Raw genomic sequence first — 72,089 nt, 5'->3', positions numbered from 1 at the left:
TAATAACTCCCGTGGCCAAAAAAAATTCCCGTGGAGAAAAAATAATTCCCGTGGCAAACAATATATATGAAAATTAAATAAACAAAACGTAAAATAATTTTTTTTTTCACAATCAATATTTTATCATATATGGAACCACGACAATCTAGATACTTGTTTCGCTAGTTAAGTCGATTCATTTGAACGTTATTTGATTTCACCAGTCATGCATCCGTGCGCATCAGAAAGTCTTCCCAGGAGGTCACCCATCCCAACACTACTCTCACCTGAGCACGCTTAACTGTAGAGTTCTTTTGATGTGCTACCGAAATTGAATGTTAACTTTGTTGATGTAATTATCACTTTGATTCCTTTTAAGTTTATTTTTTTCTTTCAAAACTTACCTTTAGTACTTTTTAATTATAAAAATATAACATGATTTACAAATTATTGTGAGAAAAACATTATTTTGGCCAAAATAAAAAAATTTCGATGTTAACCTCCCGACTAATGATTTTGGAGCAAATTTTTTGCTGAATTCAGCAAAACCATTTTCTCCAAAAAGTAAACTAAATCTTGTTTTCCTAACATTTTTTTATTTCTTTAGTTTATCGACATTCTTATTTTATTTCTCTTGTACTCGCTTTTTTGTTTATTTTTCTATGCAAATTTTATAGTATGACCATCGTACCCGCGATATGAAAAATGTGACCATTTTTTTGTAAAATAACGACCACTTTTTATAATTAAAGTTTTTTTCCTCAAAATGGTCACTATTAACCAAAAGTAGTCACTTTTTACCCAGAAAACACGAAAAAGACTGTCGTGCAAATGTAATCGCTTATTTTTCGAATCGATTTCCCTTTGTTATGATTTATTGTTTCTTTTCTCAAAATTTTCACATTATTGATTTATTGGCATATGTGACTTTAAATTATCATTATTTCTATATTTTCCCTGTGATGCGCTCATTTTCAATGAAAAAAATTTTCATATTGAATTTTTATATTGATAATTTTTCCAATATGTTCTTTTCTTAATTGATTTGTGGGAGATCATTTTTTTTACTTTCATTTCTTAGCGCATTTATTTTATTTAATCAATTTTGTAATCTAATTGTTGTTTCTTTTTTACTCCTAAAATAATTTTCCCAATTTTTTTTCCTTTACAAGTTGAATTTTATATCAAATTTAAATTTTTCTATAAATATCTTACAAATAAAGTTGTAAATCTAATTTTAAATGAAACGGTTTGACAATATATTAATTTTAGATTTCTCTTAGATAGATGATAAATAACTTATTTATTTAGTTGATATGGGATGTCTTTAAATGTAATACGATCATTTAAGATTTTCATTCAAAATTATAAAGATTTAATTAAAAAAAGTAAAAGAAATTACTAGAAATTCATGACTTTAATAAACAAAATTATACTCCCTCCGATCCACACCAAATGTAACACTTAAAACGAATGATCCACACCAAAGGTAACATACCTTATTTGGCCTACAACATTACCAAGTTGTCCTTATATCCATTTCATATTTATACAAAATGTCATTACATATCCACATACCATCCAACAAATAAACCCACAATTATGTGGCCCACCTATTTTTTTCTCTCTTTACCGTTACTTTTTCCATCTTTTTTCTTAAATACTCCATTTTCCCCTATGTTACCTTTGGAACGGATCAGATAGAGTATATTAAAACAAAATTCTTAAATTATCAATGTTTTGAAAAACATATAAAGCATAATTGTGATTTGCAAAAAATGAAAAAAATTAGACGATAAACTTTTCTTTGATTACACATAAGTTTATAAAATTTTAAAACTGCTTATTAAAGTAAATAAAATAATAAAAAATATTAATTAAATTTAAAAAAAGTGTTTCCAAAATTTTATATTTAAATGTATTTTCATATTATTTATATCTGATTAAATTTCATTCAGATTTTGTATATTTTTAACGCAAGCAATTTTTTGGTTTGCCTTAACATGAAAATATCTTAATTTAAGTCCGAAAATATACTCGCCACGGGTGTTGTTAGTTCGTGGCTAAGAAATTTTTTGCCACGGAACATTTCGTGGCTAAATAAAATTTCGCCACGGGTGTGACATAGCTCGTAGCTAAAATGATTATTTGCCACGGGCGTAGCTTAATTCGTGGCGCAAGTGACTTTTTGCCACGGGAAAAGTTATCCCGTGGCATAAATTTGTTTCCAAAATAATGAATAAGTTTTTCCCGTGGCTAAGCAGAATTTAGCCACGAGTTAAAAATTCCCGTGGCATAATTCGTGGCGCAAGTGACAATTTGTTGTAGTGTTTACTGAGTGGAGTTATACGTTTAGTCCAATTTTGTATAACTTTAGTCCATTTTTGTATAACTTTAGTCAACCAAACTACCACCACAAAACAAGATAATAATGTTATTTTTTCAAAAGATTAAAATTAACTTATTATATGAGATTTATTTTACCCAAAATCTTAAGAAAAAAAATGTAAAAAAAAGCGAGAATTGAGAAAATAGATAAAAAGACAAGAATAAACAAAATAAAAGACAACAAAAATAACAAATGAAAAAAAACACAACAAAAATAACGAATGAAAAAAACAACTCAAAACATAAAAAACAACATCAAAACGAAAAAAAAAAAAAAACAAAAAAAAACGCTACGGCGGCGGTGGTTGTGAGACGGTGGGTCGTGGCAGTGGGTGGTGTCCGGTGGGGTGGTGGTGTAGAGGAAGAGAACTTTTTTATTTGTTTGGATTTTTGATTTTTTTATTTTTTTGGGTGTTTTGGGTTTTTCTTTATTTATTTGGATTTTTGGGTTTTTTATTTATTTGGATTTTTGAGTTTTTATTTATTTATTTGGGTTTTTATGTTGAGAGTTTGAGAGAAAAGAGAAATGAAATGTGTAAGATGAGAGAGAAATGGTTGAGTGGAAAACAAATATATAGTAAATTAGTGATTAATTAGAGTGGATTAGTGAAGGAGGAGAGAGATGGTGAGATTAGCTATTAAACACACTTTTTTGGGGTTGATCTTGGCCATCCATTTTCACCATCCAATGGCCCTTAATAGAACTTATGGACTCAATACATATACATGGCTTTAGTTAATCTCTTCTCTCTCTCTCTCTCTCTCTCTCTCTCTCTATATATATATATATATATATATATATATATGAGAGAGAGAGAGTTGGGATCCGGTGAGAACTCCTAAATATTTGAGGATTGAGGATTTGAATACAATATCATAGGTTCTTCAATACAATATCACGAAAAATCAGACTTTTGATAAAAAAAAAAATTTTTTTAGAAAAAAAAAAATTTATTTTATTTTTTTGCACAAGTGTTTTTTTTTGTGTGATATTTTTTCGAATAACCTGTGATATTGTATTGAAGAACCTGTGATGTTGTAACGAAATCCTCAATCCTCAAAAAGATAATGTATCCTCACATGATCCTATTCCTATATATATATATATATATATATATATATATATATATATATATAGAGAGAGAGAGAGAGAGAGAGAGAGAGATACAAGAAACTTTGTTCATTATTATTCTATCTTAAAATTTAATACCGTAAGTATTCTAACCTCGCTTTAGTCAATTGTTTACATATGTAAGTTTTACCGTTGACCAACCAATGTTGACCACCACCATCCTTGACCACCCGGACGTGCCGTTGTTCGGCGTTGACCGGAATTTGACGGCCTGCTTTGGGCATTATTTTGAGGATTTTGCGGTAGATTCTTTTCTTAATCGTTATTGTCTTAATAGATTTGTAATTGTATGCATAATATTTAATTGCCTAAGTGAGGAATTTGTGGAGGAGCGCTTTTAATTTTTATTTGTTTAATTTGAGAAGACTTGCTTGAAAGGTAGGGATATCCTACTCAACTCTTTATGATCTTGTTGTGTAAACAATAACGCATGTGTGGTGGTATAGTGCATGATATGGTTATTGTGAAGCATATCGTGAAGTGGATTGTTATTATTATTGATCTTGTGTGAACTCATTTATATATTTAGTGCCACTATAAATCATTACTGATAAGAGTTATGAGACTAGAGATGAGTTGTGCATAGCACGGAGAGTGCTACTACCAGCTATGCATAGTACGGAGGGTACTACTGCCAGTTGAGCATGGTACGAAAGAACTACTACCAGATAGTTGAGCATATCACGGTGTTATGGGAGTTGTGCTACTGCCAGTGATGTCAGTGACTTGTATGCAGTATGGTTGAAGGTGGTGATGATGGTTCATGGTAGAGTTGTTCATAGGTCGTCCCGTCCATTGAACCCGGCCCATCCTGCCCGCTAAAAAAGCGGGTACGGATAAGGCATTTAAAGAAAAATACAAAGGCCCAACACACTAACCCGTCCTGAACCCCTAACCCGCTTTTCTGTCGGCTAAAAATTAAACGTTAGTCCGGCCCAAGCCCGCATTTTAACACCTCTAGTGCATGGTCAGTTGGTTGATGAGCCACTACTATTGTTTATTTGTTTATTTAATTAATCATTTGGGCTAATGTTGCTGTTTCGATATTCCTACTCAACCGTTTGATTGATAATGTATTCTGTAAACACCTGTGATGAACCAATTATTGAGGAGCACATTGACTGACAGGTACTTGAGTTAGCGGACTTGGGAGCTTATGGGGATGCATGAGGAATTCGGCCAAGACTTCTTAGAAGTCTAGATCACATTGTTTCAGACAGTAATTATTTATATATTCACTTTATTTAATTCTGCTGCAAGATGTAATTAATGATTATTCAGTTTTCAGTTGGTTAAGTTGTCATGAGATCGTTAAACATTTAATTTATCTAAAGTACTTTGGTTTGTTACCTTTGTTATTCACTGCCTCGGGAAACCGAGATGGTAACAGTTCTATTTATTTGGGGATGTCTTGCTAAAGGCTCCTAAATAAATGGGGGTTTTACAATAACAAAGTAAAACAAACCACAATACTTTAAATAAGTAAATGTTTAATGGCCTTATTACAGTTTACTTAACAAAATAACTGAATAGAAATTATCAAATATAATCTTGCAGCAGAAATAAAATAAGTGAAGTATCTAATAATTTGTCTAAGTGAGCTAGAATTCTATACGGTCCATTGACATCTATCTCACGTCCCAAGCTCTAGTCAGCTATTCTCTAGTACCTGTTAGTCAATCTGCTTCCCAATAATTGCTTCACAAGTGTTTACAGAATACACTGTCAATCAATTGTTTGAGTAGGAATATCTAAACAACATGAACACAATACAATAATAATAACAATCAAGATATGGAAAAGCTTAACAACCAATTCACATCTCTGAGACATCCATTCATCCCGCCAATCCCTGGACCGGGGGTATTCACACATTATCCACCAGCGACTAAGCCTGGGGCCTTCCAATTCACACGTTATCCATAAGCGACTAAGCCTGAGGCCTTCCAATACTCATTCAACCAATTCAACAATATCGATATATGAAACATGAATTACTCAACAACGGATTAACAATAACAGTCCACATTACTAATCATCCAGCAAATAACTTTCATTCTCCAATTAACAACCAGATGTCAAATAACAAAAAAATCGTATTCCGGTGGAGTACATAACCTACGTTTGCAGATAAAATCCAATTACGCAGTCCAAAAATAAATCAGAAATATTCAACTTCAAACCCGTCACCTAAGACAATATTATAATTTAATTATTAATTTTACCGCAACTCATTTATTAATTAAATACGATTCATTATTATTATTTATAAAACTTATACTACTACAAAAACAAGAATAAGTAACACATAATAGAGAACGGTTAAGTTAAATAACTGTTCTCTAGAAATAAAGAGAACGCCTTAACTAAGCGTAATATAAAAAATTGAATAGAGAACGCTTATTACATTAACAGTTATCTAAACATATCATTAAAATATTAAATATTTAAAGTAAATAAAAGTAAAACTCCATCAAGAAGTCTCTAAGACTCCAACCCTCTCTTCGAAGTCCTAAGACTCCGAACCCAGTATAAGTTACGGAAACAAAGCAAATCAAAAAAATTCCTCCATCTTTTTCTAATGAACAACCCTTTTATCCTCATATTCCTCAATAAGACCTGCCATTCATCAAAACAGCAGCCGCAAACCGCCAAGATAATGTTCTCAGTCGCATAGTCAGCATCATCCCCTCCCACCTTCTTACCAGATTCAAAATTTCTAAGGTTTGCACTTCTTATTCGAAAATTATGGGATTTATTATGTTACGATTTGAATTGCGGGTTTAAATCGAGAAGCTTACTTGTTTCTTTCAAAATTTCAGGTTGGTATTCCAATTTCAGGGTTTTAATTTAATGAACCCTAAAAATTTGGGGATTTTACAATTAACAACGAAAGTCGATGAAAATGGGTAGAATTGGGGATTTTCTTGCTGTTTCACACCTCTTGCATCCATTCTCCTGGTATTTCATCTAATCTTTTCAGTATTTCGTATACACGGTCAATATTCTTGTTTATTTATTTATTTATTTATTGTATATGTGCTTTTGAGTATTCTACTAATTGGGTAATATACCCATATAATGTTGGGAAATGTGTCCTCAACAATAGTGCGATCACATGATTTAAATATCATAATTAAATCTCAAATTAAGAATACGTGAGGGATGATTCTTTATACAGTCAACTGACCGTCATTAATCGGTAATGATTGGCTAACTAGAGTTTGACATTACTGTCGTGTGACGGTGGTGGTCAGTTGATCCCTTTAGGTCACACCTATAGGATAAGGCCCAAATAGATATTTAATTAATTGTATGCGATACGAATTAATTAATTCCTTAATTATGGGAGTGCAATTTTGCGTCTTATTTTAATGTGATTAAATAAAGATTAAATTTAGTAATTAAGTGTTATATTACTAAATTAGTTGAGGTATTAATATAAGTTTTGAGGTAGAGGTAATTAGTTATTTAAAGTTACAATAAGTTGTAATTTTAACTAACTAGTAATTATGGGACCCATTATATATTGATATAATGGTAGTATACTACTCAAAATGTGGAGTGTATATTATATTATTAATTGGAATATTTAAGTGTTAAATGATTACATTAATAATTAAAAATGTAAGATAGTTAAACATATGACTTATAAGCATTTGTGGGACAAATGACAAAAGGCAAAATGGACCAAAACAAGTCCATTATTTCGGCCAAAACAAGAGAGCACAAGATGCTCTTTTGTCTTTAATTGTTTGGATTAAAGCATGATTGTGACTTGTCATATGTAGCTTTAATCATGCTATATCTTACACTATTGTTCCCTATACTCTACACATGCTAAACAAGAGCTAAAAAACAAATGGGAAAGATTCTCTCATGCCTTTGAGGCCACCGGTTTTGGTGTCTTAAAATGGGCAATTTTTGCTCATTTTTGACACTTGATGTTTTTGCTTGTTTTGCTCATTCTTCTCTCTAAACTTTCCTCACATGCAATATCAAATAACTCTCTACAAATACTAATACTTATAATATATATTACTAGAGGTAGTAATACAAGAACATTAGTATTTTTAAGGAAATATTTCTACTATATATCTAGTTAATATTAGTAGGAATTTTTGGGATTAATCTTGGGTGCAATTTATTGGAGTGGCTTCTATACTTGGAGTCTTAGGAGGATCATCCATCATTATTTAGCTCAAGAACAAGTGAAGGAAGGTGACCTTACTTGTGCCCATAATTTCATAACACATATCAATGTAAGGAACATTGTTTTTCTTATAAATCTTATATTTTGTTATGCATGCACTAGATCTAAAGAACATATAATTAACAAGTTAATTAGTTCACTATTAGAGGAGTCTAATAATAGGTATATGAACCTAACAAGTGGTATCAGAGCATAGGATGTTGCATGCATAGTCGGTTATTGTTTTTCCGAATTAAAAGGTTAACATATAAAACTTAAAAATTTGTGATTTGTAAGTATAAGCCACGAAATCACCATGCATGTTATATATTCTGGTCCTAAAATGTTTTTAGGTCATTTTTATGATTCATGGAAATTTATTGCTCATTTTAAGGATTTTTGGTCATTTTATTACATTTTTATGACTAAAATGGGAATTAAAATGCTAAAAATAGTTAAATTTCGTTTCTGATCTTGGAAAATTTATATGACCTCACATGCATATTTTAAAAGTTGTGTGTAAAACGAAGAGTTAATTTGATTAATTTTGCATGATTTATGATTTTTATGAGATAAAAATGGATTAAAAGAGGTAAAATGGTTAAAAATAGTAAAATTTCGAATTAAGCCATGATATTTTAATATGATGTCACATGCAAGATTTACAGAGAGTATGTAAATTTCTAGATTTAAATATCTTCTTTAGCATGATTTATGGATTTTTGAGTAAAAATGGCATAAATAGTGACTATTTTAGCAAACATTAGCTAAAACGTATTACATGGCTTGAGAAAATTATTTTAAGTTGAATTAATATCCCACTAATCAGATCTAAAGTTTTAAAAATTATTGGTTTAATTTTAGTATACTTTATACATTTTATGAGATAAAACCGATAAAAATGCAACTATATTTTCTCAAATTTAATTCGAAAATTTTAACCATGTTTTTTGACATTATGAGGGTCATGGAATTATTCCAGAATGTTAAAAAATGTAAAATTCAAATTTTGAAACTTTTATGATTTAATTTGGATTTAATTCATAAATATTCTGTTTTTAAGGTAAAAATGAGCATAAAATTAAATCAAGTTGAATTATTATCAAAAATTTAGTGATGACTAATTTTTGAGTCCTAAAATGTGTTAGGATAATTAACTTGAGCTTAGATGTGATTTAAGTGTTAATTAGTGATTTTAAAAGGTTATTATCACGCATTTCCATGAAACCGGGCTATATGTACGACATAAGTTAAATAGGGCGATTTGGCACATGATTTTGCATGATAGGTACATATTATAATGCTGCATATTTCAATTGTTGAATGTCTTTTATTTATATAATTTTGAATTATGTAATTTTATCTTAGTATGGCCTTAGTTTTAATCGATATTACCCGTAATGAAAGGGAATATTGATTCGGTTGTAATTTAATGTGATCTCGTATCACCTTTATTATTTTTATTTTTTATTTCATTTGTTTTTCCATTTTACAAATGTATAATAGGAATAGCTTTGTATTTTTATTATTATTTGTAATTATGGAGTATCTTCAAAGACGGTGCCATTCGGAAAGGTGATCCGACAAAGACGGTGTCTTGGGAAGCGTGCCAATTGAAGATTCAAGGGACCAAAGGAGTTGGTTTCCGAATATGTAATAGATTATTTGATTTTCTATTTTTAGGAAGGCCATACTAGGAATTTTATTTATTGCTTTGCATTTCTTTTAATATGTTACATGCATTGCCAAATCGCCATATCAACACATGCATATCATATCGAGTCATCGACCATGTCAATTATAATTATCGTAGTTCACCGCTTTAGTTCACTTAAAACGTGATAGATAATAAATTGACAAGACCTCTCACATATTAAAAATTGAGAAAAAGCCTTACCAAATAGTAGAAACCCATGAAGTACCAATTTCACAAGGGAGTTAATCCGGCTTCACCGTAATACAAATCTTGTTACGTTGGCGAAGTGGGGTAATAAACTGTTATTACATCGAAATTTGGATTGAGCTCAACGGAAGTATTGTTGACCGTAGTCGCATGTGTTCCGGGCTAAAGATGAGAATTAGAGTAATTTTTATCGACCGAGAGTTCTAAAAGTAGAATCGATTAAAGAGTTAATCCACCGAATTATATTAATAAGGGATGAATCGGCTCACCGTGCCCGAGTTGATATGAATTTGGATCTCGGAATCATTTATGTAGTTGGGTGGAGGTCACTATATAAATGCAATGCTTGTAGTTAAATTTACGAGTATTATTAAAACGATAGATGATAATTATTTCCTTCATTTCCGTTTTTGTAGTTAATTATACGCAATGAATTCATCTAATACTCCTACACCAATCACCGTTGAAACATGGCTCCAATCATACGATGACAAATGCTCCGATTATGACAAAGAAACGATTAGAGAATTACGCATTGGCATTGGTCAGGATGGAAATTTTTGCTTCTTTACCACCTCCACTCCACCCACTCTAATATTATTGCCCACCACCTTGAAAAGAAATTCTTGTGAAGAAAATCTTACAAAGCCTAAGGAATCCTTGTTTGAAGAAACAATGAGGAATATCATATTGAGTGGGAGTTCTAGCAAGAGTGTCCTTGCAAATGAAAGGAGTTTTGGTATTAATAAAGGGAAGGCAAAAATGGGCGAGAAACCCAAACCTGATTATAAATTGGAAATGGATAGTGGGACTACCAAGACCAAGACCAAGAAGGGTGCCAAATCCTATGAGATGTCATTATTGTAATGTCATGGGCCATTGGAAGCGAAATTGCCCCAAGTATTTAGAAGATATCAAAGTTGGGCTTGTTACTCCAAGTGGGACTTGGAAATGTGGAAAAGCTAAACAAGAGTGATATGAATTTGCGATAATGAAAGGGAGCTCCGTAGAGCCGCCACTTCAAGAGAAATTTATATACTTGTTTTTGCTAATAGCTTTGAGTTATGATTTACATAATTGTTATTATGTTCCCACTTAGTCTAAAACATTATTTCCATGTGAGACATGAAAGGATCAATATTTTGTCCTCAAAGACAATTATTGTATTTTATTGAAAATAGACATGGATGTGAGCCATGTCATATATCTTTATGATACACAAGTTTTAGACAGTTCCAACTCATGTAAAGATATCTACATAATACGCACCAAAAGACTCATAACAGGTAATCCAAATGTTTTGTACATTTGATTTTTCAATTAGGTTACATAAATGAGAAACGCATTAAACGCTAGTGTCGACTAGTATTATTGGACCATTTGATTTTCAATCAGATGGAATATGCGAATCTTGTCTCCTTTGCAATATAATTTGTACTTCCTTTAGTGGTAAAGGGACACAAGCAAGTGATTTGTTGAGACTAATACATGCCGATGTATGTGTTCTAATGAGCATCACCGCAAGGGGAATTTATGACTACTTCGTCACTTTTACCATTGATTCAAGTAGATAAGGGTATATTTACTTGATCAAATAAAAGGTGAAGCATTTGAGAGATTTGAGAAATTTCTAAAATGACGTAGAGAACCAATTGAATAAAGTTCTAAGTATTACGACCCAGTCGTAGTGGCAAAGATCTAAGTAATAAATTTGATTTATTAAAGATGGATTATGACCTAGCGTCACTACCCATAAGATCAAAATAATATGAGTCGGTTTGAGTTGATGAACTCAATTTTGGGAATTTGCAATCCAAAACGGACAAGTAATTCTAATTGGATGGTCAACCATGAGATACATAGAATAGAGAGTCTATTAAACAGATGACATGGATAAGACTCGTATATTATCTAGCTGCCATGTTAGGATGGCCCATTGAAAGCTAATACATAGTCTAGATAAACTCCTAATACTCCGTTAAATATATATGTTTGTGACTCACAAAGCTATCTCTCATGAATATTGATATATTTCTGAGAGATAGAGTGGGAGTAGATTGAATCGTCACAAACATCTCTTATAGTTGAAATGTTACTTTGTGAAAGTAATTGAATTATAGAGTGGGAGTTGGTATTGAACTATTATCTATGAAGATAGTATGAGAGCATAGTTCAGTGGGAGTTTATCGCACATGTCTTATTGTTCAAAAATATTACTTTGTGAAAGTGATAGTATCATGACCTTGTTACATACGAGCCGAAGCATTACAATCCGAAAATGGTTGCTCATGAGTAGATTTACTTGAAGGCGCAGGTCTCCTCAAAAGTAAATAGAACTCCAGAGTACACAAATGCATAAGATTTACATGAAGATGTTGATCAAGATAAATTGTGTTAGGAATTGCCGCATTTCATTTTTATGAAGAATGGCAAATATAATTCGCTTTTCTAAAATGGGAATTTAGAGAAGGAAGTGTTTAAAACACAAATCCTTAGATGAAGATCTAAGAATCCTAACATATTATGCGTAGCTATCTTAAGTGATCACAAGATGATCTTAAGCTAGCATTAAAGGATTATACTTTTCGTTCATGTGATTATAGTGAATTGTTTCATTCACATGATTGAAGAATCATGATATACATGAAGTTAAGTGGGAGCTATAATTGTTTCTCCATGTCTTATATGTTGATAACATATTACTTATTGAGAATAATATACCAATTCTCTCTTCTGGTAAGAGTAATTGGAAGACTTGGAAAGGGATGCAAAGTATTCTAGATTTTGAATCTATGTAAGAGTAAATTGGCATAGAGTTGAGAGTCTTATGAAGATAAGTTCTTTCGTATCTGTTTAACATCAACAAGGATGAATGGCTTATTCATGATGATGAAAGTGGAATTACTATGATGGAATCATAGTCGTTCACTGAACCCATTAAGTTGTTGATTACATGAAATCGATTGCTAATGTTTCCGCCATTAGAACGATTACGTATGCCAACAGACGCACGTGCTGTGATGAAAAATATGCCTAGGGCATTATAAGTCAATAACAAGATAATTCCCATGATATGGCTTGTGAGAGCCTTAAAGAACATCCTTGAAATTCTTGAGAAGAGTTAAGGATTCATTCACATGTTTGAATGATAAACTAAATTAAGTGTTGAAGGGTTACACAAACTTTAGTTTCCAAACCAAAAGAGATTTGTTGAAATCCTAGGATGAATTGTTGACAAAGGAGTAAGATACTAAGAAAGGTGTTTTAGTTTCGCGCATTGCAAATTCTACAAAAGGAATCTAAGTAAGTTGTGATAAAATGGTCAACGTAGGGATTAAGGGTGAATCTCTCTACAAATGACTTTATAACATGTTATGAGATAACAGTGGGAGCTTCTTTCAAGTTAAAGAGCTCAGGTCTAGTATGAAGTCTAGACATATACTTAGAGAAATTCATGTCATTAAGAGATGACATTGAATAGAAGGACATAGCAATTAATTAAGTTGGAATATATGGATATCGGGTATATCCACTTGCCAAGCTTGTATTGCATTTTAACTAGTGTTTTAATACACTAGAGATTATAGAATATGAAGTAGTATTAGTGTATTGACTATTCATATGTGATAATCACACTTATCGTTTGAGTTTTATTAAACTCACCCGCTACCTTGTCATATCCGAATGGGTTGTAGAGACAAATTGAACCGCATTAAAGTGAACTGGATTGACATGGTATTCGCCCCTAGTTACTTATATGAGGTGACGTTTCCAAGTGACTAGAGTGTGATGCGATTGATGGCAAGTTCAAGTGCCATAGAGTCATATGGGATGACTAGTCGATCACATAGGCAGATGTATGGGACAATCGTCGAGGCAAAAGTGACCGCTTATAGAGTTCGGTAATTCATAAAGCCCGGTCGTGGCAAGAGCTACTATAGTATTCTTATGAGTCAATTCTTTTGACTAGAGACTATTCGCCCAAGTTGGCACAAAGATTCGATTAGCTTTGATTTACACTCTACGATTTCGTAAATGAGGTCAAACTGGGTATATTTTGGGTTATGATGGATGTGGGTCGAACGAAGGGAATAGGGCGATAGGAATTGTCCACCCCTTGTCAGGGTTGTTTGAAATCTCAAGGCCACTCGAGGAGTAGTTAACTGGAAATGCGTGGCCACGCTCGGAAGGTATCTATGATAGATAATTCCGGTCATACAGTTAATCTCCAGATCGAGAAAACCACTCAAGATATGATCAAATGTAAGTACGACCTGCAAGACACCTTGCATTGAGTGGGAGATTGTAATAGGACAAGAGAATTGGTGACGCACACTTGTCGAGGACAAGTGGGAGATTGTTGGGAAATGTGTCCTCAACAATAGTGCGATCACATGATTTAAATATCATAATTAAATCTCAAATTAAGAATACGTGAGGGATGATTCTTTATACAGTCAACTGACCGTCATTAATCGATAATGATTGGCTAACTAGAGTTTGACATTACTGTCGTGTGACGGTGGTGGTCAGTTGATCCCTTTAGGTCACACCTATAGGATGAGGCCCAAATAGATATTTAATTAATTGTATGCGATACGAATTAATTAATTCCTTAATTATGGGAGTGCAATTTTGCGTCTTATTTTAATGTGATTAAATAAAGATTAAATTTAGTAATTAAGTGTTATATTACTAAATTAGTTGAGGTATTAATATAAGTTTTGAGGTAGAGGTAATTAGTTATTTAAAGTTACAATAAGTTGTAATTTTAACTAACTAGTAATTATGGGACCCATCATATATTGATATAATGGTAGTATACTACTCAAAATGTGGAGTGTATATTATATTATTAATTGGAATATTTAAGTGTTAAATGATTACATTAATAATTAAAAATGTAAGATAGTTAAACATATGACTTATAAGCATTTGTGGGACAAATGACAAAAGGCAAAATGGACCAAAACAAGTCCATTATTTCGGCCAAAACAAGAGAGCACAAGATGCTCTTTTGTCTTTAATTGTTTGGATTAAAGCATGATTGTGACTTGTCATATGTAGCTTTAATCATGCTATATCTTACACTATTGTTCCCTATACTCTACACATGCTAAACAAGAGCTAAAAAACAAATGGGAAAGATTCTCCCATGCCTTTGAGGCCACCGGTTTTGGTGTCTTAAAATGGGCAATTTTTGCTAATTTTTGACACTTGATGTTTTTGCTTGTTTTGCTCATTCTTCTCTCTAAACTTTCCTCACATGCAATATCAAATAACTCTCTACAAATACTAATACTTATAATATATATTACTAGAGGTAGTAATACAAGAACATTAGTATTTTTAAGGAAATATTTCTACTATATATCTAGTTAATATTAGTAGGAATTTTTGGGATTAATCTTGGGTGCAATTTATTGGAGTGGCTTCTATACTTGGAGTCTTAGGAGGATCATCCATCATTATTTAGCTCAAGAACAAGTGAAGGAAGGTGACCTTACTTGTGCCCATAATTTCGAAACACATATCAATGTAAGGAACATTGTTTTTCTTATAAATCTTATATTTTGTTATGCATGCACTAGATCTAAAGAACATATAATTAACAAGTTAATTAGTTCACTATTAGAGGAGTCTAATAATAGGTATATGAACCTAACATATAATGTGTCATTTTCCGCTGATGATTGATGTGCTATTTTGAGTATCCTATATATATTTTTACTCACACCATTTTTCTTCCTCATGAATGTATGACACCCTATAATTTAAAAGAATCAAAGATGTATAATTCAAGATTATACAATCTGCTAAGTGCCGCTGTGTTATACACCTTCACAGGTTCAGAAAATGAGAATCAATGATTGATTAAGGAAGCTGCAAAGTTGGTCACAATTATGGACAAGGCAGACATTGTTTTGTATGATATCGTTTATTTATGATGATTGATTGAGACAACACTGATGTTAGGGTTTGAAAAGTGTTTGAAAAGATTGAGCTCTTGCTTGTAGTTTATTCTTCTCTTCGACATCAATTTTGGTCTTAGGGTTTATGTTAATTTAAGAATTTTGAGTAGAATTCGAATTATGATTACTTTATGGTTTGATTATTGGGATAATCTAAAGAAGAATATTGCTGAAACATGTTGAATGAGCTTCATTGTTGATCTGGGTTGTGTATTGTTGTCTTTTAAATCGCTTTATTTGGTTTGGGGATGGCCTGAATTCGCCCATTCTAGGCTCTATTGAGTTTGCCACAAGTAGCTAAACTGCCAAATATTTCAGGACAAGCAATTTTCTACTATTATATTTAATTTCAGCGAGATGATATGCTCTATTTTGAGATCAACAGATTTAAGTGTTCTCAGTAGATTCCTTCTTTCTTTTGTGATTACTTTGTAATTTATGTGTACTGTCTTGCATACTTGGTTAATCACTTAATCCTAATACCGGTCTTTTGCAATTGATTATGTATCCCTTTTGTTACTTTCTGTACGATCTCAGCAAACGGAAATTGACAACTTCATGGTTCAACAACTCGATGGAACTGTGAATGAGTGGGGTTGGTGTAAGCAGAAGGTGAGTTATGGGCTCACTGACATTGTTTTTCGGTTTATTAATGCCTAATGTACGTGTTTTGATCAACCAGTATTGATTGCGCATGAACTTCATTTGACTACTATATAATGTCTTTGCTCGGTGTACTGATGGGTTCTTTGAATTGTGGTGCAAATTGCAGAGTGTGATCAAGAAGAAGTATGGCCAAAATGCAACCAGTGTTGGTGATGAGGGTGGCTTTGCACCTAATATCCAGGTTTGCCACTACCACTAACTGCTTGTTCATTAATGTCTTTATTTGTGATATTAGTTTTGAACACTGTAATCATATTCTGTGTTCGACCCTTCAGGAGAACAAGGAAGGTCTTGAGTTGACAGCCATTGAGAAGGCTGGATACACTGGCAAGATAAATAATCTCGTCAGTGGTAGTTTTGTCAAATCTGATAACAGAAAATTTATTCAGTGAGCTTATTTTTACAAGTTCTCTATCGCAAGTGGTTATTGGGATGGATGTTGCTGCATCTGAGTTCTACAAGGAGGACAAGTCATATGACTTACACTTCAACGAAGAGGTATGCTTCAGTTGCCTTTCAAATTCGTTAAGATCGATTTTGTTTGAACGCGACAGAATGTTTACTTATTGGACTTCACCGACTGCGATGTTTGCAGAACAACGATGGGTCACAAAGGATTTCTGGTGAGCCCCTCAAGGATCTCTACAAGTCATTTGTGGCTAAGTACCCCAATGTGTCAATTGAAGATGATTGTGAGCACTATGCTAAGATGACCGTAGAAATCGGAGACAAAGTACAAATTGATGATCACTTGATGACCGCGGAAATCGAACTTAGTTAGTTTGCTCGTTGTTTTGGCTCTGGCTGTGAAACAAGTGTATTGGAATTGGTATTTGATTTTAATGAGAATAAATATATTAATTTTATCCAAATATCATCAATATTTTTTTTTTTTAAAAAGCCAAGAGGGATAGAGAACTATTAGCTTACCCAACCGTTCTCTTTTACTAGGAAAAGAGAACGCTTATCAAGTGTTCTCTGTGGCTCATTTTCGCCGTTCTCTATGATTATGAATACGAAACGCCTCTTCTAACAGGTCTCTAAGCTTTAGAGAACACTGAGTTGGAGAACGCCTCTAAAGCGTTCTGTAATGTTAATTCCAACAGTTCTCTAAGCCTATTTTTGTAGTAGTGTTAAGAAATAAAATCCTGTCTTAATGAATTTAACACAACCCCCAAACACCTACGACAACACCCTTGCCCGTGTCCCAAACCACGACCAAAACCACCCCGACACAAGGTCAATACCCGTGAGCCTCACCATGGTCAACCACCCACCACCACGGTGAGCCAAGCCATCCACCACGACCTCCGTCGATCCCAACCACCAGACCATAAACCCACGCCCTAGGAGCCACCTGTTTGGACACTCCCCAACACAACCCCCATCCACCGTGTATTAAATACTCAACCACGACCACCATAAGGACCTACACCACCTCTGACTCACGACGGTTCCAGAGGTGGCTTCCTCTTCCCATCGTCGCAACTCCACCAGTCATGGTAGCCGTCTTAAGACGGTTTCAAACAAACACCCACAACTCCCCTGTTTTCACGTTTTTCGGCCATCACCACCACCAAGGTTCCACCTTTAGCCCTCCAATCACCACCACAAGTGTTGATGCCACCACCCACAACCAACTAACCCCAACCCAGGCCACGACGGTCAACGTAAAGGGTTCAAATCCTTATTTTAATCACACGGCTACCCACGACCTAACCACGAAACCACCCAATTAACCACCCCAGGTCAGGCGAAGTCACGGTGGTCCAAGCTAATATATGGTCGAAGTCACAGTCCCTTGGGTTGTGTGTATGGTGGTGCACGGTGGTCTAAAACTCGGTACAAAGCAATATAAACATTAATTGAATAAATTATGAGACGGTCTTACCTTTTGCCGATTATTTGATCTTAATTCCCTTCCTCTTTCTCTAGATCTCTTATTCTCCTCTGTTGTGGATTAATTTCAGTCTATGATTGAATAAGTTAGGGAAAAGTTCCCTCTTCTCTATTTATATTTGGTAGAAAGGCAATTAGAAAACCTCTATTTATATTATTATTAATTATTATTAATTATTCTTATGTAATTATCACTATTATTATTATTAGTATTAAACTTAGTACAATATGCCCTATTACATAGCCAATACACGGCCCAAAACTAATCCCCGACTCAACCATTATTTATTATTTTATTCTATCATTCCTTCTTATTCACTATCATTAATTATAAACGTCACAATTAATTCATTAATATGCAATTATAAATGCTTCCAAAATACGGGGTATTACACTACGTTTCAATATATGGATATTTTTTGATCAATTAAATGACCCACATACTCTGCCTACTTTTATACCTTTCGGTGGATGGGTGCTGAAATATGAGGGTCTTACAAGAGAGTAGTTGTGTAAGTAAATATATGAAAAGTAGAGATATCCCATTTTTTAAATATTTGTGAAAAAAAAGGTAAATGTAAACAATTCCATAGAAGGGAGGAAGTAATAAATAATATGAAATTTTTACTCAAATGAAAGCATTTTTCGCTACAAATCCAAATATCTAAGTTTCTAATTATTCTACATTATAATTTTTTGTTAGATTGATAATCAAACTTTTTTCTTTAATGTAAAATATAGCTTTGAGATTAAAAATATTATACAGCATCTTTGTCATAATCTTGCAAGATTTTATAATATACTTTCCTAGAATTAAAAAGATGATGTATTTTTTTTGGGAAAATGTAAGCTTCTCATTAAAAGATCATAATCGCCAATTACAAACTATTAGAAGGCATAGTAATACTAACTTCCTTCGTTACTTAACAAATTTATCTAACCAAGTTTTAACATTAGCCTTTTGACACTTAGTCTTAAACTTCTTAACTCTATTACAAACATCTATCTGAACAAATTTGACAAGCTGTTCTGGACGAATTACAGCCTGTTCCACCCTGCATTTGTTTCTAGCCATCCACACATGATAAATCAGGCCTGCCAAAATAATCCCAACTATTCTCTTCTTGCTGAGACTCCTGTAACGCTTTTGACACCACCATTGAATGCACTCTTCATCAGGTAGCATCTCATCACACCACACAGCAACCAAACTGCAACACCTCCTACTATACTCACACTTAAAGAATAAGTGATGATGATTTTCCTGCTGCAAACCACAGAGATAGCACAGATTCGACTGAATAATCTGCATGTTCATCAATCTATCTTGAGTAAGAAGCCTGTTATGACCCATCAACCAGCTGATAAAGCCATGTTTAGGGACCACCCACGTATTAAGGATCCATGGATACCACTCACAAGCATTATCCTGACCTTGTAACCATTTGTATCCCAAAGCAGTAGAATAAAACGCAATCACTCCAGAACCAGGCTGTAAGAGCTCCTTGAATGTATTTTTTGTCTGACATATCTTTCTCCAAGCCCAACTCGAATTAGAGGTTGGTTCATAATCCTTCCAATTCCTGCCTTTAATATAGATTGCGTGCACCCACTTAACCCACAAGTGATCAGCTTTTGTCGCAATCCACCAAACATACTTTGCCACTGCTGCCATATTCCAGATCATCAAGTTATGTAACCCACTCCCTCCTTGTCTCTTAGCCCTGCACACACGATCCCAAGCAACTAAAGCTGGACTAGAACTAGCTTGGTGCCCATGCCAGAGGTACTCTCTTCATATGGAGTCAATCTTTTTCAACACAGTTTTGGGGAGAATGAATATACGAGCCCAATAGTTGTGAAGAGTACTAAGAACAGCCCTAATCATAACCATTCTGCCAGCATAAGAAAGATGTTTTGCCCCCATACCTCGAATCCTATCCACAACATTATCAACCAACCTAGTACAGTCTAGAATTGATAATCTCTTAGGAGATAATGTTACCCCCAAATACTTAAAGGGGACAGTATCCAATTTCATACCAGTAACCCTCCCTATCTCATGAACCAGCCAATCATCCATACCATTGCAATAGTAATTAGATTTCCCCTTATTCATTTTCAAACCAGAAGCCTTGGAAAAGAACTTAAAAGCTTGCAACAACAACTCAATAGAGGCCCTTTCTCCTTTGCAAAAAAGAATCAAATCATCAGCAAAGCATAAGTGGGAAAGCTCAATTCTTTTACAAAGGGGGTGAAACTTGAACTTTGGATGCCTCTGGGTTACCATCAAAGTTCTACTCAAATACTCTAGGCACAGGGTAAAGATCAAGGGGGATAAAGGGTCTCCCTGCCTCAATCCACGCTTGCCTGGGAAGAACCCAAAAACCTCCCCATTTAAAGCAATAGAGAAAGATGGAGTGGTGATGCAATTCATAAGCAGAGTTATCATATGCTGAGGGAACTTAAGTGCTCTCAACATTCCCTCCACAAAACCCCACTCAATACTATCATACGCCTTTTGAAGATCTAGCTTCATCAACATTCTGGGTGAACAATTTTTCCTCTTGTATAACCTGATAAGGTCCTGGCATATAAGTATATTGCCTACAATATCTCTCCCCTGAACAAAGGCACTCTGGGAAGGATTGACAATATCTGGGAGCACTCTACTCAGCCTGTTGCAAATCACCTTGGAAACACACTTGTAGATAGTATTACAACATGCTATAGGGCGAAACTATAAGACTGACTCAGGGATCTCTACTTTGGGCACAAGAGTGAGAATAGTATTATTATACTGCCTAAGTAGCTGCTCTGACCTGAACACATTCTGAACAGCTGTTATAACCTCCTGCCCCACAATGGGCCAGCAATCTTTGAAGAACTGACTGCTGTAACCATCAGGACCAGGGGCCTTAGTCCCTGGAATGGAGAACATAGCTCTTCTAATCTCTTCCCCAGTAACAGGCTCCATCAAGACCTCACAATGGTGCATTGTAAGGCATGGCCCTGACTGGACAATCTTCTTGTTCACCTGAGAAACTGGCAGAGAGGTGCCCAACAGAGAGATATAAAACTCCTCAAAAGCCTGCTTTATCTCCTCATTTTTAGAGCATAACTTGCCCCCCATGTCTTTCACCTGGAAAACTTTATTTTTCCTCCTTCTCTTTTTAATACTGGAATGAAAAACAGCTGAGTTTTCATCACCATCCAAAGCCCATGAGATTTTACCTTTCTGTTGTAAGTAATCATTCCTAGCCTGTTGTAGCATTCTGACCTCTTTGGCACACTCACTCTCAGCCTGGCACACCCTCTCATTAAGAGGATCCTCCCTGAGCAAGGTTTGATAGTGCTCCAAAGACATCTCAGCAACACGAGTAAGATTCTCAATGTCACTAAACTGTTCCTTGTTCAGTGCCTTCAAATCTTTTTTCAATCTTTTGAGTTTTGTCACCACATTAAACATAGCATTGCCCCTAACTTCAGGTTCCCAACTATTTTGAACAGTTTCCAGAAAGTTAGGTGCACTAGCCCACATATTGAAATATTTAAAAGGCATCTTCCTATTATGAATTGCTTCCTCAAAGTTAATAAGGCATGGGCAATGATCAAATAAACCTTCAGGAAGGAAATTTGCATAGCTTTCAGGAAAAGCATTCAACATCCCTTAAGCTCATACAATTCACACCCCTGCACCAGCTGTTTGAGAGGATTAATGTCAAGCAAAGTAACAGGTGCTCCACCAATTCTTTCATCAATATCCATCACAGCATTAAAATCCCCACAAGTTATCCAAGGCCCCCTAATGCTATGATGATACTTCCTAAGACTTTGCCAGAGACTGTCTCTCTCAGCTGGTTTATTCAAGCCATATATCATAGTCAGCCAAAAAGATATATTCCTTCCCCTATCCAGGATCTGAGCATGAATACATTGAGCAGTAACCTCCTGAACAGTCACCACAAACATACCAGGATCCCAAATCAACCAAATCCTACCACCTTTGTGACAACTGGAATTAGTGCATACAGACCAATCCTCACATAGGCTACTCCTAACTTTATTCCAATTTATAGACTTAACCTTAGTTTCCAATAAACCAAATAAACCTACTTTATTGTGGTTGAGAAACCATTTTATTTCATTCTGCTTACTAGTCTTATTCATACCTCGAACATTCCAGAACCCCAAGCTACCCATTATCAGTATGAAGGTTACTAGATTCTCCTTTCTCAAACAAAACCCTTTCCATCAATCCTGCTTTAGACTTTTGAAGAGAAAGAGTCAAGGACTCCATAAATGACAATCCTCCAGGAGTGAACAGCCTCCTTTCAGCATTATCTCCCCTCATCAATCTAGTCAGCATCCTCCAAGGCATAGAAGGCTCAGTAACAGGTCCCTTGGTCAGCACCACAAGAGGAGCTCTCTGAACCACAGGAGTAACCACTGGAGTGGGGACACTAGGTGCCACAGTCTTAGGTGGAGTAACTTTCTGTGGGCCAGCCTGCTTCTTCTGAGGCATAGGCGCCTTGTTCTTTACCCCTGCCTGATTCTGTTTCTGTTGAGCATTGACCTTTGGTTTCCATACCCTGCGAGTTCCAACAGCCCCATCTCCCTTCCTGCATATATCAGCTGTATGCCCCATTCCACGACAAGCAGTGCAGGTGGTGGGAAGCCAATCATAGACCAGCCTAGCTGTCTGAACCCTACCCACTTCATCAATGAAGGACAATTCAGAGGGGAACTGTTGCCCAATTTTTACCTCAAGCATAACCCTAGCATACCCCAGAAAAGCTCTGGTAGCAGTGGCATCATCACACTTAACAAATTGTCCCACAATTCCACTCAACTTCTTCAAACAGTCAACACCCCAGAATTTGAGATCTAAGCCATAAATTTTCATCCAAATTGGGACCCTAGATACATCATGTTTAAGCAATTCTGCATCAGGGGACCATTCCTTAATTATGACAGGCTTATTGTCAAAAATGAGGTGACCATTCTTCAAAACAGTTTGTTGTTGGTCCTTGGTCTTAAATCGAACTAAGAAGATCCCATTGGGAAGGAAAGAAACCATATCTACCCCATTTTCCTGCCACACCCTCTTAACAAAACCACTGATGACATTACTCGGTGGATTCGCTCCAAGTATATAACAGTAGATAGAAGTAGACCAGAACTTTACCTCAGCCGCAACATCCTCCTTTGTAATACGAAGCAACGGCGGTGAAGATGTTCTAGGTTCATCCTGCTCTAGAACTTCTGACTCCGATTTATCAAGTTCAACAATCGATTCTAAATCCCCTTCAAACTCAGCAGACGAAAATCGAATGTGACGCGCTGCTGATTTCCCTTTACCTTTCGAAAGATTAATACCATCGTTTTTTTGTGATTTTCTTCATGTATTAAGTGAAGGATTATTATTGTGTTTGTTTTTTGATCGAGCCATTGCATCTAATCAATAACAATTACTGTAAGAAAATTAGGGTTCTAACTTTCTCTCTCATCCTTTCTTTGAATGTTTGTAGTACTAAAAAAAAAAAAAAGATGATGTAGACAGCCTAAAATTGCTCGAAAAAAGCCTCTTATATATATATATATATATATATATATATATATATATATTATATATATATATATATATATAATTAAGTTATAATATTTCGTCATAATCTATGGGATAATTAATTAAATCTCTTACTCAACATGTTTAAATTATTTAGATAGATGTATATTTATTATCAATCTTCTACATAAAATCTTATTTGAGATCAAGTTTATTAGAGACATCCCAGTGCCTGTCATCATCTTCGGTAGTTAAATACTACTGTCTCGCGCAAAACCTTGAAAAACATCTATGATGCAGCAAGAGAAAAATTGCCCAAAATCTATAAGAACTCTTACTCAAACAAATCTCCTAATTAAAACCATGTGTATAAAAGAGAATAATACTCTGAGAAAAAAAGAGAAATTTGATTAATTAAGCAAAGTTCGACATAAAGTCGGAGGATACAATGTCTATGATAGCATTTGGGCACATATAAACCCAGACCCTTGTCGAGTGACCTATAGGCGTATAGTTAGCTATTCTAGCTATAGGCCGCCTCATTTTCCGCGCTCTGCCTCACACAACTGAATCGAAAATGATCAAAGTCTACTCCAATATCTAAGATCTCTTTCATAACATTCCCCAAGTAAAAGGTCGGGGCTATTCCCCCCTCCCCCCTTTGAGCATCGATATTAGGTGTTGGGAATTAGGTTCAAGTACTACTGAGGTAACCCCCATTTGCCTCGCCACTGTTAAACCCACTGCCACCGCTTTAGCCTCCGTGATATCCACCCTATAACTTTTTCACATTATTGTATATCAGGATATTTCTATACACAATATAGTAGTTCGCCTTACAAAGTAGTTTAGAGTATAATTTTCCACATGACAAAATCATCAGAGTCGCGTTTGTTTATCAAAACGACTTTAGACACACAAAGAACATAATAATGTAAAAACCATGATGCTATTCAATAACCCAATTTTGGTGGTTATACTTTCAAATTGTCAATTTGTTTTAATGAACATAATTTGTGCATCTCAATGAGTCAATGCATCATAAAAAAAAGTGGTACAAAATATGCAAATTTGATAAACCTTCTTTCTAATTCGATATAAAGAACTCTCTAAAATTGAATGTTTACTGCCCCTCGTTTATTCTTTCATTTGAATTTTCTCAAAAAAAAGGAAAAAGAAAAACAATTAACCATGATAGAAGGATAAAAAGAAGCAGATATTGGTAAACATTGAGGTGAGTAGTTATTTCAAGAAGATATATCATATTTATGTGAAGATGTAGCTGTGAAAAATAAAAACCATTGACAACTTTATGCATTACCACTTACTCATAAGAGAACATGAGGTTCAATAGAAGATCAAAATTATAAGCTAAAGGTTCAATGTTCTTCCGCCGCGGAAAAAGAGCTTTGGTTCTTCGATTTCATCTGTGGTACATTGCCTTATATTTCGTCTTAAGCTAATAAGCTATGCCTAAACTCCACAAAAGACATATTTAAACATTATCATATGATTATAAGAATGACCTAATTGACAATTTTGAGCAAAAGTAATATAATGATAAGATTATTATAAGAATAAGATTATTTATTATCTATTACCTTAAGGGGATCTAAGCTTTCACCAATAGAATGTTGCGACCATTATTGCTGGGTAAAACATTTGCACATGTCCCTCTTTGCATTCATACATCATCATTGGGAAACACTATGGTTAATGTCCAATAGCATATACTCCGTATATTACTTTCGAAATCTTTCTTTTGAGCGTGTGTGAGGCAATTTCGCATGTTATAACCAACTGTAAACCCGTCCATACTGATCACAAAATTTTAATGCCATATGCAAAAAAATCAGTGTAAGTCGCTGTAATACTATGGTTTTCCTAAGACTATACTTGGCCGAATATGGCTTACTCGGTCGAGTAAGGGGTGTCGTGTATTCTGGTCAGCTTACTGCCCAGGAATACTCGGCCGAGTATGTGGAATACTCGACCGAATAGAGGGTACTCGGCCGAGTATACTCTATACTCAACCGAGTATCCGGTCTGACGGGTGTTATTTCCACGGTTTGATTTAGAGATGATTAGAGCTATATAAAATGCGTTAATCAGTTTCTAATTACATTTTACAAAACCTAAATAATCAACGACGCTCTAATCCTCTCCAAATCTCTCCCTTGTGTGTGTGTGTGTGATTGTTAGCAAGTCTCTTCATCTTTCATTCTATCGTGGGTAAGTCCTTGATTTCCTTAGTTCTTTGATTAATCTTTTAGGGTTTGGCTTGAATTGTGAATTGGGGAAAAAAGGGGTTTTGCATATAGTGATTGTTGTTATGTAGTTGTTGTTAGGTGAGGACTTCGTAGAAGAACCGTTCTAGATTACCTTGCTTGTGTCTCTTGCAGTTGTGCTAAGGTAGGGTTTCCTACTCAGTTTTACTGTTTAATTGAATTGAGATTTATGTGGTAATTGATGTACGATTGATATTGTGATCATCTACTAGTGTTGTGTTGGTGTTGTTATGATTGTGGTGGAGTCACTTGAGGGAGTGGCTTCACACCCTAGTTTTCCTTCCATGGAACCCGCCACGGGAGAGGATGCACACATTAAGGGACAGGGATTATTGCTCGTTGATGAGCGGGACCATGGTGGTTGTGGCTGCGGTCCCCCACCGCTGATTGTTGTGATTGGGAGTTGGAGATGGCTGATGATCAGTATTTATCTTTCGTACTTGTCTTGCTTTGATTATTCAGTAACTAACCCCGTTGTTATAATAAAATCTGTGGTGATCCATTCGAGGATGGTGAGCAGATTGTGACAGGTGATGCAGTTCTTTAGCTATGGGGCAGTCATGGGGAGTCATCACTCGAGTCTAGCTTCCGACGTCAAGAGACTTAGCTTTCATTTATAGTTGTTTAGCTTTCACAGTTGTACTTTCACTACTACAGATACATGCTATAACAACGGGTAAAAACCGTTGTTAAAACAAAAAGCGGACGTTGTTAAAGTGGCCGTTGTAAAAGGTATTTAAACCGGTTAGGTTATTTACTAAAACCGTTGTGGAATGTATTCACAACGTTTAAAAGTCGTTGTTGTTGCGAGTAAGTCATTGTGGAAAGTTTGAAAAAAGTTTGGTGGGAAGGATATAACAACGGTTATCATATAAAAAACCGTTGTTGTATCATTCCCACCAAAATTGTGAAGACTTTTAACAACAGGTATACGTAAAATAACCGTTGTTGAAATTGTTAATAACAACGGTTCTTTAATTAAAACATGTTGTTGAATATTATGCGCGGGTATTTGTGAAAGGTATTTACAACGGTTCTTTTTTTAAAACCTGTTGTTGAATATTATGCGTGGGTATTTGTGAAATGTATTTACAATAGTTTTTGTTTTAGTAACCATTTTTATTACATTTTCGTAATTTTTTTTTTTAAAATTAAATTTGTTTCATGCCATTCAAAATCTGTTAGAAATCTATATCTCTTTACTCAACATATTCATACATGTTATAATTTTAATTTAGTCATAAAATTAAAAGATGATCTCATGCATGCAAACTACTCCCTCTTATCCACTCCAAAGGTAACATGGACCCACTTTTCCTCTCACAAAATGTGGGCCCATGTTACCTTTGGAGTGGATGGGAGGGAGTATAAGTAAAATAAGGAAGAAATCTTCATTCTTACATTGATATTTCGGATCAAAGGGCACAAGTAAGATGTCCTTCTTACTTGTTCTTGAGCTCTCCTAAAATGGATGAACAAAGGATTCAAGTATAGAATCCCTCTCAAGGAATAATACCCAAGAAATACTCTTAACAAATTAATATTATTATCACTAGAACAATATTAACTTTTAAATAAAATTGACCCAAAATCTTTATTTATGTTCTCTTATTTTCGGCTAAGAGGAGGAAGAAAAGGGAAGATTTTTATCTCTCTCTAAAAACTCTTATTTTAGATGTCAAAATGAATGAATGAATAATGTTTTTTCAAGAGTAGTCTATATGCAAAAATAAGACAAAAACTCTTTGCATGGAGGGTGGAAAAAATCGGGTATGGGAGGGAGAGAATGGCCAATGCATGCACAATGTGGTCTTCACAAGATTATGTAGGTATGCATGGCTAGTATTAGGCTAACATCATTATGCTTACCACTAACATAATTAACATAATATATACCTAACACTTCCCCATTATTTCGGTCCATTTAGTGTAAAATGGAAAAACCATTTTACACTTTATTTTGTCAATTTGTCACATGTAGCATGTCATGTAAAAATGTTATGTATTTTTAACATATTAAAAATCAACGTATTAATAAAAATACGTCATATACGAAATTGACTTAGTAATTCATAATTACTTGTACCAAAATAATTCACCAATTATAAATGACAACATCTTGTATTTATAATAATTTATTCATTCAAATGTAATTGTTTCCTTAAACAATAATTTCATCTAAGTAATAAAACAATTCGATTACTTAGACCGTATCTTATTTAATCAAATTACAATGAGACACGTAAATATTACTTCCAAAATCGTCCGTCAATTTTAAGTAATTTAATTAACCTGTATCATCATATGATCAATTAAATGATCAATTAAGAGTATTATCCTTTAGGTATGACCTAAGGGGATCAACTGTCACCACCGTCGCACGACAGTAATGTCAAACTCTAGTCAGCCAATCATTACCGATATGTGTGGACCAGTTGACAGTAAAATATTACTTCCCAATTGTATTCTTTAAAATGAGACTTAAACATGTGATCATCATGATCGACAGTTGTGATCGCATTATTATCGGAGGACACATATTCCAACAATCTCCCACTTGTCCTCGACAAGTGTGCGTCACCAATTCTCTTGTCCTATTACTATCTCACACTCAATGCAAGGTGTCTTTCAGGTCGTACTTGCAAGTGATCATATCAAGAGTGGTTTCCTCAATTTGGAGAATAACTGATTGACCGGATTCATCTACCATAGATATCTTCCGAGCGTGGCCATGCATTTACAGTTCATTACTCCTCGAGTGGCCCTGAGATATTGTTATAACCCTGATTAGGGTGGACAATTCCTATCGCACTCATTCCCTTCGACTAGCCACAGCCATCACAACCCAAAATATGCCCATTTGACCTCATTTACGAAGGTCGTAGTAACACAAATCAAAGTTAATCTGAAACTGTGTCATCCTGGGCGAATAGTCTTTAGTCAAAAGAATCGACTCATTAGAATACTATAGTAGCTCTCGCCACGACTAGGCTATATAAATTTGCCAGAACTCTATAAGCGGTCATAAGGCCCGACAAAGTGTTCCTAACAGTCTGCCTATGTGATCGACTAGTCATCTCACATGACTCTATGGCACTTGAATTTGGCATCAATCGCATCACACTCTAGTCACTTCGAAACGTCACCTTATGTAAGTAACTATGGGCGAATACAATGCTAATCCGCCTTCACTTTAACGGGGTTCAATTGTCTCTACAACCCGTTTGGATGTAACAAGGTATAAAGAAAAGATAAAAGACAAATTCGATTATGAACATGAACAAAAACAACACTTTTATTTCATTTCAAAATCTAACATAAACTTGGTACTCGTTTAAGTCCCATGGACGTAACATGTCCATCATGCTTGGCCTGCGATAAGGGCTTGGTGAGCGGATCGGCTATGTTGTCATCCGTCCCAACCTTACAAATCGCAATTTCCTTTCTTTCAATGAAATCTCTTATTACATGATATTTTCTAAGTACATGTCTAGATCTATTACTAGACTTTGGCTCCTTAGCTTGGAAGATCGTCCCACTATTATCACAATAGAGAGTGATAAGATCATTGGCGTTAGGTACTACTCTTAGACCTTCCGTGAATTGCCTGATCCACACAGCTTCCTTGGCAGCTTCTGATGCTACAATGTACTCAGCCTCCATTGTTGAATCGCTTGATTCTGACTTCCTTGAAGCTTCTCCAGCTAACGGCACCACCATTGAGCATGAAAACGAAACCAGCTTGTGATTTCATGTCATCTCTATCCGTTTGAAAATTCGAGTCCGTGTATCCATTAACACGTAGCTCATTGTCTCCTCCAAACACTAAGATAGAATCCTTAGTTCTTCTCAAATACTTAAGGATGTTCTTGACGGCTATCCAGTGACTCTCACCTGGATTTCCGTGATATCTACTCGTCATACTCAAGGCATACGAGACATCAAGACGTGTGCATATCATGGCGTACATGATTGATCCAACAGCGGAAGCATAAGGGATCGTCTTCATGCGTTCAACATCATGGGGTTCAGAGGGAGATTGAGTCTTGCTCAATATAGTCCCAGTTACCATAGGTACCAAACCCCTTTTTGATTTGTCCACGCTGAACCGTCGAAGAATCTTATCAACATAAGATTCTTGACTTAGTGCCAATATCCTCTTGGATCTATCTCTATGGATCCGGATACCTAATATGCGTTGTGCCTCTCCTAAATCCTTCACTTGGAAGTGGTTACCTAGCCACTTCTTAACAGAAGACAACATTGGAATATCATTTCCAATGAGTAGTATGTCATTTACATACAAGATTAGGAACACAACATTGCTCCCACTAAATTTCATGTATAAACATGGTTCCTCAACACTTCGAGTGAAACCATTCTCCTTTATAACATGATTGAATCGATGATTCGAACTTCTAGATGCTTGCTTAAGACCATAAATGAATCTCTTAAGCTTGCACACTTTGTTAGGATTCTTAGAATCAACAAAACCTTCGGGTTGTATCATGTACACCTCCTCTTCTAAATGCCCATTTAGAAAAGCGGTTTTGATATCCATTTGCCATATTTCATAATCATGAAATGAGGCAATCGCTAACAAAATCCGTATGGATCTTAGCATGGCTACGGGGGCGAAGGTCTCATCATAATGGAGACCTTGGACATGGGTAAATCCTTTTGCCACTAGCCTAGCTTTGTAGACATCATCATGTCCTTTTATGCCATTCTTAACTTTGAAAATCTATTTGTATTGAAGAGGTCTTGCCCCTTTGGGCAAATATACCAAGTCCCAAACTTGGTTTTCATGCATAGAATCCATTTCGGACTTCATGGCTTCAAGCCATAAGGAGGAATTTGGACTAGAGATTGCGGCCTTGTAGGTGGCGGGTTCGTCACTTTCTAAAAGCAACACATCGAGTGTTCCATCTTCTTCGATAAGTCCTACATATTGATCGGGATGGCGTATAACACGGCCCATTCTTCGAAGAGGAGGAGAGACAACCGTGTTAGACGACGAAGGAACATCTTCTTGTGTCTCTATCTCGGTTTGTGGCTCTTGAACTTCATCAAGTTCAAAATTTCTCCCACTCTGTCTTTTAGAAATAAAATCCCTTTCTAAGAAGACAGCCTCAGAAGACACAAACATTTTGTTTTCTTGAGGTTTATAGAAGTAATAACCTCGGGTGTTAGAATAGCCTACAAAGGTGCATTTTTCAGATCTTGGGGGTAGCTTATTGTCATTTCTGGTTTTGACATAAGCATTACAACCCCAAATTTTCATGTAGGATAGATTAGGAACTCTTCCTTTCCATATCTCAAATGGAGTTTTCTCGGTGGCTTTAGTGGGAGAATTGTTCAAAGATCTTATTGCGGTTTGAATCGCAAATCCCCAAAACGAGTTTGGTAACTCGGTTTGACTCATCATGGACCGAACCATATCAAGTAGGGTTCGATTTCTCCTTTCGGCAACACCATTGAGTTGTGGTGTTCCGGGTGGAGTAAGTTGTGATATAATACCACGACTTTTCAAGTGTGAATCGAATTCAAGGCTAAGATATTCTCCACCACGATCGGATCGTAGTGCCTTAATCCTTTTGTTCAATTGGTTCTCTACTTCGTTTTGAAATTCTTTGAATTTCTCAAACGCTTCACTTTTATGTTTCATTAAATAGATATACCCATATCTACTCAAGTCATCGGTGAAGGTTATGAAGTAGTCATAATTTCCACGAGCGGTGATACTCATTGGTCCACACACATCGTTATGTATGAGTCCCAATAGTTCACTAGCTCGTGTCCCTTTACCACTAAAAGGATTACGAGTCATTTTGCCAAGAAGGCAATATTCGCATGTACCATATGATTGAAAATCAAATGGTGTAATCACATTAGTCGAAATTAATCTTTTGATGCGATTCTCGTTTATGTGACCTAATCGACAATGCCAAATAAACGATTCATTTGGGTCACTTGATTTGAGTTTCTTTGATTGAATGTTATAGATATCATTAATTGGATTTGAGGCTTCTAAAATGTAAATGCCATTGATGGAAGAAGCTGGGCCTATAACCAAATCATTCCTCGAAATAGTACAACGATTGTTCTTAATGACAAAACAAAATCCATCCATGTCTAGCATAGCGATAGAAATAATGTTTTTAGAGAGTGTAGGCACATAAAAACAATTATGTAAATACAACTCAAATCCATTAGGCAAAGCTAATACATAAGTTCCTTTGGATTCGGCCGCTACTCGAGCTCCATTTCCAAGGCGTAGATCCACATCTCCTTTGCTAAGCCTCTTCACGTCTCTTAAACCCTGTAAATGATTACAAAGGTGAGAACCACAACCGGTATCCAGTACCCATGTCTTAGTGGAAGTATAATTTATATCAATAACATAAATTTCCTTAGGAATTTTACCTTTTGGAACGATGATTCCTTCCCTTATATTTCGCAAATATACGGGACAATTCCTAAGCCAATGTCCCATGCCATAACAATAATGGCACTCATCATCAACTTGCTTGAAGTTTCTCACTTTCTTTCCCTTCTTCTTGAACTTTTTGCCCTTGAAGAAAGAACTTGATTGCTTGAGCTCCCACTAGTTTTGGCATCTTTATCTTCCAGAGACAAAGATCCTATAGATTGTATGAGGCAGTCTTCCTGAGACGGGCTCACACGAGATCTAGTAGTAGTAGGTGGTCTAGTAGAAGTGATGAAGTTAAGGTTTCCATCCGAACCTATCCCAAAATGAAGTTCTCTAGTATTGTCGAGATCATTGTTGGAGCAAACGTTGTCAAAAACATTGTGGTATGACTCAATAGTTATCGGTGCGGTAGCGTTTGATGGATTCATTGTAATGAACTACAAATATGGAGGAAAAGGAAATATTAACATTTGTCTTTTTAAATCATACTTGTAAATAAATTAACAAGATATGAACATTTATATCGTGACCTCTACCCAACTATTATAAATGATTCCAAGACCCAAATTCATATTAACTTAGGCATCGGTAAAGCCGAAAACAAACCTTTATCAATATAACTCGGTGGATTAACCTTTTAATCGATTATACTTTTAGAACTCTTGGTCGATAAATTTACATTAAAATTTATCTTTAGCCCGAGACACATCCGGCAACCGTTGAGAATACTTTCGTTGAGTTCAACCCAAATTTCGAATAAATGTGTCCATGATCCAAACTTACATCAACTTGGGCATCGGTAAAGCCGAAAACAACCCTCATCTTTATAAATTCGGTGGGTAGACATTTATCACCCACTTCCCCTACAGAACAAGGTTTGTACCCCGGTAAAGCCGAGTGCACTCCCTCACGAAATAGGTTTTCATGGTTTCTACTATTTGGTAAGGCTATGTCTCAATTGTTTATTTTTAAGCGAGAGGTCATGTCAATTTATTATCTATCACGTTTTAAGTGAACTAAAGCGGTGAACTACGATAAATCTAATTGACACGGTCGATAAACTCGATTAAAAGACAATGCATGTTTTAGTTATGGCGATTTAGCGATGCATGCAACATATAAATATAATGCAAAACATAAAACAAATCCTAGTATGGCCTTCCTAAAATAGAAAATCTAATTAACTATTACATATTCGGAAACCAACTCCATTGGTCCCTTGAACTTCGGTTATGGCACGCATCTCGAGGTAACACCGTCTTTATGTATCGCATTCTTGAGTGACACCGTCTTCAAGGAACTCCGTAATAATTAAATTACGTAACAAATTACATAATTTCCTATTATACATTTGTAATTAAAATAAAATAAATCTATTAAATTACAAAACGGTGATACGAGATCACAATAAATTACAACCGAATCGATATTCCCATACATTTCGGGTAATACCAATTAAAAACTAAGGCCATACTAAGTAAAATTACATAATTCAAAAAATTACATAAAATAAAATTATGACAATCATAAATAAAATGCAGCATTATAATATGTTTGAACATGCCCAATTTTATGCTAAATTGCCTTTAAGTAGCCAATATCGTATATTTAATGGTTTTTACGGATTTGCGTGATTCAACCTTTTAAAATCACAATAAATTACATAAATTCATATTTATGCATAAGTTAATTACCCTAACCTCTTAGGACTCAAAAATAGTCTCCATTAACTATTTGACTATAATTAACTCATATTTCTTAAAATTGTTCATTAATGGACCTAAAATCACAATAAAAATGCTATAAACTTCAAATAAATCACAAAAATTTCAAATAAAATTGAAAATTGAAATTTAAACTTATGAACATTCTGGAAAAATACCATGATACTCATAATGTTCAAAAAACTTAGGTTAAAATTTCATAAAATTATCGGAAAAACTATGTTGCGGTTTATCGGATTTATAAATTATAATCATAAAAAACATGAGAAAAATTATATTCATCAACTTTTCAATTTTAGATCTGAAACAGATAATAAAATGCAACATGTGACGTTTTTCCTTAGTCATGAAGTATGTTTTAGCAATTATTCACTAATTAAGTCACTATTTATGCTATTTTTCATCAAAAATTCATAAATCATGCATGAAGACTTCATTATAGCCTATTATTTTACATACATCTTGTAAAATTGCATGTGACAACATACTAAATTTCTATGACCGGATTCGAAATTTATCTCATATTAACCTATTTTTTAGTCCGAAAATGACAACATGTGATAACATATCCAAAAATCACTGGAAAATACTAAGTTTAGCTAATTTTAGTCCAAAAATGACATTTTAATCATAAAATCACATTTTTAATGCCATTAATATATAAGATGAACAATAAAAATCCATAAATTAACCAAAATATCCTAAAAACATTTTAGAACCAGAAACTTCAACATGCATAATTTATTTCGTGATATTTCATAATAACACAAATTTACAAGTTTTATATGTTAATCGTATAACTCGGAAAAACTATAACCGATTTGCATGCAAACAACCAAGGCTCTGATACCACTTGTTAGAAATCTATATCTCTTTACTCAACATATTCATATATGTTATAATTTTAATTTAGTCATAAAATTAAAAGATGATCTTATGCATGCAAACTATAAGTAAAATAAGGAAGAAATCTTCATTCTTACATTGATATTTCGGATCAAAGGGCACAAGTAAGATGTCCTTCTTACTTGTTCTTGAGCTCTCCTAAAATGGATGAACAAAGGATTCAAGTATAGAATCCCTCCCAAGGAATAATACCCAAGAAATACTCTTAACAAATTAATATTATTATTACTAGAACAATATTAACTTTTAAATAAAATTGACCCAAAATCTTTATTTATGTTCTCTTATTTTCGGCTAAGAGGAGGAAGAAAAGGGAAGATTTTTATCTCTCTCTAAAAACTCTTATTTTAGATGTCAAAATGAATGAATGAATAATGTTTTTTCAAGAGTAGTCTATAAGCAAAAATAAGACAAAAACTCTTTGCATGGAGGGTGGAAAAATCGGGTATGGGAGGGAGAGAATGGCCAATGCATGCACAATGTGGTCTTCACAAGATTATGTAGGTATGCATGGCTAGTATTAGGCTAACATCATTATGCTTACCACTAACATAATTAACATAATATATACCTAACACTTCCCCATTATTTCGGTCCATTTAGTGTAAAATGGAAAAACCATTTTACACTTTATTTTGTCAATTTGTCACATGTAGCATGTCATGTAAAAATGTTATGTATTTTTAACATATTAAAAATCAACGCATTAATAAAAATACGTCATATACGAAATTGACTTAGTAATTCATAATTATTTGTACCAAAATAATTCACCAATTTTAAATGACAACATCTTGTATTTATAATAATTGTTATAATTATATCAAGATAAAATTACATATTGAAAAAGAGAGAGAAACAAGAGAGAGGAAAAGCTCTAAAAACATGAAAAAATCTGCCTTGGAGTTAGGGTTATGACGGCTATGAAGATTCTCAATAATCGTTTTTCTCCTTTAATTTCATCATCAAAAAATCTTAAAAACACAAATACTGGGTCCGCTGGTAATAGTTCTTCGAAAAATAATGGTAAAGGTGGTAACTTTCAGCGACCTTCAACGGCGGAAGCACGAAAAATGAAGTCTCTCAGGGAGATACATGGAATTCCTGTGCTGGACTTGAGTGAGGCTGTTGGAGCACCGAATGAAGAAGGGTGGCTTCTCAGGCGTGAAGGACGTGATGTCCCAGTTCTTCAGGTGATAGATGAGGAGGAGGAAGTGGAAGATCTTCTCCAATTCTCTGCTGAAGACGTCAAAAATGAGGTAGCCTTCTGGAACAACTCGGTCTTCTGTTACATTTTAGGTGCTAACCCACCATGGGAGGTCATTGAGAATTATGTTTATAGTGTGTGGGATGAGTTTGGCATTGATAGGGTTTCGTTTCTTGATCATGGGATGTTTATTGTCAGATTTACTAAACATGAAAGTAGGGAAGCTCTGTTAAAAGCTGGATATTATTTGTTTGAGAATAAACCAGTTGTTATTAAACCTTGGGTTGAGAATATGGATTTTGTTAAAGATAAGGTTGATGTTGTCCCTGTCTGGGTTAGGTTAGCTGGTATTCCTTTGAAATTTTGGGGGGACTGCTTGCCTAAAATTGCAGGGCTTGTTGGAAAATATGTTCAAAGAGATAAAGATACTCATGATAAGGTTAGACTCAGCTATGCTAGGGTTCTGGTGGAGTTGCAGATGGACCAGAAGTTACCAGACTTTGTCAAGTTTGTGGATGATTGTGGTAATCTGGTTAAGGTGAGGGTTGATTATGAATGGAGACCTGTGTCCTGTGTCAGTTGTAAGGGACTAGGTCATGATGCCTCTCAGTGTAGGAAACCTAAGAAACCCATAGGTAGGAAGCAAGGGGTGGCAGCTGTCAGTAAGAATCAGAGGACACAGATATGGAGAGCAAAAGTTGTGCCTGTGCAGACTACTAGTCAGGCTCCTCCTGTGCTTACTCCTGCGATGTTTCCTCCTCTTGCCAGTGCCAGGTCTACTGTTAAACCTACCCCTGTTAAGAATATTATGAGGTTAAACAGACATGATGACATTGTGGGAGTGAGGCTTTCTGGAAAATTTAGTCAGTATACGTTTATTGATGCTTTGAATAACTCTGTTACTCCTAAGGGGAGGGTAATAGAGAGTGGTAAGGATCCCCCAGGAGCATCAAGTCATGCATAAGATTGGCTTCAGGAATGTGCGGGGTCTAAATGACCTGAATAAAAAGAAGGTGGTAAAGTGGTTTATGCATAATAATGGGGTGGGTTTGTTTGGTCTGCTTGAAACTAAGATCAAACCTAATAGTTTACTTAAGAAAAATACCTCATTGTGTGATGGGTGGAGTGTCACCACAAACTGTAGTTGGCATAAGGGAGGAAGAATATGGATTATGTGGAAACCTACTGTTTTTTAGCTTCATTTTTTGGCCTATGATGCACAATATATCCATATGTTAGTTACTTCCAGGTTGGATGGGAAGCAATTTTACCTCACAATGATTTATGCTCATAATGGGTTGCATGAGAGGGTGAGCTTATGGAATTTTCTGAAGGGTGTGGCCCAATCCTGTACTGAACCTTGGCTATGGATGGGAGATTTTAATACTGTGTTATCTCCTATTGAAAGATTGGGTGGATCAACTACTGATGCTGAGATGGAACATTTTCAAGAGTGTGTGTCACTTTGTTGTATGGAGGACTTAGCTGCTACTGGAGCTTTGTTTACCTGGTCCAATAAGCAGGATCCAGTGGATAGAGTTTACAGTAGGTTGGATAGAGCTTTGGGGAATACTGAGTGGATAGATAAGTTTGGTGATCTTGTTCCTCACTTTCACCCTGAGGGGCTTTTTGATCACTGCCCCTGTACTCTGGTGGATAGGAAGACTGATCTTGGGGGCAAAAGGAGTTTCAAATATTTCAATATGTGGGGTTCTGCTGCTACTTTTCATAGTGATGTTAGTAGTGTGTGTAATAGACAGTTCTAAGGGACTAAAATGTTTGCTGTGGTTAAAAAGTTGAAAGCTCTAAAGCCTGTTCTGAAGCAGCTGAATAAATCTTGCTTTTATGACATAGAGAATAGCACTAGTATTGCTGGTACTGTTTTAGAACACATTCAGAAGGAGTTGGTTCATAAACCTGGTGATGTTGATTTGATTCAACAAGAACTGCAATTGGCTGCTGAATTGAGGGACCTTATCAGTGCTAGAGATAGCTTCTTGACTCAAAAAGCTAAGATTCAGTGGTCTCTTGAGGGTGATCTGCATACATCTTACTTTCATCAGGTTATTAAGAAGAGGAATATGTTGAATAAAGTGTTTCAAATAGAGGACCATCATGGAGTGGTTTGCACTGAAGGGGCTAGCATTCAGGAAGCTTTCTTAGAATATTATCAAGAGCTCCTGGGGACACAGACTGATGTAGCTTGTGTTAATCAATCAGTAGTCAGAAAAGGTAATTGTTGCACTGAGGAACATCTTTCTATTCTTGCAAAGCCTGTTACTGCTGAGGAAGTCAAGCATAACATTCTTAGTATCCCCAAAGATAAGGCCCCTAGGCCTGATGGCTTTAATAGTCAGTTTTACAGGGATGCCTGGGATGTTGTGGGGGATGAGATCTGTTCAGCTATAATGAATTTTTTCAGTACTGGACAATTGTTGGTCCAAGTCAACTCCACTATTATTACCTTAATTCCAAAAGTTGAAAGGCCTACAAGTGTGAAGCACTTTAGACCTATATCTTGTTGCAATGTACTCTACAAGGCTATTTCTAAGATTCTGTGTGAAAGATTGGCACTCATATTGCCAGATCTTATCAATCAAAGTCAGGGTGCATTTGTGAAGGGAAGAAGCATTTTGGAGAATATATTAATTTGCCAGGATTTGGTCAGGTTTTATAATAGGGGTATGGCTTCCCCTAGATGTTTGTTTAAACTGGATTTACAAAAAGCATATGATTCCATTGAATGGAGCTTTTTGGATCAAATGTTAGTTGCCTTGAAGTTTCCTAAGCATTTTAGAAGTTTGGTTATGACTTGTGTTAGTACCACTTCTTATTCACTGAGTTTGAATGGTTCACAGTTCGGTTATTTTAAGGGGAGGAGGGGTTTAAGGCAGGGAGATCCCATTTCTCCATTGTTGTTTTGTGTGTGTATGGAATATCTTTCTAGAGTGATGGATTGTGCTGTTGGTCATTGGTATTTCAGATTTCATCCTCTATGTAAGAGTTTAAAGCTGACACACCTTCTATTTGCTGATGACCTGTTGATGTTCTGTAGAGGGGATGTGAAGTCTATTATGCTAATTCTAAGGGCTTTGTCTACTTTTAGTGCTGCATCTGGGCTTAAAGTAAATGCTGATAAGTCTGAAGTGGTTTTTAATGGGGTCCCTGAGTGGCTAAGGGCTGATATCACCCATATTTCTGGTTTCAAGGAGGGTTCCCTTCCATTTAGATACCTGGGTGTGCCTGTTCAACCTGGTAGACTTACTAGGCATGATTGTCATATTCTGATTGAAAAGATTGTTCAGAAGATCAGGGGAATAGGGGCAAGAAAGATGAGCTATGCGGGTAGGCTTATCCTTATTAAATCTGTGCTCAATACCGGTCCTCCAATTTTCTCATTCCTAAAGGTGTTATTCAAAGAGTTGAAGCTATTTGTCGTAATTTTTTATGGAGCAGTGATGAAGTTTATCATAGGACACCTCTTGTAGCATGGGATAAGGTGTGTTGTTCTAAGCAAGAAGGTGGTCTGGGAATTTATGCAGCAGGGGTGTGGAATATAGCTGTTATTGGAAAACTGGTAAACTGGATATACACTAAGGCAGACAGGCTTTGGGTTTTATGGATAAATCATGTCTATCTGAAAGGAAGTGCATGGACTGATTATCAACCTTCTCTGGATTCTAATTGGAACTGGAGAAACATATGTAAAGTGAGGGATATGTTGGCTGGTGGCTTCCAGGATAACCAGTGGGTGGTTGCCCCAAGGGGTTATTCTGTTAGTTCTGGGTATCATTGGATTAGGGGACCACACCCCCCTGTTCAATGGACTAAGTCTGTGTGGGATAGGTGGAACATCCCTAAGCAGGCGTTTGTTGGTTGGTTGATTCATAGAGAATCTCTCAACACTAGAGCTAAACTGTATCATCTGGGACTGTGTGATTCTGAATTTTGTGTACTCTGTGAAAGGGGAGTGGAAACCCATGCTCATCTTTTTTCAGGGTGTGCTTTTAGTTCTCAGATTTTAATAGCAGTGGAGCAATGGTTACAGTTGCAGTTTTTGGTTCCATGTCAGAATTACTCCAAGTTACAGATTACAATCTGCAACATGGTTAAGTTGGCCTGTTGGTATCACATTTGGATTGAAAGGAATAGATGCAGGCTGGAGCTCAACTTAAGAAGACCTGGTGCAATTGCTAATGCAATTATTGATCAGATGAAAAGCGGACTGAAGCAGCTCGTGCAGTTGCCAGTTTCTAGTAGTGATAGACTATGGCTCAACTGTATAGGAATTGTCATTGATGTTTGATGTAGTTAGTCATTTGTCTTAAGGGTATTAAACTGTCAAAAACTATGTATTGATCGCTTTATTGAATGAATACAAAATGCTCACATTTTACCAAAAAAAAAAAAAATCTTGTATTTATAATAATTTATTCATTCAAATGTAATTGTTTCCTTAAACAATAATTTCATCTAAGTAATAAAACAATTCGATTACTTAGACCGTATCTTATTTAATCAAATTACAATGAGACACGTAAATATTACTTCCAAAATCGTCCGTCAATTTTAAGTAATTTAATTAACACGTATCGTCATACGATCAATTAAATGATCAATTAAGAGTATTATCCTTTAGGAATGACCTAAGGGGGTCAACTGATCACCACCGTCGCACGATAGTAATGTCAAACTCTAGTCAGCCTATCATTACCGATATGTGTGGACCAGTTGACAGTAAAATATTACTTCCTAATTGTATTCTTTAAGATGAGACTTAAACATGTGATTATCATGATCGACAGTTGTGATCGCATTATTGTCGGAGGACACATATTCCAACAAAATCCTGCATATATCAGCAGCAACATATATCAGCACCGGCATAAATCACAGCTGGGTTCATCAGAACTCAATAGATTCAATTCAACCACAATAGCAGCATCATATATACTTACAATTTGATCACTTTACATGCACTAAGATTCCTAAAACTATGCATCCCCCTAGCTCTATCTACAAAGATCATTCCCTAACTTCAACAAAAAATTTACTAAGCTGATCTAAGCTCTAAGTATCTTGCATTTAGTCTTCATTGCAATGTTCTAAGACGTATTTGCCCAACAAATCCCTTACCTCGTCTATTTGGTGCCTTTTGTACTCAGGTACTTGTGGCGCGTTGATTACATACTGCGGAAAAAACAAAGACAAGACATTATTGATTGACAGCAGCATTAGTGTTGTTCATTAGTGTAACAACATACATCATTCAGCATAGCAACACCATGGCATAGCAGCAAGCAAGACAACATCAGCTCTAATTTAAAAAAAGTAATAAACACATTATTAAATTACTAATCTTTTTTGGAATAAGGATATATCTTCGCATAATAACCTCCAACATGAACCGACAAACGTATTATCCACATTGTATGCTATCCGGCTGGAGAGGGACCTATTATTACATAAAAAACGAAGAGACGAGAAGGCCCATATCAGAATCTTGCACTTTATGTATTGTATTTGCGCACGTATTATTATTAAAGACAGATTTTTGCACTTAAGGTATTGTATTTGAGCACGTACCCCTGTTATCGTAATAAAAGTAGGGCCATCATCAGAATCTTTCGTGGGTTGATCCTCGTTAGCTCTTTTCTTCTCAAAGGCCATTTTTTTATAAAAAAAAGGAGGCAGAAACTCATATTTTTGGGGCAAAAATGAGCTTTTTGCTATAAATAAAAATTGAAACTTAATGTTATTATAAATAAATCAGTATTATAAACTTACTTAATAATCAAGCCTTTAAAGGTCTCGTTTGGTTCTCTATGCAAAGAGTCCAACCAAAAAACTTTCTTCTTGGTCGGCATGATGGCTGCTAGCACCCAATGACTCCTACATCAAGAGACATCATCATTATTAACAAGTACTTATATTAGTTATGAAAATGCAATTGGAGGTGGAATCATAATATTAATTTGTTTATTACCCGATTTCATTATAAGGGGCAAATATGAGCTTTTTGTTTGTCGCCAATTCCCGAGCAATATAATCCACCCGATCTTCGTACGGAATCAACGCGTTATGAATAGATAAAATATAAGGGCACAGGAATCCGTATTGATCACATGGAATCTAGTTCTCGGGGATCACTCTCAATTTCAAGAACCTACATTATTACGGTATTAATTCCGGTATTTAATACACAATCTAGTCAGAATATTAGAATATGAAATGATTTATTAAGAAACTTACTTCATCCAAACAAATAGGTGTTGGACATCAATCTCGTCAAGGCCAGCCCAAATGGCTAGCAGCTCCCATGACAGAATTGCTTCGCGCTCAATCTCTAAAATATCCTAATCGAGCGAAATAATTATCAATTGCTCATTTTCTATGAGACGGCTAGCCTCCAAATACAGTTTCCTCATCGTCAGCGTTCTTACTTTTAGCATGAATTGGCTCCCAGAAAAATTAGTGGAGTTTATACTCCTAACATCTTTAGGTGCGGGGAAATAATGCTTTTCTCTTTTTTTGCTACTACCACCAGCCTATACATGTAGGTAAATAAAATAATAAAAAATCCAAAGGTAACATATCCTAGTTGGAGTAATAAAAATAAAAGAGTACTTAACTAAATACATCATCAACCTGCTCTTTCAATGATGAGGCAGTAGTAGGTATGTCTGGGGACTAAGGCTTATCCGTCTTTTTTGTCCCCTACACAAAATTTCCATGCTTTTTAGAAATACAGAAAAAATATAAATAAAGGGAGGTTTTTAAAAAAATGGAGAAGTTAATTAAATACCTCATCAAGTTGTTGTTTCGACGAGGTAGTTGGCATGTCTGGGGACTTAGGCTTATGCGGCTTATCCGTTTTTTTTTTCCCTACAAAAAAAAAATAACATATAAATTTAACATATAAAAATTTAACATATAAAGGTATTTTTTCTAACCCCAACTGTGGAGACGAACGAGCCAGGAAGATGTGAGATTCAGGCCATTCGATGAAACTTCCAACCGCATCTGCCAGAATGGTAATTCTGTCACAAACTGGGACGGGCAGTTGAAATTTTTCATGGCCTTCTAAGACTTGAGTTATCTCCACTTTTCTATGATTCGGCAAAAGTTTTTCGCCATGAACCAATAAAGTTTCCGCTGATTTGGTGGGAAAGTCTACGAGACCCCGACCAACACGCACAAGTTTCGCGGATTTAGGGTCAGCATACCTTCCTGTTTACGGCCTGAAGAATACACATACATTATATATTATATCCCAAAATTTAATAGAACTCATATAAATTTCACTAATTAAAGACTTCATGCATACCTTGCCAAAAACTGTGAACTGATTTGAAGGGGATGTATGCTGTTGTTTTCCATTAGCCGTCTTCTCAAGTTGCATCCCCTGATTATTGTCAGTTGTGGCGGTTAACTCAAGTTGCATCTCCTTTTCAGACTCATTTACCTAATAAAATTAACCAATGGCACGATGTTAGACGTTATAGCATTAGAGCTGGCAGGGAACACACCCCCTGATCTTACCCAAAAAAAAGGAATGAAAAATAAGGAAGTCATATATTTACCTTACCGACTTTAGTTGTTACAACTTCAGAAGCAGTAGGTACCTGATCTTTCTGAATCTCGTTGACCGATACTTCCTTCTCATGTATTGCCAAGGTAGTAGTGTTCTCGGCCTCTTGACCAATCTGTTGTACCTTAACCCCTTTTATGACATCCTCTATCATCTTCAATTCTTCTTCGGAAGGCTTGCCTCCAGAATTCATCTTTAGTATCATGGATGCCAACAACTGAACCTGCGTGCCAAGAATGTAATGTTTTAGCAATTTGTTTAAAACAATAACATGTGAACTTAAATGAAAATAATAGAATAAATGGTACCATGTCAGCCTTCTCAGCCTTAGCCTTCCTTTTCTTCTTTTTCGGGGCAGTTGTCCCATAATATTTTGTGACTCCAACCTGTAACGGGATGCCCCTCAATCGACCGGGATGTTCTGGTCGGCCGATCGCTCTAGCAAGAACGTCATCACGACCATTGGGAGTGAATTTCCCTTCTTCTACCTCCTTCTTCTACCGTCTCCTATAATATATTAAATAAACTTCAAATTATATTTGTGACTAAAATAATAAAGTTAGTAATGAACTCGTCTTAACAAAATAATACTTACTATGTTGGCCAACACTTCCTGATGATATTTGTCACACGGCCGGGATCTTTTAGGCCTGTGCCCTTCTTTATAAGTTACATGCCGATTCAAGTCGATCACTCTCTTTGCCACCTACACATTAACATGGTAACAATTATATATATAAATGTGTATCAAGTCCAAGTGTGATTAAAAAATCAAATAAACAGGGGGATGCATGCTACTTACGAGTTGGTCTTCTATCAAACTGTAACCGCCTCGAGAACCATACCATTTCCTCTTATTGCATGAAATGTTAGCACAATTTCTTTTGCTAACGGCCTTCAAATTATATAAGAGATCAAGTAGATTAGATAATAAAAGGATTATAGAGAACTCATTAATTAAAAAAATGATAGGTAAATCATTAAAAGGCAAGGATATTTAACCTCAAACTTCTCACTAGTTCGAATCGCTTTGAAAAGATCCCATTGTTCCTGAGTGATGGTGGGACACTTGTTTGACGGTGGGCTCTTACGCATCTTCCCCGTTTCCTTGTCCAAATACAACCAATACTTACCAACGTCACACTTCTACTGCCTGAAGACACTCCCTACCTTCTGTATTAAATATTTATCATAGCATTCGGCAATATCAAAGGCTTCCTTTATACGATCCAAGAATAACTGCGCCAATTTTGGATTCAAATTCCTAATTTTATCTAAATGGATAGGCACAAACTGTCTTGTACAACATCCAATCCAAGTGGATAAATACTTCGCATTTGGACCAGTAGGGAAACCCTTCGCATTCCATGTTATTTTAAGCGGCTGTTTAGCCGCTATAGCTGCAAGGGCTGCATGGCACTTCGTAGCACCCCTCTCACCAGGCTTATTATCCCCAGGCTTATTATTCTTTTGACTTCTTATCCGTTTTTCACCCATGATAATCCTAAAACCCTAAATATGAATGAAATAGGAAATGAACAACGACATGCAGAGTATCTAAAACCCTAAAGAGGAATGAAAATTTAAAACAACAATTTGAGCTTCTAAAATCCTAAAACCCTAATAAGAGGAATGAAGTAGATGATGCGGGATGATAAAGATAACAAAGAAGACGAAAAACAAAAAAGATGATCTTAAAACCCTAATGACGAAACACAAAAGTGAACATATCTGATGATGATGATGATAAAGAGAACGAGCAGGATGATAAGGGAAGGCAACGGAATTTGGGCGTCGGAAACTGGGCGACGGCCGGCAACGAGAATGTAGAAAGCGGGGGAGAGAGAATAAACTCAGGATACAAACGGTTGAACTGATGTTGTGTGTGTTTGTGTGGTATGCTGTATACCTGTATGTGTTTGTAAATTAGCTTTTTATAAAGACAAACTATTAACAACGGGTCCTTAAAACAAAACCATTGTGATATTTTAATAACAACGGGTCAATAAAAGTCAACCATTGTCATAACTTTATTACAACGGTTAAAATATACCCGTTGTAATATATTTTCACCCAATTTGCGCCAAAATCAAATATGTCTAAAAAAAGCAATGACAATGGGTAGAAGTATTACAGCCGTTGTTGAAAGTAATAACAACGGGTAGTGTCAATATAACCGTTGTTATTGTTTAACATTTTTTTTTTAAAAAAAATTACTGTAATTGCATTACAGTCCAAACCTGTAACAATACAGCAGCATAACAACTTTAATCACCAATTTCAATAATAGCATCCACATCTAATAATAAGATCAAGAAAATAAGACAACACCACCAGCATGCATATACTGCATATCTGCATGATTTACCATGCCATGCAAATTTGGGAATCTTTAACAATGACCATTGCTTCGATTAGCTTTTTAAAGCTACCAAAAGCTAAAGACAACACACATACACTCCAGCAACACATCTCAAACTTGCTATAAATTCAGAAGCTCGGCATCCCATTAGCTCAGTATCCATTAGCTCCCCACAACTCACAAATAAATTAAACCATCAAATTACTGGTCTGAAATTGACTCAAAATGTTGGCCGTCCATATCACTGTGTCCTGATGAATGCCCCAGGCCACATAGATATAGACAATGGAAAATTTGTTGCCAAAAGCATTAATCCTTTGAGGAATAAGCTTATTGAGCTGGGATACTCGGTCAGCAAAATTAAGCCACAATGGGGGCCATGGGGATTCAAAGGGAGTCTACTCATTCAGTTTGGAACATCACCTGCACATGCAGAATCAGCATTTAAGCTTGACATGATGTTTCAACTCAGAGGCCATGGCAGGAACGACTGGAATGCTCCGAATAGATCAACACTCGAACCATACCTCTGGGTAGCCATAGACGAGGATGTCGAGCTTCTGAAGAATACCGTGGAATATGTCTAAGTGCCGTATGCGACCATCTTTGATGGGCAGCAGTCGGCCAGGTCAGAAAGCATCGATGCCTACAACTAGGTTGTGGCTGTTTTCCAAGCAATGTACCCCTAAAACCCCTACAAAATGTGTCCGTGTCTGTGGCTGAAATTTCCAAGCAACGTCGTGTGTTATTTGTTAAGTGTCAAACTCTGTGTGTCTGTATCTGCCTATCATAAGCAGTGTCGTGGGCCTGTATGAAAAGGCAACTTAAATAAAGGTAATGTGAAACCCTGTGGTCTTGTATGATTTCCAGTACTATTGTATAAGTAGCTTCGAGAGTATCAGTGCTTTACGTTTGTATTAAATATGCAGTTCCTAAATGCAAATCTGTTCAGTGGAGATAGTTATTTAAAAAAACAGAAAAAAAAGTAAAAGGAAGATATATATATTTAAAAAATAAAAATAAAAATAAAAGCTAATAACTTACATTATAGACCATCTCAGGATCGGGGACGTTTCTTGGATGTCATAGTTTCTTCGTTAACCCAAATACCTTCACCATGGTCATCACGCATATAGATGCTTTCAGTGTCCTCATGATCAGTGTCAACATCGTCGAAATAAGATGCAGTGGTAGAGTGATCCATTCCCTCAAAAATGACATCCTGATAATCATCACCATTATCGGATGGACTACTCCTTATAGACAGTATAACAGACCACTTCTTATCCATAGGATCAGTGACATAGAACACTTGTTTAGCTTGGGATGCCATTATGAAAGGATCATACTTATTCTTGCCAACCTTACCCATATCGACCAACTTAAATCCCATCTTATCCTTTCGGACACAATGGATGTTGTTATCAACCCAGTTACATCGAAACAAAGGTATTGTGAAATCAATTTAATGTAATACTAATATTTCTTAAATAACACCATAATAAAGGCATTTTCCCTAAGTAGGCTTTTTATCTTTTGAAGTAGCAAAGTGCATTGCCTCAAATTCAGAACTCACACCACTATTTTGCATTGTGCTCAACTCATCTTGCTCGCGGGTGTAAAAAGTATATCCATTAATGGCAAAACTGCTGTAAAAGGTGACCCTGACATTTGGAACTAAACCAAGACGTAGTAACCTAGGAGATATGTCATCACCAGTTTAATTCGTATACTCTAGGACAATATTCCTAAACCACTCTCCAAACGTCTTCGTATGCTCGTTTGCAATCCACTTCTCGGTCTTGTTTGGGTGATCGTATTTGAGCTCATCTTTGTGTGGTTAAATATAAGGTTGCAGCTCATCTTCATTGTTTAGCACATACGTATGTGCTAAATGCAACATTTCACGTGTCACAATTTTTTCAACCCAGCCCCTAATACCTTTTCCGGTCATCCAGTCACTATGAAGATTCTTATGAACGCCAATCAACTCCTCAGGGGAGAGATGAGCATAACAATATGAAAGAGCTTCGTCTAAAATAGCGCGTTCAGCAATACAACCTTCCGGACGATACCGATTAGATGTATAGTCCTTGTAAACTTTCATCAATCTTTCTAAAGGATACTGGTATCTCAAGTACACGGGCCCAAGGTACAAAATCTCCCTAACCAAGTGAATGGTCAGATGAATCATGATAGTGAAGAAAGAGGGTGGAAAATACATTTCCAACTGACAAAGAGAGGTTACAACGAGGTCCTACAATGAATCCGCGTCATCGGGATTGATGACTTTCGGCGCTAAGTATCCCATTTGCCCCCTTGATATTATACAACTTCACCACAACTGACATTTTTGTGAACTTACAACCAGGATCTAGAGGTGCTTCAGACTCACACAACTTCTCATACATGTTGTTAAGGTCATCCTAATTAATAGTGTCATCATCTACATCTTCAAAAGCATTCTACTCATCATCATTCTCTTCATTATCTATAGACCCAACATTCAACTAGTCTGTTTCCAACTCTTCCAACTCAAAAAACTCGGCAAACTCAGGATCATCAGTTAGCCTTTCGTATACCTCAACATCATCTTCTTCAACGCTATTCTCGTCCTCTAATGGTTCCCTATGAAAAATCCAACGTGTATAGGATCGACTAAATATCCACTTTTCTAGGTGTATTTTAACGTCCGGAAAAGCCATATACCTAATATTACCACATCTTTCACAAGGACATGGAATACTAGAATAACCTTTCAAATTGTTCGCAACGACTTCATAAAATTCAGCTAAACCATCCTTATAGTTGCGGTCACTCATATTTGTAGCAATCATCCAAGTTCGAGTCATTTTTCTACATTCGTAATATATAGGCAACTAATTCAGAAAATCCAATAATAGGCAAACAAATAAACGAAATTCAGGAAATCAATTAAGCTAAATTATCAACAAATTAGATAATAACCTAACAAATTCACAAATTCAAAAATAATCGACATTCATAGGCCAGGAAATTAAAAAATCCTATATCTATATATAGCTTGAAATTATTAATAAGAAATAGTTAATAAGCTAAGAAACATATATACCTGATTGATAAACACGATGAGGGAGAGAAGACGGTGACAACAGTGACGGAGATGAAGACAGAGAGAGACGATCATGGAGGAATGGAGGATGATATTTGTATAGCAGTATTAATTAGCTCTTGTTTGTGTTTTGTAGCGTATAGCGGAATAAAGCGATCTGTTGTTCTTTAGAACTAACTTCAATAACAACGGTTATTGCATCTACAACTGTTGTTAAAACATAATAACAACGGGTACTAATATAACCGTTGTAATTACTTTTCACTAATTTTGCGCCAAATTATTAACAACGGTTATAATGTATTACAGAGTAAACTATTGTTATTAGTTTTTATATTAACAACGGTTTTGCAAGTTTAACCCGTTGTTAAAACCAATAACAACGGTTAACAACACATAACCGTTGTAATTAAGTTTAGTAAAATTTCGCGCAAAGATAATTATCCATTCTACAACGTCTTTTGGTGATTTTCTTGAATAAGCGTTATTAAAGGGCCGTTGTGGTTTCCTGGATTTTTAGTAGTGTTTGGTTTTGATTTTGGGAACATGTAATCTTTAAACTCAGTTACACTTTAATAAATGTGTTTTGGATTGTTATATTTGATATACTAGCCTCGGGCAACCGAGATGGCAATAGTCTCTCATGCTAGGTTAGTCCTTGGTAAGGTACCTTGGTATGAGGGTGTGTTACAAAGTGGAATCAGAGCGACGATTCTGGCACCTAAAACCAATGAACCCAATGAACATAGGGAGTCTAAATAAAATGAACCCTGGGAGAGTTGTTTGGAGCTACCGCAAAGACATGGGAGACGTCCCGGAGTCGCATTAAGGCTCTTACGATCTCAAGCTGGTCCCATGGGGGGAAACTGTTGTATGTTTAGTCATGTGTGTATGTGTAGTACTTGAAACTCAAATGTTGTTCAATAGTTGGATGATATGATGGAAGGAGTGGAATATGATAGTATGTGAATGATGCATTGAAATTTATCGATATTAGATTTTGAGCATGGAATATGTTGGCATGTTAAGTGTTTATTATGTGGCTTTTAAAAGGGTAGTGACATATCGTATACATATCTTGGTAGAAAAGCATGTATAAGCACGTTTATGTTAGTAGTAGCTCATTTTTGGCATGACTCGGCCGAGCGGGGTGGGTACTCGACCGAGTAGGGAGTACTCGGCCGAGTAACCAAGCACTCGACCGAGTGTTGTTTAGGGTGAGAGTAGCAGTAGCTAGTGGTTGTGTCAGCTCGATCGAGTAGTAGAGCATACTCGACCGAGTATACCCATACTCGACCGAGTATGTTTTCTGGGTTTTAACCTTGGCTTCTGGAGTGGAAAATTTGACCGAGTACTGGTAGTACTCAATCGAGTAGTCCAATACTCGGTTGAGTGCTTCTTTGGCGGAGGGTCATGTTTATTTTGAGCAGTAGGCTTTTGTGCTTACGTTTCCTTGCTTATTGTTAGCTCAAAATGCCACCAAAGAGGTCAGCCGCGTATATCCAAGCATTTGAGATGTACACATATGAGGTAGCCCGTATGATCGAGCAGTAGGATGCACTCCTTGAGGCACTTAAGAATGTAGGTAAGGGGGTAGAGAAACCGGTGGATGCTACCCACCTGAGCACTATCATTGCCCGCTTCAACCCATCGACTTACGTGGGCGTTGGGGAACCTATGCTGCTTGATAACTAGCACCGTGAGATGGAGAGTCTTCTCGAAGTGGTGAAGTGTCCGCCAGAGTTAGTTGTTGAGCTGGTAGTGTACTACCTGAGAGGTGAAGCTGCAGTTTGGTGGCAGAATGTTAAAGAAGATGACAGAGCTTACTACAAGGATGAGGGGCACGGTGTTATACCATGGTCGGGTTTGAAGAGCGCTATGAGGGAACAGTTTATTCCGGAACTCATCCGTCACAAAATGAGATCCAAGTTTGATTCCTTTACCATGACTGATGACATGTTGGTCACATAGTACTATCACCGCTTCTTTGAGTTATCTTGCTATACGGAAGACATGCAGTTAAGGCAAAGGGGTTTGGCTCTTTGTTTTGAGAGGGGGTTGGCACCAAATATCATGAACCGGTTACCAGCTGGGATTATCACCGATCTGAAGAATGTGTATCTGAGAGCTGGGCAAGTATAAAGGTTAGTGGATCTATCCAGGGAAGCTACGGTCAGAACCGCTACAGAGAAGAGGAAAGCAGAGAATGGGAGTAGCAACCAGTCGGGTCACAAGAAGGGCAACTTTGGCCAGGCAAGGGATTTTTTAGGAGGAGCTGGGTTCTCTAGAGGATCGTGAGCATGGGGTAGGGGTGGTGGATGGAGTGTTAGTGACAACTTCAACCTTACATGCTTCAACTGTGGGGGAATAGGCCAGAAGAAGTACGACTGTACCAGTGCCAGAGTTGGACGAACATCGGGGGCTTACCAGGGAAGTTTCTCACAGGGTCCGAGTCAGCGTTTTGCTAGCAACATGCCATCTAGGTCGTGGGGTAACCGTGGAGGGCAGAACAACAATGGTGGTGCTAACCGCAATAGTGGAGGATCTTATCAGCGCCCGAACAACCAACTCAGGCCTCGCCAGGTAAGCCGAGTGATGCGTGTCTAAATTATGATGTTTCACACTTTATTCTACACGCATTTCAGAGCTCAAATGTGCAATATATGCCATTATTTCCCTATTTTCCTCTACTTTTGTGTTTTTGTCTATTATTGCAGAAATATGAAGAATTGAGCGGAAATCGAGCCGAATCCGTCCCTAAGTAATTAACATTGCATTTGACATGAAGTATTGACTCGAGGAATGAGCTTGGTGCGCGTTTCAAGGCCTAAAGATAGCAAAAGCATGGGTGCGTACAAGTTTAACAAGCAAAGAAGTGCTTCTCGACATTGCAGCCTGCTTCAGATGGCTATATCTTGAGTTCTAGACCTGATAATCGAGTGATTCTAATAGGAGGTGAAAGCTTATCCTCTTAGCTTTCCAACGCCGTGTAGAACGCCTGATTTGACCAAGGAACGAAGAAATGGCAGCTGTTTTAAGATCGGTGCGCGATGCAGAATTCGTCGAATGCATGCAATTCGTCTGCAAATACGCGTTGGTCGATCGACTGGTCCAAGTGGTCGATCGACCACTCCACGGGTTCCAGTAGCTACTGTTCGCTGCTACTTAGTCGATCGACTGATGCTTATGGTCGATCGACTGAACAACGGGTCTGATGCGCAAATTAAGAGATCGAGAATTCCAAAGCCCATTGTGATTAGGTTTAGGAATAAAGGTTACGCAGGATTTTTCCTATATAAACTAACCTATGTTTTCAGAATAATCATGAGTTTTTAGGAGAGACATTAGGTCTCGATTTTAGCATAGTTTACATTCAATTCAAATATTTTAGTTTCTCAATAATGTTCGCTATTTTGCATCTGGATTTCCTTTCTGCCTTCAGTTTCGGTATTGCTCAATCATAATTTCAGTCCTTAAGTTTATTATTTTGTTAGTTTAGAATTGATTAGATTAGTTCCCAAAGCCATCAATATTTCGTCCTTTGCATCTCTATTGCTTAGTTAGTTTAATTATGTATTCGTTTAGTTAATTGTTAATTTAGTTGTTGTTATCAATTCTATCATGCGTAGCTAGAAACCCCGTGCTAAGATGTGAGGGGACCTGCGGTGAAGACGACGTAGATTAGTAAACCTGATGTCGGCCTTTGGTCGATCGACTGGATTAGTCAGTCGATCGACTGGACCTGTTGGTCGATCGACTCGCTTAGTGGTCGATCGATCGACGCGCGATAAATTAGCACCGTTTCAATGTTTTAATTGCAATATTTGACAACGAGACCGAGAGGAGACTTGTTAAATGCTTAGTATTTGACCGACCCACAAGATCGAGAGATAGGGGAGGGAAAATAGATTAATAAATTGAGACGACTAAATTGCTAAGATCGAAAGATAAGTAATTTAGGCATTAGGAATCACTTTTCAGGGCGAGAGCTAGTATTAGTGAGACCTAGGGACCAGTAGCATAGGCTGAGAGGCGCTACTAGTTAAGAATGGACCGAGAGGACTTCTTATTTGCCCACCTATCATGATCTATCAGACTTACTTAGATACGTCGTCAAATTTGGTGGTGAACCGACCGTCTTAGCATTCTTTTTATTATTGCTTACATCTCTTTTTATTACTTGCCCTTTTATTTACGCATTTAGACTTAGACATAATCCAATCCAAAACCCCCCACAACTGTTACCCTTAGACTAGAATTTATAACAACTATTATCTCCCTACCTCCCTGCGGATCGACCCTTACTACCGCTTGCTAGTTGTAGTTTGGAAATTATAAATATTATTTTTGATACTCATTTCGACAGGTATCAAATTTTGGCGCCGTTGCCGGGGAGGCAGCGCTAGTTTTAGTTGTCTTTAATTTTAGTCTTTCTTTCTTTAGTCTCAGGGAACTTCGGTTCCTTGAGACCGTTCTCATGTCGTTCCTTCTGAGTTTTCCGCAGGAAGAGAACGAAATCTTTGGTGTTTATTTAGCCAGACTTTGGGAGTTTATTGAGCCCAGACGAGATGCCTTCTCTGATCTCCAAATATGCTGCACCATTTTCCGGCAAATGAATGACCCTACGCAATCATACCTCGAGTCTATAGGTAAGTGGGATTTTGAAGGAATCCCCGTAATTGAGGTATTAGAATTCTTTAATTGGTTTGCTACTGAATCTCTTAAACCCAACTTTTCTCTTCATATTGACTCAGATGAGGGGGTGGGTGAGACCTTAGAAACCAATCTAGGAAAATCTTGACGGAGACATAGAGGAGACCATTAGCGTGGTTGACAATCCCTTTTATGAGGATAGTCTAGAACCCCTTTATGATTCTTGCACTGATAGTGAGGATGATTTGGAGGTTCTCTTCGAGAATCTCCATCTTGACGAGTCTAGCGATGCGGAGAGTGAGGAGGTAGATTTAGACAGTCTTGAGGTCAAATGGGATACTTATGAAGATATAGATGATGAGCCTATTATAGAGGACCCGATTAACCCAATTGACTTTACATGCCCATGCATTTGGGACGATTATCCACCTCTACCCTTAGTTGACCAGACTCCTCCACCTCACAGTACATACCCGTCCGAGCATATTAATTCTACTCGCGTTGTTTTTGAGTCAAATGATCGAGCTCGCTAATTTTCCCACCTTTGTTAATTTGAGCTTTTACATTCCGCCCCTTATCCGGAGGGAGGAATAATTTTGTGGATGTTTTTAGGAGCTGTCATAGGAAATTTGTTAGACTTAGATGTTATTACATTTTAATTTCCTATGCTACTACTATTTTATGGTGCTACTTACAGTTTTGTGTAGCACATGCGCAGATGTATGATAGGTTACTGAGAGCCTTGAGTTGTTTTGATTGGGCTCAATTAGAGTGAGTGAGTCTTTGAAGAAAAAAAAGAGGTCGAGCGGGACTGTCTCGAAACCAGCGCTAGCGGGAGGCAACCCGGATGTGTTTTGTTTTTGTTTCGAATAAAACCTCATAGTTGTTTAGAAATAAAAACTCTTAGTGTGTGCTTAGTTTAATTTCCGTCTATAGACTTTTACTTTGGGTTTTACGCAATTTTGGGCGCGTATTATTGTGCATTTGCAGGCTTGTAGACCTCATTAGCTCGATTAATTGAGCTAATTCGAAGAAATCTGAAGTTACAGCAGTATTTCCAGTCGATCGACTGGGCTATGTAGTCGATCGACTGGTCTGCGGTTTCCAGGAGCTTCTGTTCCTGTTCACTTGGTCGATCGACTGAGTGATGAGGTCGATCGACCACCCCCTTCTTCTTTGCACTGTTTACGACCTCTCTCCTGCTATGTTTGGTCGATTTGCGGAATTAAGGGAGTTTTCTGCTCCACTTTATCTTCCGTCATTATTTATTTCTTCTATTTTCCTCAATTTTGCACATAATTACCGCTTCATTATTGTTTTCTCGGTTTTATGCGTGGTATTTGTTTATCTTTTCAGGTATTTATTGGTAGCACTACTGGCTACTGAAACCTCCTAGCTCACGCTGGTTTGGGGAGGTTTCCTTTGCTGCGCTTAAAGTCTTGTGAGTTCCCGAGTTCCACTTCATGTCTCATTTATTTATTTCTCGCAACTTCCCGTTTCTCTTTTCTCTCATTACATGATTTTGCACAATGGGGACATTGTGCGATTTGGTTTGGGGAAGGGTTTTGCGTCGCATATCATTTGCTTGCATTCACGTTTACATTCTGTTTTGCATTGTTCATTTCATTTTATACAAAAATTCAAAAAAAAAAAAATTGAAAAATTTCAAAAATTTCCATAAAATGCACGTTTATTTTAGCATATAGGTTGAGTCGGAACGGTAGTATTTCCATGATGACATCGCAATTGCATTTGTTTATGCCTAAGCCTTGCTAAATTAACATGTTATTAGTAGAATCGTATATGCATATCTACGAGTTTTCGTTAAATTATTCGCTGAACTTTAAACTTGACTTAGAAATTTGGCAAGCTACATCATATTTCTGAGGTTTAGAGCTTTATAACTGGTGTCATCTATGACCGGTTTATTTAGGAATGTGAGTAGTACTCCTTATGAGACATGTTTCCTTAATGTGCATAAATATGAACTTAATCTGCTTAATACCCGTATGCATTCGGTTTGTGGTTTTGCTGACACATGTGGAAGAGGTTTCCCCTTTTCTTATTTTGCCCATAAACCCCTCATAGCCAAATTTAGCCTCTTTTGTCCCATAAACTACAGTCTAAAATTAGCCTACCTTATCCGAGCTAGTACTTGTATTTTTGGGAATGTTTTATTGCGATTTGGTTATATGCTCATTTTGAGATAATGTTGGGAAGATGAAGGAAAAGGAAAGAAAGAAAAAAATAGAATTGAAAAAAAAAAGAAAAAAAAATAAGAGAAAAATGATTCGAAAAAGAAAGAAAAGAAAAAAAAGAGTGTTCGGTACTGTAGAGGACGGTCGATCGACTTGCTATATATATTGGTCGATCGACTGCATCCCGAGAAAAAGAAAGTTCGAAAAAATCACATGTTGCAATTATTATGATTTGGTGATTTCCACTCCCATATTATCGTTTATATTCTTTGGGGAGTCAATTTTATGGAGATTGTGAGTTTTGTGCCTTGAATTGGCACCGTCTTGTAACATTTACATTGAGTTTGAAGTTGGGATTCGCTTATAGTTTGGATTGTAGTTACTAGCTTGGCTTATTACTCCTCATATCCAAATTCATTTTAGCCCTTTCTTACCCTTTACCTCACATATCCATATTTACCCCGGCATGTGTCATGGTCATCTGTTTGGTTGGAATGCATATGTACGGTTGTAGAGATTACTTTCATATTATATTGCAGGCATGTTCTTATAGGTCGTAGTTAGGTGAGAGTCTTTACAAAATGAATTCTTTCTATCCTCTTATATTTTCACCTTGTTCTTATTTGTGTGATATGAGCGACCCGTGAGAGTCCAATTTGATAAGTCTCTATGGTTGACGGTTGTGAGTTTTTAACGACTTCATAACTCGTTTGCATGATTCATTTGCTAATTGATTGTTGGTTCTTGCATTAAACTGGTTTAGGCTTTACAGTTTGCATTTCGCTCTGAGTTTGAACTCGTTCCATTAGGTCTTCAGATCGAGTCTAGTTCTTGCTTGGGGACAAGCAAGGTTTGGTTTGGGGAGATTTGATGCGTGTCTAAAATATGATGTTTCACACTTTATTCTACACGCATTTCAGAGCTCAAATGTGCAATATATGCCATTATTTCCCTATTTTCCTCTACTTTTGTGTTTTTGTCTATTATTGCAGAAATATGAAGAATTGAGCGGAAATCGAGCCGAATCCGTCCCTAAGTAATTAACATTGCATTTGACATGAAGTATTGACTCGAGGAATGAGCTTGGTGCGCGTTTCAAGGCCTAAAGATAGCAAAAGCATGGGTGCGTACGAGTTTAACAAGCAAAGAAGTGCTTCTCGACATTGCAGCCTGCTTCAGATGGCTATATCTTGAGTTCTAGACCTGATAATCGAGTGATTCTAATTGTAGGTGAAAGCTTATCCTCTTAGCTTTCCAACGCCGCGTAGAACGCCTGATTTGACCAAGGAACGAAGAAATGGCAGCTGTTTTAAGATCGGTGCGCGATGCAGAATTCGTCGAATGCATTGCATGACGGCCGTTGGTCGATCGATCGGTCAAGTGGTCGATCGACCACCCCACGGGTTCCAGTAGCTACTGTTCGCTGCTACTTAGTCGATCGACTGATCCTTATGGTCGATCGACTGAACAACGGGTCTGATGCGCAAATTAAGTGATCGAGAATTCCAAAGCCCATTGTGATTAGGTTTAGGAATAAAGGTTACGCAGGATTTTTCCTATATAAACTAACCTATGTTTTCAGAATAATCATGAGTTTTTAGGAGAGACATTAGGTCTCGATTTTAGCATAGTTTACATTCAATTCAAATATTTTTGTTTCTCAATAATGTTCGCTATTTTGCATCTGGATTTCCTTTCTGCCTTCAGTTTCGGTATTGCTCAATCATAATTTCAGTCCTTAAGTTTATTATTTTGTTAGTTTAGAATTGATTAGATTAGTTCCCAAAGCCATCAATATTTCGTCCTTTGCATCTCTATTGCTTAGTTAGTTTAATTATGTATTCGTTTCCGTTAATTGTTAATTTAGTTGTTGTTATCAATTCTATCATGCGTAGCTAGAAACCCCGTGCTAAGATGTGAGGGAACCTGCGGTGAAGACGACGTAGATTAGTAAACCTGATGTCGGCCTTTGGTCGATCGACTGGATTAGTCAGTCGATCGATCGATTGGACTGTTGGTCGATCGATCGCTTAGTCGATCGATCGACTGACGCGCGATAAATTAGCACCGTTTCAATGTTTTAATTGCAATATTTGACAACGAGACCGAGAGGAGACTTGTTAAATACTTAGTATTTGACCGACCCACAAGATCGAGAGATAAGGGAGGGAAAATAGATTAATAAATTGAGACGACTAAATTGCTAAGATCGAAAGATAAGTAATTTAGGCATTAGGAATCACTTTTCAGGGCGAGAGCTAGTATTAGTGAGACCTAGGGACCAGTAGCATAGGCTGAGAGGCGCTACTAGTTAAGAATGGACCGAGAGGACTTCTTATTTGCCCACCTATCGTGATCTATCAGACTTACTTAGATACCGTCGTCGCAGCTGCAGTGAACCGACCGTCTTAGCATTCTTTTTATTATTGCTTACATCTCTTTTTATTACTTGCCCTTTTATTTACGCATTTAGACTTAGACATAATCCACTCCAAAACCCCCCACAACTGTTACCCTTAGACTAGAATTAATAACAACTATTATCTCCCTACCTCCCTGCGGATCGACCCTTACTACCGCTTGCTAGTTGTAGTTTGGAAATTATAAATATTATTTTTGATACTCATTTCGACAGGTATCACCGAGTACTTCTAACACCTCGGTCCAGGGTGGAGGTCAGAAAAGCAGCGGGAAGCTCTTCATGATGGGCATGCAGGAAGCTGAGAATGATACCCATGTAGTTACCGGTACCTTTCTTGTTCATAATACACCGTCTTTTGTTTTGTTTGACTCTGGGGCAACACACTTTTTTGTGTCTAGAGGTCATGCTTTGTCTATGGGTCTGGGGAAGTTTGAGCTTGTAAAAGATGATAAGTTTATACCTTCAGGGGAGTCGGTGTCATGTGTCAAGCTGTATAGGAATGTGTCCATGTTGGTTGGAGGGGTAGACTTGCCGGTTAACTTGCTAGAGTTTCCTTTGGATGGGTTTGAGGTCATCGTCGGGATGGACTGGTTGGGTAAGTATGATGCTAAGATAGATTGCCGACAGAAGAAAGTGTCTTTAAAGGGTCCTAAGGGTATAAGGGTGTCTTATAAGGGGTTTGTGTGAAACCTAAGTGTAAGTTTATCGCGTTAATGACTTTAAAGTCATGTTTGAGGAAAAAGTGCCCCTTGATTCTTTGCCAAGTAAGAGATCAACGCGTGGAATAGCTGACAGCTTCTGATGTACATATGGTGGGAGAGTTTAGTGATGTCTTTCCAGATGAGATGCCGGGGTTACCACCAAAGAGGGATATCGACTTGAATGTGGAACTTGAACCAGGAACATGCCCTATATCTAAAGCACCATACCGTGTGGCACCTAAAGAACTGGAAGAGTTGAAGAAACAATTACATGATCTGTTAGACAACGGGTATATCCGGCCTAGTGTGTCGCCATGGGGAGCGCCAGTGTTGTTTGTGAAGAAGAAAGACGGGAGCATAAGGCTATGCATCGACTATAGGGAGTTGAATCGTGTCACGGTGAAGAACAAGTATCCTTTGCCTAGGATTGATGATCTGTTCGACCAGCTAAGTGGCGCGGGAGTGTTCTCTAAGATCGATCTGAGGTCAGGTTATCACAAGTTGAGGATAGAAAATGAGGATATTCCTAAGACAGCTTCCCGGTCCCATTATGGTCAATATGAGTATGTGGTGATGCCTTTTGGTTTGACAAACGCACCAGCAACTTTCATGGATCTGATGAACCGGATTTTTAGTCCATTCTTGGACAGGTTTGTGGTTGTCTTCATTGATGACATCTTAGTCTATTCTAAGACTAAGGAAGAAAATGAGGAGCACTTGAGGTTAGTTTTGCAGACCTTGCGAGATAATCAACTTTATGCAAAGCTATCCAAGTGTGAGTTCTGGTTAGAATAGGTGGCTTTTCTGGGTCATGTGATATCCAAAAAGAGTGTGTCCGTGGATCCTAGCAAGATTGAGGCAGTGACCAAGTGGGAATCACCAAAGAACATTGCTGAGATTCGGAGTTTATTGGGTATAGCTGGTTACTACAAGAGGTTCATGAAAGACTTTTCTACGATAGCACGGCCTATGATGGCATTGATGAGGAAAGAGACCAGTTTTCGATGGGATGGGAGTTGTGAGACGGCGTTCCAGACCTTAAAGTAGCGTTTGATCACAGCTCATATCCTAGCTTTACCAGAGGGTTGTGAGAACTTTGAAGTGTATATTGATGCTTCAAAGAATGGTTTGGGTTGTGTTTTGATGCAGAATGGGAAGGTTATAGCTTATGCGTCAAGTCAGTTGAAACCATATGAGGATAACTACCCTATTCACGATATGGAACTGGGTGCAGTTGCGTTTGCTCTTAAGATTTGGAGGAACCACCTTTTCGGGGCAACCTTTAAGGTGTTTTCAGATCATAAGAGTCTGAAATATATCTACACGCAGAGAGAGCTTAACATGCGACAGAGACGATGGATGGAGCTGATCGGGGCCTATGACATGGAGATCATCTATCAGGAGGGTAAGGCTAACGTCAATGCAGATGCTTTGAGTAGGAAGAGTGTTCATTCTCTGTGTATAGCTATGTCTTTGCTGAAATTGAGGGATGAGATGTCCAAGATAGGGATCCACATGATTCGGAAAGGGGATACCGTCGGGGATTTGACGATCGAGCTAGATTTGTATGAGAATATCAAGAGAAAACAAGAGCTCGATCCTAAGATCCAAGAATGGAAGTCTAGGGCGGAGAGTGCCACTGTTTCCAGGTTTTCTGTCCACACAGATGGGAGTGTTCATTTTGATGGAAGATGGTGTGTTCCGGATGATGCAGACTTGAGGAGAGTTATCATGACAGAGGCTTATTGCACTTCTTATTCGGTTCACCCAGGAGGTGACAAACTTTATAAAGACCTCAAGAAGACTTTTTGGTGGCCTAATATGAAGAAGGATGTGGCTCAGTTCATGGCTAGATGTTTGACCTGCCATAGGGTCAAGGGTGAGCAGCGGAGACCACATGGTAAGATCCAATATCTCGAGATACCTGAGTGGAAGTGGGAGTCGATCTCTATGGACTTCACCGTGGGGTTACCAAGGATGCAGCACGGTAACAATATGATTTGAGTGATCGTCGATTGGTTAACAAAGTCAGCTCATTTCGTCCCAATGAAGGATACCTAGACTAAGATACAGCTAGCTTCGAGTTACAGGAAATATGTGGTCCGGTTGCATGGTATACCTAAGGATATAGTGTCAGATCGAGATACGAGGTTTATATCAAAGTTTTGGGAGGAGTTTTACGAATTGATGGGTACGACTGTAACACCCGCCATTTTTGTAATCTATTTTCGTAAGCGTATTTTATTTTCGATTACGATTTGATTTGTATGACTCAGAATTTACCTGTGAACCATTTCTTTTCTTCCTTTGAATTCTTAAGTTTCCTTATGTCTCGAATATTCCTTTGTTTCGAGAGTTATTATATTTCTAACCTTTGGAGCTTCGTTTGATTTATTCATTTATGTGTATTCTAATTCTACTCCGAGTTAATTCGTTGGACTTTGGAAATTATTTCTTTTGAACCCTCTTTTTATTCTTATTCATTTTTTAATCTCATATGTTTTAATTCTTAGTTATGAGATTTAAATTTTTATCTTTTAATTTACGGTTTTGATTTATTTAATTAATTAAATCCCTTCTTAGTGGATTTGCAATCCAATTTCTCAAATGGACCGAGTTTTATTTAAATGAACATTTTAAGATCAAAGCACAAGACTTTTGTCGAGATATTTTGAAAAGTGTCTAGCATCTTTTTATTTTATTTTTTCATATAATATCTTATCATTCACATATCTATCCCTTTTGCAAAAATATGGAACGTAACCCTGGTTTCGCCGTTTTTTGCTAAAACAAAATCTACGTACGTGCTTGCCTTACTACTTCTTTATTTTCGTTTTAAAATCATTCTACGTACTTGCTTGCCTTCTTGCTTCTTTCTACGGATCGACCTTCTCTCATCATCCGTTCATCCTATTTTTAGGGATTTCGCGACGATCCACACGAGGACAAGTACTTGATTAATTCGGATAGCGATTAAGGTAACTCTGACGTTACTTGGTATTACATCGATTTAATTGTTGTAGTTGTATGTATTATTCGATTTTTAGCGTTTTATGATGATTTATTGACACATATGATTTTCGAAACCTTTAATTTCTGATCTCTTGATATACATAATTTATTTTGACTATATATAATTTTATTTTGTCAATAGGGTATTTATTTTGGTTGATTTACAAGTTTTATGATCAAATCGACTATTATGATATAAAGATAGTATAAATTCTTTTTTTGTGATTTCCATGTGGTATAAATTATTTTTCTGGGTTAAATGATAGATTATAAGATACCATGAATTTTCGTGGTAATTGTTTTGAAGTTTTAGTATTTATTTCGTAATTTAAAGTATTGATGCAGTTTCTGCGATTATAGCGATTCTGTTCGGTTTTAATTATGTTAAAAATACTAAATCAAATTATAAATTCACGAAATTTTAATATGTGGCAGAGATATGAAGTATTAGGTTTTGTATAAAATTTTAGGTGTTGAATCATTATTTTCGATTTATGGTGTATTATACAAGTTTGACGAAAACCGTTGTTAAATCTGTCAAATTTGTTCGTCTGTTTGTAAAAATAATATCACCTATTTTTATTTCAAATTTGCAGAAGTGTAAATAATAGACTCCTATTATTTCTAAGTCTAGATTCTACACAAAAAGTTTAATAATTTTTCACTGTACAGTTTGCTCAGAAAAAATTATTTATTAACAGCTCGTCTGTAAACTGCGAATCTGTCATCAGTCAAAAGAATATTTCGTAAACTATCTTTCCTTATGATTCAATGGCTAATATTTTTCTCACAGAAATTTTATAATGTCTAGTTATGTTTAGACATTTACCTTGCCTTAAAATGTTTCCTAAAAGTGGATTCTTGAACTGAAACATTATGGATGACGCTTTCTGACAGTTTTTAAAAATCAATTTTTAGTCCCCTGATACTTTCGTCCTTTGCAGTTGGTTTAAAAATGAAAGTTGTAGCCAATAGCTACAGGAAACCGTGAGAGTTGGCCTTGCGTCATTTCAATGTTTCTGTATTTAATTATGAATTTTACAATACTGTTGTTCAGTTTTATAAACTAATATAGAACTCTGTCGTACTAAAGTCTAAGTATTAAGTCTTTACTAAAGTACCATAAGTCAAAGGATGGTCTTTTAAGTCTAATTTCAGTAACTTAATTTATTTAAAGTCCTTAAATAAATTTTATACTTTTGGATTTAATTTTAAGTTTTCTAATTCGAAGAAAATAAAAGTGTAGTTCATTTACGAACCATTTGAATAATATACTATATCACTTGGAATATTTTTAAGTTTGGAATAATGAAAGTAAAGGCAAAGAATAATAAACTAATGTATACGGTTTTACTAAAACAACTATATGGTTGGGTATCCTGCGGGCGGTACAGATCGTCGTAGAGTCATGTACATTTACTTAGACTGGGACTACGCACTACGTGGTAAAACGAGTCATGTTATAGTTTGTTGTCTAGTTAGCGAGCTTGGAGTTGGTCATCTTAGCGTGACACTGGGTTCCCCAAACTAGTAAAGACGCCGCGGTGTCAAAAGTATAGCTAAAGTGAATATCTAGCTTGAACTTAATTATTTCCATTCTGTCTTTTGAATATTTTGCTTTTAAGCATGCAGCACGTTGGTTTTAACGTGATTTGGTAATCATTTTTTGTTACTTTTGTTTTATAACATTTCAATTTATTTTAATATATTATTGCTTCTGTAACATTTATATCACGTGATATGGCTGGGAGAACGTTGAGATACTCCCCACTTATTGTGACTGTTATGTTTATAACATGACAGGTGTTAACTTTGCTGGGATTTTTTTGTGGGCTAGCGACTAGTTTCTAGATCCTACTCTGTTATTTCTGCTTTCTTTTATGGTTTTAGACTTGAACACTTTTGGAGGTTTTCTTTATTTTCGCCCTTTTGATAAAAGTTGCATTTGTTTAGACTTGACCATTAAATTTTATGCTTGAGAATTTTGTACATTCTCAATTTATAATAGTTAGAACTTTTATCTTTGTGTATTTAATCCCATTTAACAGTGTTTCCGCCACTGTTTTGCACTAGATTTTATAGGGTATTACAGTTGGTATCAGAGTATCACTGCTCCCGCCGCTCATACATTGATCTTTAGGAAAATGCCTAATAAATGATTTGATTAAATAAATGATTTAGTGAGAGATGGGTAGAAATCAATAAGGACTTGGATGTTAGTCTATGTGTTCCTGCAAAATCGATGACTAGCATTGAATCTATGTTTTATTTCTCAGGCGAAGAAGATGAAAGAAGGTGGACGTGAGTGTGGTGTTCTCTCGAACCAGAATGCGATCATTATGGTGATATTGAACTCGCTCAACAACCTAGCTAACCGCTTGGAGAACTTGATGCCACAAGGAAGGCACAATGGTAGTTCCAACCCAGATTCAGTCTTGCTCAAGCTACAGACCAGTTGGCCAAGAATAGACTCAAGTTTCACGATGGTGCAGTAGACAAAGAGATGATTACACTGTGGATCTGTTAGATGAAGGGACCCAAGACTCGTGTGTTTATTTCTCTACAAGAAGATGAAGCGACCTAGTGAGCCCTCTTTCAACTCTAGGGCCTTGAAAATTCCTTCTCTGGTCTCAGACATTGTTAGTCTATGATCATCGTTCTTCTTCCTTTACTTTTCCAGCCTTAGCTGCTTCCTATGTCCTTATTATAAATTTTCATCTCCCATTCTGATGAATTAATCCTTGTTTGTGATTCCTCCACCTTGGTATCTATTCTGTTGAGATTCACTGGTTAGATTGACCCTCCCTTGGTGATCTTTGATAGAAGTTAAGTGCGTTGAGGTTTAGTGAAGCCTTGTATCTTATGGTTGAGGTTAGTAAGTTCTACCTTTGGTGCCTAATCTAAGAGTTTTTTTTTTCCTAAAGGATTAACTTAAATGGTGACTGATGGTATATGGAGTTAGGATATAGCTTGCATATTTTGGTCTAGATGTGATTTAGGTTTTTATAGTAATAATGTATCATTATTGGTTGACCTAGATTAATCTCAGTTTTGATTCTAATGGATTTAGATTGTTGAGTTTTCTGATGTTAGGTTGTAACCTTTGAACTTTTGGTTGTGTGACTTATCTTTACTTAAGTTTATTAGTGTTAACCCTGAGAGGGAGGAGTGTTCTTGCACAATCGTGTTGTGGATTGATTGTATTGATTTGAGGAATTTAAGACCTTGAAGTTGAGAATTGTATACCTTTCATATTTTAATGACTTGACCTTGGTATAAGAAGTTTTTTGAGGACTTTTTCGGGTGCAAACTTTTAAAGGAAGTTTTAGTTGAGAACCATTAGATTAATCTGATTGTGGACTTTTTGAACTAGTAGCCCCTAGTTATTACAATGTTATGATTAAATATTTGATTGACTGCCAAGAGACCTTTAGCTTTGTTAGATGGTACTTGTGGATGCACTACTACAAATCCAGGCAACTACAACGCCCCTTAACAACGCTTATTCACAAAAATCACCATAAGACGTTGTAGAATGGATGGCGCGAATTTTACTAAAATTAATTACAATGGTTATGGTTCCATAACCGTTGTTATTTGTTTTAACAACGTGTCAAACATGCACAACCTTTGTTAATAATTTGGCGCAAAGTTAGTGAAAAGTAATTACAACTGTTATTTATAAACCCGTTGTTAATACTTTTTAACAACGGTTTACTATGGACCCATTGTTAATATATTCTATAATGACAACGGGTTTTTGTTTAACAACCGTTGTCAATAATTTCCATACTATAAACCACACAAACACAGATCAACTACAGCCACAAGACACAAACCTAACACAAACACAAAGATACACAAACACAAACACAAACACAAACACACACTTTCTCGTCGTCTATTTCTCTATTTCTCATCGTCGCTTTATCATCTCGCCATCACTGTTGGTTTCATCGTCTCTTACTTTCTCTAATTATCAAGTAAATATGCATGATTTAATTTAGGTTTTGTCATCTCAGTCATTATTTTCTTTCTCTAATTATTTCATTTGCATGTGTTTTTATCAATCATTATGTTCTTTCTCTAAGTATTATTCGCTTAATTAGTTTTGTCATTGTTGTTTTTCTGCGTTTATTAGCTTGTAAAACAAATTAAATAAAATAAAACAAAGAAGAAGCAAGATGATAGAGAGGAATGCATGATAAAATTAATTAATATATATATATATACATATATATATATATATATATATATATATATATATATATATATATATATATATATATACATAAATTAAAAAACGAATTACATTGATAAAAATGCAATTCTTAGATATGCATAAAGAGTCTTATTCTCTTCTATGATATCCATCCTCTCCTCCTTAACTATTTGGAGGTTTCATTCAACAGTTGCTATATCGTCATATAGCTGCAACAACTGCTTCTCTGTCAAGCCATTTTTTTTGGCGTCCTTGATAGCGGTCCGAGCGTCCTCAAGGTAGCTCATGTACCTGCCCTCGATGTCCAGCAACCGGCGGATGAAACTCTTGTTGTACTCGGCCATAATGCATGTATTACGGATGGTATCATTCATTGTTGTAGGAAGTTTGGAGTTTGTTTGAAAGATTTAGGGTTTGGAGTTTGTTTTAGCAGTTAGGTTTGGAGATAGTGAGATAATGGAATGGTGGTTGAGATAATGCATGTATTTATACTAAGTAATGTGTCGTTTGAGTTATTTTTTAATTAATATATGTTTAGGAAGTTGTGCCATCATATCTCTGCTTCAAATCTTATAACCCTTCTCATTCCATATATTGTCCATTCATATGCAGCGATTGGCAGTAATAATGCATACGTAATATTTAATTTAATTTTTTTTTTAAAATAAACAACAACGGTTATTTAAAAAAACCCTTTGTCTTTAGTTATAACAACGGTTTTTTATACTGTAACCGTTATTATAAATTTCCCACCAAAATTTAGTCACCCTTTCCACAACGGTTTTTTCTTCTTTAAACCGTTGTTAATAGTTTTCACAACGGAGTTCTTAGAAAAACCAACCGTTGGTAAAACCTACTACAACGGACGCTTTAACAACGTCCGCTTTTTTATATAACAACGGTTTTTAACCGTTGTTATAGCCTTTATCTGTAGTAGTGATGTTAGAGAATAATGTCGCTTTTGGTTTAAAGGATATCCCGTAATACTCTATGGTAAGTTCAGTGTGTTGTTTTGTACCTTGAGCAGTCTTATTGATTTGATAACTTGGGAAATTTGGCTAGTCAATTGGATGTTGAAGTACTTGATGGATATTTACCATGATATTTTGAGAGAATGATCAGTTATGTAAGGATTTGCGATGGAAGTTGTGTAATCGATAATCTTGGAGGATGTAGACTAGGAAGTTTGGCAACTCTGAGCTTAACAACTTAGTTGCCTAGTGTTAATAACCTTGGTTTGTTTTCGATGGAAATAGAAAAAGCTTGGGTTCCATAGAGGGGTCGTACCAAGAATCTTGAGATCTTTAACCTCTTCTATAATCCTTTAGAGAGCTTTGTATAGCCCTTGAATCTCTCCTTCTCACTTCTTCACCCGAGCATCTGTCCCAGTTGTTACTACCTTAACCTTGCCTTTAAGTTTGAAAACTTTTACCTTTAACCTTTTTCCTCGAATATTTCTGTTTTATACAAGGTTTGACTCCTATAAAGTTTTGATTATCTTTGAAATTTATGATTTTAAAGTGTAAAACTTCCATTTTCGTTTTACTCTTGGTTAGTATCTAAATTTTGACTTGTCTTGAAAGGTTTCTAAAACTCGTTTGAAAATATTTTGGAATTGTTTAGAATAATGTTGTTTGGATGCTTCTAAAACTTTCAAAAGTTACGTTGTATTTACAAATTTGATTTGTCCAAAGGTTTTAAATAAAATTTGTAGATTTACTTTTGGATTTCGACATTGGTTGAATACTAGGACTTGTCATTAAAGACGTCTAATGACCGGTTCGGTACTCACAAATGTATGGTTTTAAAATGATTTTTCAATCGTTCACTTGCTCTTATCTTGGACAATAGAATTCTTGTTCGCGACGGGTATTCTTCTATTCAATGGGATGAGCCAAGTAGTTTTTAATAAATCGATTATGAAAGCTGGTTTAAAGAAAATAGTTTTGAGGTGTTTTAATAGAAAGTCCTTGTTCTTTTAAGTATTGTTTTTCTACTTCCAGTTTCGAGGACGAAACTTTTTTTTAGTGGGGGAGGCTGTGACATCCGCCATTTTTGTAATCTATATTCGTAACCGATTTTTATTTAAATGATCATTTTAAGATCAAAGCACAAGCCTTTTGTCGAGATATTTTGAAAAGTGTCTAGCATTTTTTTATTTTATTTGTTCACATAATATCTTATCATTCACATATCTATCCCTTTTTCAAAAATATGGAATGTAACCCTGCTTCCGCCGTTCTCTGTGCTAAAACAAACTCTACGTACGTGCTTACCTTCTAACTTCTTTATTTCCGTTTTACAAATCATTCTACATACGTGCTTGCCTTCTTGCTTCTTTCTTCGGATCGACCTTCTCTCATCATCCGTTCATCCTATTCTAAGGGATTTCGTGACGATCCACACGAGGACGAGTACTTGATTAATTCGGATAGCGATTAAGGTAATTTCGACGTTACTTGGTATTACATCGATTTAATTGTTGTAGCTGTATGTATTATTCGATTTTTAACGTTTTATGATGATTTATTGACACATATGATTTTCGAAACCTTTAATTTCTGATCTCTTGATATCCATAATTTATTTTGACTATGTATAATTTTATTTTGTCAATAGGGTATTTATTTTGGTTGATTTACGAGTTTTATGATCAAATCGACTATTATGATATAAAGATAGTATAAATTCGTTTTTTATGATTTCCATGTGGCGTAAATTATTTTTCTGGGTTAAATGATAGACTTTAATATACCATGAATTTTCGTGGTAATTGTTTGGGAGTTTTAGTATTTATTTTGAAATTTAAAGTATTGATACAGTTTCTGCGATTATAGCTATTCTGTTCGGTTTTAATTATGTTAAAAATACTAAATCAAATTATAAATTCACGAAATTTTAATATGTGGCAGATATATGGAGTATTATGTTGTGTATAAAATTTTAGGTCTTGAATCATTTTTCTCGATTTATGGTGTATTTTACAAGTTTGACGAAAACCGTTGTTAAATCTGTCAAATATGTTTGTCTGTTTGTAAAAATAATATCACCTGTTTTTGTTTCGAATTTGCAAATGTGTAAAGAATATAATCTTGTTATTTTTTAGTTTAGAATCTACCCAAAATGTTTCATAACTTTTCACTGTACAGTTTGCTCAGAAACAATTATTAATGAACAGGTCGTCTGTAAACTGCGAATCTGTCATCAGTCAAAAGACGAAAGTTGTAGCCAATAGCTACAGGAAACCGAGAGAGTTGGTCTTGCATCATTTCAATGTTTCTATATTTAATTATGAATTTTACAATACTGCTTTTCAGTTTTATAAATTAATATAGAACTCCGTCTCACTAAAGCCTAAGTAATAAGTCTTTATTAAAGTACCTTAAGTCAAAGGATGGTCTTTTAAGTTTAATTTCAGTAACTTAACTTATTTAAAGTCCTTAAATAAATTTTATACTTTTGGATTTAAGTTTAAGTTTTCTAATTCGAAGAAAATAAAAGTGTAGTTCACTTACGAACCATTTGAATAATATACTATATCACTTGAAATATTTTTAAATTTGGAATAATGAAAGTAAAGGCAAATAATAATAAACTAAGGCATACGGTTTTACTAAAACAGCTATATGGTTGGGTATCCTGCAGGCGGTACAGATCGTCGTAGAGTCATGTACATGTACTTAGACTGGGACTACGCACGACGTGGTAAGACGAGTCATGTTATAGTTTGGTGTCTAGTTAACGAACTTGGAGTTGGTCATCTTAGCGTGACACTGGGTTCCCAAAACTAGTAAAGATGCCGCTGTGTCAAAAGTGTAGCTAAAGTGAATATCTAGCTTGAACTTAATTATTTCCATTCTGTCTTTTAATATTTTTCTTTTAAGCATGCAGCACGTTGGTTTTAACGTGATTTGGTAATCATATTTTGTTACTTATGTTTTATAGCATTTCAATTTATTTTGATATATTATTGCTTCTGCAACATTTATATCATGTGATATAGCTGGGAGAACGTCGAGTTACTCCCCACTGATTGTGGTTGTTATGTTTATAACATGACAGGTGTTAGCTTTGCTGGGATTTCTGTGTGAGCTAGCAAGTAGTTTCCAGATCCTACTCTGTTCTTTCTGCTTTCTTTTATGGTTTTAGACTTGAACTTTTTTGGAGGTTTTCTTTATTTTGTCCTTTTGATAAAAGTTGCATATGTTTAGACTTAACCATTAAATTTTATCCTTGAGAATTTTATACATTCTTAATTTATAGCAGTTAGAACTTTTATCTTTGTGTATTTAATCCCATTCGACAGTGTTTCCGCCACCGTTTTGCACTATATTTTATAGGGGATTACAAGGACCTTAAAGATGAGTACAGCTTTTCATCCTGCAACAGATGGTCAGACTGAGACGACTATCAAGACCTTGGAGGTCATGTTGAGAGTGTGTGGCATGTAGTTCGGGTGAAGTTGGGAGGACAGGCTGGATTTGATCGAGTTTTCGTATAACAACAATTACCATAGTAGCATCGGGATGGCACCTTACGAGGCTTTGTATGGCAGGAAGTGCCGTAGTCCAGTTTGTTGGAATGATAGCTCTGAGGCGGTGGTTTTAGGGCCACAGATGGTGCAGGATATGGTAGAACAAGTTCGGCTAATTCGTCAAAAGATGAAAGGAGCTCAGGATCGTCAGACGAGTTATGCCGATTTGTACCGCAAGGACATCGAGTTCGCAGTGGCTGACGAAGTCCTTTTTAAAGTGTCACCAATGTGAGGAGTGATGAGGTTTGGAAATAAGGGTAAGTTAAGCCAGAAGTTTAGCTGTCCATATGAGATTTTGGATCGTGTAGGTGAGGTGGCTTACAGGTTAGCTTTACCACCAGCTTTGGATCGAGTTCACAACGTGTTCCATATTTCACAGCTCCAGAAGTATGTGAGTGACCCGTCACATGTGCTTGAGGTTGAGAACATCGAACTTGTTATCTTATGCCGAGGTGCCTAAAGAGATCTTGGACCGCAAAGTGCGCAAGATAAGGAATGGTGAGACCGTTTTTGTAACACCCCGTATTTTATTAAGTTGGATAAAATTCTTTTAATTGCTATTTTGAATTTAATTACATCATTTAACGATTTATATATATATGCTTAGCTAATTAATTAATTTCATCATAATTCGATACGTTAATTTTAATAATCATTAATAAGTTTATTTAAAGTTAGTTCGAGTTTATTGAAGTTAGTTCGAGTTTATTTATTTAATAATTTCCGTTTCTTTACGAGTCCTTATGAAAGTTGTTTTAAGTGAACCCGAGATGGATTTTGGGAACAAAACCGTCCAATTAGCTATTTTGAGCTTATTTCACTAAATTACCAATTTTTATTAATATCCGTTAGTTTTGTAAAAATCGCTAATAATTCCGATTCAAGCTGATATTGTATTATTTACGTTAACTAGCTGAGTTTATTTTATTTTCACTCATTAAATTTATTTATTATTGATTCCGTTTTATTACTGAAACTTTTACTTAAATCGGTTAAATTTAACTCGAAACGGTTTTAATAACTATCGAAGTTTCTTAACGACGAA

The 72,089-nt window shown here is 36.1% G+C and overlaps 3 protein-coding genes across 3 annotated transcripts; 2 read left to right on the top strand and 1 right to left on the bottom strand.

Annotated features, from left to right (window-relative positions):
- Positions 1–19,050: 19,050 nt before the first annotated feature.
- LOC141626403 (uncharacterized) lies at positions 19,051–19,806 on the bottom strand. The gene has a single exon (XM_074440238.1). It carries the CDS (start codon positions 19,804–19,806, stop codon positions 19,051–19,053), a length of 756 nt encoding a protein of 251 aa, XP_074296339.1.
- A 17,729-nt stretch (positions 19,807–37,535) lies between these two features.
- On the top strand, positions 37,536–38,024 carry LOC141626386 (uncharacterized). The gene has a single exon (XM_074440236.1). It carries the CDS (start codon positions 37,536–37,538, stop codon positions 38,022–38,024), a length of 489 nt encoding a protein of 162 aa, XP_074296337.1.
- A 9-nt stretch (positions 38,025–38,033) lies between these two features.
- Positions 38,034–40,564, top strand: LOC141626381 (uncharacterized). The gene is made up of 2 exons (XM_074440232.1): positions 38,034–39,603; positions 39,666–40,564. Exons 1-2 carry the CDS (start codon positions 38,034–38,036, stop codon positions 40,562–40,564), a joined length of 2,469 nt encoding a protein of 822 aa, XP_074296333.1.
- The last annotated feature ends 31,525 nt before the right edge of the window (positions 40,565–72,089 follow it).

The sequence above is a fragment of the Silene latifolia genome, chromosome Y (assembly GCF_048544455.1).
Source record: "Silene latifolia isolate original U9 population chromosome Y, ASM4854445v1, whole genome shotgun sequence".
In the NCBI taxonomy this organism is placed as follows: Eukaryota; Viridiplantae; Streptophyta; class Magnoliopsida; order Caryophyllales; family Caryophyllaceae; genus Silene; species Silene latifolia.
This window is presented reverse-complemented; position numbering and strand designations above follow the sequence as displayed.

Excerpts from the sequence above, each read along its gene's own strand:
- LOC141626381 (XM_074440232.1), top strand. The coding sequence starts at position 38,034 with ATGTTTGCTGTGGTTAAAAAGTTGAAAGCTCTAAAGCCTGTTCTGAAG. Across the intron at positions 39,604-39,665 it reads AAGAAAGATGAGCTATGCGG|GTGTTATTCAAAGAGTTGAA; the intron begins GTAGGCTTATCC and ends TCATTCCTAAAG.
- LOC141626386 (XM_074440236.1), top strand. The coding sequence starts at position 37,536 with ATGATTTATGCTCATAATGGGTTGCATGAGAGGGTGAGCTTATGGAAT.
- LOC141626403 (XM_074440238.1), bottom strand. The coding sequence starts at position 19,806 with ATGGCAGCAGTGGCAAAGTATGTTTGGTGGATTGCGACAAAAGCTGAT.